This window comes from Prorops nasuta, unplaced genomic scaffold, assembly GCF_024137725.1.
Source record: "Prorops nasuta isolate Cenicafe-Biocafe unplaced genomic scaffold, Cenicafe_Pnas_1.2 PNAS00001, whole genome shotgun sequence".
Taxonomy (NCBI): domain Eukaryota; kingdom Metazoa; phylum Arthropoda; class Insecta; order Hymenoptera; family Bethylidae; genus Prorops; species Prorops nasuta.
The window spans coordinates 3,649,481-3,721,569 of NW_027116798.1; the positions used below are offsets into that span (position 1 = coordinate 3,649,481).

The 72,089-nt window shown below is 34.1% G+C and overlaps 2 protein-coding genes and 2 long non-coding RNA genes across 4 annotated transcripts; 3 read left to right on the forward strand and 1 right to left on the reverse strand.

Annotated features, from left to right (window-relative positions):
* The first annotated feature begins 2,868 nt into the window (after nt 1-2,868).
* On the forward strand, nt 2,869-3,922 carry LOC136774781 (putative nuclease HARBI1). The gene is made up of 4 exons (XM_066729243.1): nt 2,869-2,891; nt 2,987-3,218; nt 3,282-3,805; nt 3,904-3,922. The coding sequence occupies exons 1-4, from the start codon at nt 2,869-2,871 to the stop codon at nt 3,920-3,922; spliced, it is 798 nt and encodes a 265-aa protein (XP_066585340.1).
* Nucleotides 3,923-17,940: 14,018 nt separating this feature from the next.
* On the forward strand, nt 17,941-20,514 carry LOC136776714 (uncharacterized). The gene is made up of 6 exons (XR_010823130.1): nt 17,941-18,316; nt 18,395-18,589; nt 18,683-18,820; nt 19,370-19,532; nt 19,619-19,854; nt 19,948-20,514. It is a non-coding gene; the product is annotated as an uncharacterized lncRNA (long non-coding RNA).
* A 7,384-nt stretch (nt 20,515-27,898) lies between these two features.
* On the reverse strand, nt 27,899-29,463 carry LOC136776750 (uncharacterized). Its single transcript, XR_010823139.1, has 4 exons — nt 29,088-29,463; nt 28,815-29,009; nt 28,584-28,721; nt 27,899-28,034 (listed from the first exon to the last, which is right to left on the reverse strand). It is a non-coding gene; the product is annotated as an uncharacterized lncRNA (long non-coding RNA).
* A 12,889-nt stretch (nt 29,464-42,352) lies between these two features.
* LOC136774787 (putative nuclease HARBI1) lies at nt 42,353-43,360 on the forward strand. Its single transcript, XM_066729255.1, has 3 exons — nt 42,353-42,525; nt 42,664-42,950; nt 43,275-43,360. The coding sequence occupies exons 1-3, from the start codon at nt 42,353-42,355 to the stop codon at nt 43,358-43,360; spliced, it is 546 nt and encodes a 181-aa protein (XP_066585352.1).
* Nucleotides 43,361-72,089: the final 28,729 nt, after the last annotated feature.

Consider the following 72,089-nt stretch of genomic DNA (forward strand, 5'->3'; position numbering starts at 1 on the left):
TCAGCCATTTAACTGATATTTCAAAACACCTGATGTGATAGAGAAATTTCAAAGCCACATTCATATTCAGTAAAAAAAATGGAAGAATTGCCCCCCCCCCCCCTCCTTCCCGTCCATTCTTGAAACTGAGAAAATTGAATTTTCCAGGTCTGTGTTATTGTTGAAGATATAAAGTCGTAGCAAACTATACATATTACAATAATAGCATAGATACCACACATGCTACCATAGGAGTTGTTGAATTGTTCTCATCTTTTCACACCGTTCAGAAAATACTTGTGAAATTTCCTTTATGGCTGCTGGTAAAAATTCCTCCATTTCCTTATCTCATTCTTGTATGACAATTCCAAATATTTTCTTCTTTTATATATAAGTTGAACTTCCTGTAATCATTAAACACGGTATGAGGATCTTAATTGCAGCTTCGAAACTCGACATATAATAATAATATGAAAAATACATTAGAATATTACAAATAATATCAAATCAATAGACCTATTAAAGACACTATCTCAACTAGACCTAAGACTGTATGATGAAATTTTTCTAATTAAATACTCAAGAGTACTTTCGATATGTAAAGTATTAGTGTTAATCAAGCATATAAACACAATATATAACATGCTATTGTTAGACAATATGTCAAAAATTACTAAGTTGATCTTTCACTCTTTGTCGAAGGGTATGGAAATTATTCTGTGGGAGATTTCCTTTCTATGTAAACTTCAGATCAATAAAAAATTGAAGATGGCTTACAATAAATAAATGATTAAATCTGTAAAATAAACAAAATACATCCACAAAGCATACAAAAGATTTATTCTTGAATATGCACTTATTATATACAAAAGATATACTTATCTAAAAGTATTTTTGTTATATTCTTTGTGCATATGCCATATGGCATCAATATGTATAGTGAATGACAGGCCATTTCTCTTTGGTTTTCTTACAGAGATGGTTATTATACTTTTAATTCTTTTATGCCTCAAACTTTCTATATTACTTATTATAATCTTTTAATTTCAGCTGTAAGTATCAATGCACACACATTTACATGAAAACATTTTTGGATTACTTGTGTTCGTAAGTTTCTTCTACTCGCACGCATGCGCACAAAATACATTATAATATAGTCTACTCATCGAAAGCTCCATCCCTAGAAAGTAACTATAAAATTTTATGGCACTTTACCCTCTACCAAACGCTCTCATCTTATTTGTGATCGGTATGTTTTACTGTCTATATATATATATATATATATATATATATATCAAACAAATCATCTGGAAGTCATATATTTAAATTTAAGAAGGATATTGTAATAATAATGTAGGGTATATGTATAATAATTTTATTAATTTCGTTTGTTAACAAATTAATGCTATTTTCGTGTATCTTTCTACGCTAAAATAAAAATATTTTCTTAAATTATAAAATTCTCTAATGTAGATCTGTTTTACCCTATTCGAAGCTCTGCCGTGTTGTTTCGCATCAGTTTCGATAGATGGCGCGAGGGCATAATCATCTGGATGCTAAAGTTGGCCACCTTGTGCCGTGTCCCGAAGCAATCCTTGCCGATAGGCGGCGCTTCGATCCCATCGTTTAGCACGGCATGAGCAATCTCCCGTTTCATCTCTGGTCAAACCTTCAATGATGTAAACATAGCCACTTAATATACAGGGCGATTTTCTAACGGCGGCATATATAAGATTCGTGTTAGTTGACTATAGCGCTCAGGATGATGGTATCTGAGAGCGCTGATTGGTCAATATCATGTAGTGCCAACATGAAATGGTCCGTTACCAATAGATGAATACGAAAAATGAGACCTATCCGCCATTTTGGAGTGGAGAAGTGTTTACATGCTAGTTGTAGCAGAAAGAGGTGTGAAATGGAAAAATTTCAAATAGTGAGGTTACTAAAGTAAAAATGGAAAATAATGAATGGAAAGTTCGAATATTCTTACTTCCATTCATTGTTTTCCATTTTTACTTTAGTAACCTCACTATTTGAAATTTTTCCATTTCACACCTCTTTCTGCTACAACTAGCATGGGCGTTTTCCACTTGAGGTCGAGATGGCCTACGGGCTGTATTATGTCGTTTTACATACGACCATAAATGTTGTGATCGAACTTTGCGCCCGTGAGTGGAATATCGCCATAATAGCCTAGAGCGCCCCACCGTTAAAACCGAGTAAAGGTGTGTTCAAAGCTCGAACTTTTAAGTGTGGTAAAGGTAAATGAAGCTGGGTACTGGATAGCTACAAATTTCGAGAATATAATATACACAAATGTCCCAAATGAGACTAGTTGCTTTCTGTTGGCTGTAGGCTCACCCAGGCTCACCTATTATGCAGCCTGTTTTTTATTATTGATGGTAATCTCTATCATAGTTGATTTTTGTACTTATTTACCTATGCAACGGAAAAAACGGCTATTATGTATAATAAAAAGAAGATATTATGGAGAATCTCGCTCATGCAGTTATTCATTATATTTCTATAAATGAATCTTCATCATCTTCAAACTCAAGCTCAGATTAAGATTGGGAAATATGTCTTCAATTAAGAGGAAAACGTAAATTAAATCCTAGGATTGAAAATTATATTAACGTTGTTGATAACTATAGTGAAGATGATTTCCAGCGTCATTTTAGGTAAATACTTTCTTTACTTAAAAGTTTATTAACACTATTTCTCGATATTGAAATGAAAAGTAGTATTATGGCATTTCTCTTTTTATTTCAGAATCAGTAGAAGAACTTTTCATAACCTAACTGACCTATTAGCTGATGATCTTTAAGAAAAGTGAAAGGGTGCCCTGCAATCCCTCCTTACAGTCAATTGATGATTGCATTGTGGAAGATGGTTACCACTGCTTCATATAGGTATGTATTATAAAATAATATATAAACTTAATCTATTTATTTTAATTCTATGTGCGAACATATGTATGTTTTGTATATTGTTTTTGTTTCTATAGGTCAGTTTCTGATCGTTTTAATGTAGGAAAAGCTACTGCATTTAGGGCAGTACATAGGGTTTGTCAAGCTCTATTCAAAAAAGCACCTGTTTTCATTAAATGGCCTACTGTGAATGAAGCCGATGTTATAATGCAAAGCTTTGAAGAATCAAGTGGATTCATAAAAGTTATTGGTGCTATAGATGGATCGCACATTGAAATACAAGCACCCCAAAGTAACGCTATTGATTATGTTAATCGTAAAGGTTAATTATTTTTATTGCATCACAGTATATCTATATCTATTTTCATTTAGGTAGTATGTGATCACAGAGGACTAATACTACATTGCTGCACTGGGCATCCCGGCTCAGTACACGACCAAAGAGTCTTTCGGCAGTCAGAAATTGCAGATTTCCTCAACGAAGAAAGTAAATTTCCTCAGGACTCACATTTACTCGGCGATAGTGCATATGAATTGCACCAACATCTCTTAACACCGTTTCGAGATAATGGGTTCTTATCGGAAGAGCAAAAGAAATATAATTATTGTCACGCACGTGCAAGGGTAGCAGTAGAGAGATGCATTGGAATGTTAAAAGGTCGCATGAGGAGTGTATTAAATTGTTTACCTATTAAAAAATTAACATTAATTCCTTATTACATTGTGGCCTGTTGTGTTATACACAACATATGTATTTTAGATAAAGAAAATATTGACATCCTATCATTATCTTCGCCAAGTCACAGTTTCAACTTACCTAGTAATCATTCATCATCTTATCCAGTAAGAAATAATTTTGGGGCTCTTAAGCGTAACAATATTATGAGTTCTTTGCAGTAAATATGGACTGCTATTGAAAATTATCTACCACTGTTCATTTTTATATATTAAGATTAATTGAAATATTGTTTCATGCTTGGTCTTTGATATATAGGTTTAATAAGAGTATGTAATGCCTATGCTTTCTACACTAAAACGTTACTTATTTATTATGCATATCATTTCTAAAATGTACATAAAATATTTATAAAAACAGATAAATATGTAAGATACACTGTGATTCTATTTACATAACCTCACTTTGTTTACAAATTTAAAAGCAATTTATTGTATTCTTAAAACCGTATATGACGTAGATTTTTTTAAAAAACATAAAGTGAAATAAAATTTAAGTTTTATTGTAGCAGAATATACCTTAGAAGTTAAACATAAGGTTTACTTGCCCCACCAAATCTTAACATTTCATCACTTTATAATAGATTAAAGTAAAGATAAATAATTATTACGCTTCATTACTTTTTTTCAATAATAAATCCTTTTTATATTTAACAAACGCATGTAGGCAGTCCTTCAGAATACTTACCTTGTTATTTTAAAATGTATCTTACTGCTTACAGGTGGAGTATATGTACACTTCCGAAAATTATTTAACCTAATAAACTTCATGCAGGATACTACAATACCTTTTATAATTACTCATAAGTTTCTTTATATTTATTCTTCTAAAATAATAATAAAACATCGTTTTTTGAGCTATTTATTACAACAGAATCCAAAATAAATATACACTGTAACCTGGAGGTTGCAAATAACAAAAAAAAGACACTAAAAGTTTGTCCTGGAATCTGTCTTTATTCCACTAAACTCAAGGAGGGGGGCCTCCCGCGATGCTCACGCACACTTATTATACGCGCGTACACTATTTTTCGGGTTCTCACTTTTAACACGGGGAGGGATTTACTCAGGGGCGGACTAAAAAGGGGAAAAGGGTGAGCGGGGGTAGACGGGGAAGAACGTGAGGGAGAACTGGGACAGGGGAAACTCGGGGGGGAAAAACACGGCAGCGACCACTTCGACCACGATTTCCCAACTCCACAAATCCCACTTCGGGACCACTTAATACTCCGAAGAAGGGGCCCGTATTTAAAAGACGAAGCTCCTTTTAAATTACGGCGACGACCCTTCTGTTTCTCTTACACAATGTGTGCGAGAAGCTCGGCACGGCGGGCAGTTCTAACTGTAGAACAGAAGTGGCCCGGTCCTCAATTTCCTCGTTCGTCCTGGGCCCCGGGTCCTTTTCCTAATTCCTAGGATTTCATTATTCTTCAGGGCAACAGCGCATGCTCTCGATCTATCAGTCAATTATCACCTATCAAATTGACTGGGATCTGCATTCGCACTGTTCCCTGGGTTTCGTAGCGTCTCGGCTATCCGTGTCGTCTGCTTCGTAGCTTGGTGATGTCCGGGCGGGGCTCTGCGGCGCGGGGTCGGCGAGTAGTGGTCGGGGAATCGGGCGGTCGGGGAAGCGGTAGCCGTGGCGCGGGGATAGCGCGGGCAAGGGAGATCGTGGCTCGGCGCGCTAGCGGCGAGGCGCGGTAGAGGAAAGGCATGGGTGGAGCGCTCGGCGGGGACTTGCGGTGAGGGGACGGTAGTAGCGTCGCGTAAACAGTCGCGCTCAGCGGGAAGGTGAGAGTGAGAGGGCAATATAGGCATTCGGGCATAGGAGAGTAGAGGATAGGAGAACAACAGTTTTCAAGCTCATGTTGGAGCAGAGGAGACTTATGAATACTAGTTTTAGCCTGAAATAAAATATTCTTAATTTCTATAATACTATTTACACCTAATCCTGCAAACATTCGCCCAATTCCCAATCATACCATTTACTAAAAACATCTACTCTCCTTCCGTGGTCGACACTTACAATATTCCTACATCGGAAAACTACATCGTCGCTCCACGGAAGGTTTATCAGGCTACACACACACATACACATTCATACCGGGGGGGTCGCAGGAGGCGCTAAGGGGGACGGGAGAAACTAAAAGACCTATTCATTTCTGTAACGTGTATTCTACCACGTTACAACTCCTCCCCACTTAGCTCGGACCTCGGGGGGGGGGGGGCAATAGGCTTGACACTTATCTAAGCTATACTTAACTACTCTTATTCTAGTGAGGCATCGACGAGAGGGATCCCCTTAGACAATTTTCTTAATTTTCTATAAAAACCCATACTCTAGGGTGCGAACGGGGGGGGGGGATAGCAATATCCAGGGGGCAATATACTTAGAACTACTATATACAGTTTTGTTTTCTGGGGGCCATAGCCTCTTACTCTATACAATTTTATATTTATGGCGTCTGACGCCTTTACTTGTTCTTGGGCTCTAGCGCCGCTGCGCTAGGTCCATGCTGCCGAGGCCGAGTAGCCAAGTACACAAATTTTTGTTGGTGTCCTATCGGACGGAAGGGAGAATCAGTGGGGTCGTCCACCGATCCAATCTTAACAGATAGTATCCGATGATACTAAAGAATAAAATTAAAAAAGGGGCCACGACCTAGGGAAAGGGAGGGGCGAATCCACACGCGACGCGGGAACCGACGAGTGCTAGTTCGCGAAAGAAACAAACCCGATTGCTGCAACCCAGACCCCGGTGGCGCAACTCCAATCACCGCACACCCACTCTTAAGACACACAACCAAAAGAACTGAAAAATATGATCTTACCTGGACAGCGTGGCCGGCGATGAGCTTCTGGATGGAGGAGTGGGAGGTATGCATGGAACCGGGGGGCTTTGCCCCAACCGGGATATCACTCCTATTAATTAATTGGCTTGTCCAAAGCCGCGACAGCTGGAATCGGGGGTAGGGGGGTGGACATTCGCGAACTAGAATCTATATATGGATGGGACATGCGCTAATTTTCGGAATTTATTGAGACGGATGGTACGAGAATTCTAGCCCCCGGAGGGGATTAATAAGCCGCGACTCGATGTTTCTTTTCCCGGGCGACCTTCGAGGCCGCGAATATACGATACCTCCCGCTATAAGCGCCTTATTGTCCTCATCCTCATCTGAAATCTACTAGAGATCATTGTTCTACCGACGGTGGCGTAATCAGGGCCTATTGGCGGGGTCGTCGGGGAGGGCCTGAGTTTGGGGCAAACGGGACAGACGTGGCAGGGAGGGAGAGGACGTTACGGGGCGATCGGGGAAACTGGGGCGACGAAGTCGGCGGTTTTTGAGGGGTGGCTGGGAAGGGACTCGGGGTCGTAGATGAATCGGTGATCGGGGAGGAATAGGAGGTGGCGGAGAAGAAGATCGGGGCGGTATTGGCGGGGGACTTCGGGGCGTTATGGGGGGAGGACGTTGAGGCGGTTTGGGGAGAGGACGCTGAGGTGGTTCGGGCACCGGCGAGGGCTCCCTACTGGAGCGCAGTCCTGCCGGTCCCGTTCTTTTCCTGTGCTGATTCTTCGGTCCTGCGGCTTGTACGGGGGGAAAGACGGGGGTGGGCGATTCGGTCGGGGTGGGTGAGTCGGTGGAAGCTGCGTGGTAGGGTTTCAAGTCCTTGATATGGACTCGCGGTACTAGGGTGCCATCTTCCCCCTTCAGTTGATACACGGCTGGAGATAGTACTGTTTCTATCGTATAGGGACCGATAAATTTAGGGGCAAGCTTGGAGGTGAAACCCTGAGTGCCGGACGAGAGTACATAATACTTCCGCAAGACTTGGTCGCCCACCTGGAATGTGACGTCCCGTCGTCCTTCGTTGTATCTGGCAGCTTGGCGTAGAGTGGCCTCACCGAGGTTTTTCTTGACCAAGTCCCGCAAGTGTCCTAAATTACGCACTCTCTGTCGGCCCAGGTTACCGTGTCTCGGGGCTCGTACGTGGTCGGGGAGGGCTCTTTCATTAGGGTCTTAATCGGGAGGGGGTGGCTGCCGAAATTAAGGAAAGCGGGGGAGAATTGGGTGGAGCTCTGGGTGGAAGTGTTTAGCGCGAACTGGAGGGCCTCTAATTTTTTGTCCCATTCCCGGTGATCTCCGTCGACGTACATCGCGAGCATGGTTTTAAGGGTACGGTTAACGCGCTCGACGGGGTTGGATTGGGCATGGTAGGGTGGGGTGGTGATCTGGGTTATTCCGTACGCTTCCGTTAGGGCCTTGATGTCCTTGTTCACGAATTCCGTGCCGTTATCCGTAAGGAAAAACGTCGGACAACCCCAGCGATGAACGATAAGGGAGGAGAGGGCCGAGGCAATGGATTTCCCGTCCGCCTTCCGCAGAGCTTTCAATTCGACGTACTTTGTGAAATTGTCCTGAAAGACCAACAGATATTTGTTTTGATTCTTACTCTGCGGAAGGGGCCCCATTATATCGGCAGCTACCAACGTCCATGGTTCCTCCACTACTCTTTCACGCATCAATCCCGGAGGGCCCTGGGTGGAATGTTTGTGGGTTTGGCAAGGGCGACAGGTCCGAATATACTTCACGACTGAGTGGTATATTCCGGGCCAGTAAAAATTTTGGGCAAGGCGGGCATAGGTCTTCTCTATTCCTAAGTGGCCTGACTGGGGAGGATCGTGTGCGTCGCTGAGGGCTCTAGGGCGGCTTTCGGGGGGCAAAACTAATTTCTACGCATTCGTGTCTTCTAAGGCGGGCTCGATTAGGGGGTTAGGCCGATGATAATATAGTTTATCCTCATGGACTCGCCAGTCGGGATATTTCCAAGGGGCTTCGCGGACGTTTTTTAATCGGGTGAGGTACCAATTGTTTTGGGAGGATCCGATGGTGGCAAGGGCAGTGGTCAGGGAGGGATACATACGGGACAGGGCATCGGGGACGACGTTAGCTGAGCCTTTGCGGTGTTCGATGGTCATGTCAAAGGATTGCAAGGCCAGCGCCCATCGGGCGAGTCTTCCGGTGGGGTCGCGCAGCCTCTGCAACCACCGCAAACTACTATGATCCGTTATAACGCGGAAAGCCGTACCCTCGATGTACGGGCGGAACTTTTTTACGGCCCACAAAACCGCCAGACATTCCTTTTCCGTCGTCGAATAGTTCCTTTCAGCAGGGGTTAGTACTCGGCTCGCGAACACCACCGGAAGCTCGGCTCCTTGGCTTACTTGGGTGAGGACAGCACCGATCGCAGAGTTGCTAGCATCGGTCTGGAGGATAAAGGGCTGGGAAAAATCGGGGCGAAGGAGAACAGGGGTGGAGGACAGGGCGGACTTCAGGGATTCAAAGGCGGTCTGTTGGTCATTCTCCCACTGCCACGGGACATCCTTCTTCAATAATTGGGTCAGGGGAACCTTGTATTCCGAGAATATGTCGATGAATCGGGCGTACCAGCCCACCATTCCTAGGAAGCGCTGTAGTTCCTTGACCTTTCTCGGGGCAGGGTACTTCATGATCAGGGCAGTCTTTTCCGGGTCCACTCTCAAGCCGTCTTTGTCGATTATATACCCCAGGTAGCCTACTTGTTGGCAGCATAATTCGCTCTTCTCGGGGTTGACAGTGAGGTTCGCAGCCTTCAATGCCTTCAACACTGCTTCTACATATGCGGCGTGGTCCTCAAAGGTCTCATTTACGACGATGATGTCGTCCAAGTAGGCAAACACGTGGGTAGACCATTCCGGGCGTATTAGTTGTTCCATCAGGCGTTGAAAAGTGGCGGGGGCGTTGGTGAGACCGAAGGGCATGCGGGTGAATTGGAATAAACCAGCTCCCGGGACGGTGAACGCGGTAATTTCGCGGGAATCGGGGTCGACGGGGACTTGGAAGTAGGCCTGGCTCAGGTCGAACTTGGTGATATACCGGGCAGTACGTAGTCCATCCAAAATGGCATCTATATTGGGCAGGGGATAAGCGTCCTTTTTCGTCACTCGGTTTACGTCTCGGTAATCGATGCAGAAGCGGAATTTTCCATTGTTCTTCTTAATAATCACAGGACAGCTACTCCATGCGCTACTGGACGGTTCTATTATCCCAGCGGCCAGCATGTCCTGGATCTCTGCATGAGCGACTTTGAGCATGGCGGGGGAGAGGCGACGGGGACGTTGCTTGATGGGGGGATGGCCTTGGACGTCAATTCGGTGGGAAGTAAGGGGAGTAGGGGGGAGAGCTTGGTCGGGAGTGGGCATGAACGTTCCACAGAGGGATTGCAGGGTTTCTTGTTCGGACGGGGTAGGGTCAATCAGGGCTAGGCTGGCAAGGGTAAGGTTCACTAGAAGTTCGGTGGGACCAGAGGGACGGAGGGGTCGGGGAGAGGAATTCGGGGTTCTCCAAGTCAGCTGGGCGAAGTCCATGGTGATTTGCAAGGCTTCTAGGAAATCCACTCCTAGGATGCAGTCATATCCCAAGGCCTTGCACACTCGAATTACCAAAATCTCGTCCCGGTCGTCCAGTCGGAAGCGGACTCGGGCTTCTCCCTGGGCCGGTTCCACGGCTCCGTTAGCCACTTGGATGTAGGCGGTGATTGGCCGTAGATGTTTCTTCAAAATTTCGCCTAGTCGACGTCCGAAGTAAGAACGAGCCGCTCCACTGTCCAAGAGAGCCGGGAAAGTGTGTTGGCCAATCCGCAGCGTTAAAAAATATCGGGGGTCCTGTTCGAGGGGGGTCGCGGGGGAGAGTTCGGGGAGGGAATCGACGGCATTTCGGGGACTCTTCGGGGGAACAGTTAAATCGCCGAGTCCTAACGATTTCCCTTCTGTTCGTTTCCCTGAAGTTTGCGTGTTTTACAGTTGGGGCAGATCTTCGTATAGGTGCCCATTTGTCCACAGCTGTAACAAAATTTCCCACGAGGATGTGGGCAAATCAGGAATCGGTGTCCCAGCTGGTGGCAGTTCCAACACGTGTCTTGAGGTGGGCGGGCTTTCTCCATGTCCGGGTCTCCGGTGGCGGGACTTCCAGGGAGGGGTAGATTTGGGTCTAGCGGGGTGGTCGGGAGCGGGGGAGGGGTTATTTTATTCAGGGACTTTACGATTTTTTCAGGTTTGGCTTTGGAAGGTTTAGCAGCAGGGGCAATCGGCAGGGAGGGGTGACGGGTAGGAGGAGGGCTAGGGGGAAAAGTGATTTTGGGTTCCTGTCCTTGAACTATGGTTAGTTCGGCTTGGACGGGGGCAGCTGGATTGCGGGGGATGGTGACATAGTTATATGCTTCGGAAGGAAACAGGGAGACGGACGGGAGGGGAGGGGCAGGATGTTTGGAGCGATCCGCTAGTCTTCGTGTATCCACTTGATGACACTCGATCAGCAGGTCTTGAAAACTCCTTAGCCCTTCCCGGGCGATCTTCTGGCGGTAAACGGGCAGCAGGTTGTGGTAGGTCAAGTCTAATTGGTGTTCCAAATCCATCGGGGGGTCCAATCTCTCCAGGATCTTCCTTATCTTTATCACGAATTCAAGGGGTCGTTCCTGGGGGCCTTGCGTCCTGGCTTCTGCTTCTCGTCGGATAACGTGGGCGGGGTGAGAAATGGCGAAGGTCCTGGAAAACGCGTCGAGAAAATCGCGGTATCGGGTCCATGAGGGGCTTTCGAGTCGGTACCAGCTCAAAGCAGTACCGGCAAGAGCGGCGGGGAGGGCGCGAAGGACGGCAGCTTCCGTCAATCGTCTTCCTTTAATCAATTCGTTCAGTTCGGCTAAGAATTCCCGTGAATCCTCGTCGAACTGTCCCGTAAAAATGGGCATATACTTGGTCAGACTGTCCCACGCGCGCATCTCAGGGGTGAGGGTTTCGGAAAATAGGGAGACTTCAGATTGGAAAGGGTCCAAGTTACGAAGGGTAGTGTTTGAGAGGGGTAGTTTGGTTCGGGGAGGGGTAGGAAGAGATGGGAGGAAACGGGAGGCTCTAGACTCTGCGTTGAAACCTACTGGGTATGAAGCTTGGCGTGCCATTGGCGGCGCCGCTTCATGCTGTTTCGGTCCGTGCAATCTAGAGGGGTGAGGGGGGTGAGGGGTGGTCGGACGGGACGGAACCATAGTATAAGTACTATGTAAAATCGAGGCTGAATTCCAAAGAAACTGAGGATTGCGGGGGAGGGGGGTGGAAGGAGGGGGGGGGGGGGTTGAGGGGTAGAGCGGTAGGAGGTAGAGGGTGGATGCGTTAACGGGGTTGTGGGCAGTCTGCGGGGGGCTGGCACACGATCCTGGGTGCGAGAAACCTGTAAACGGGGCGGCTTGGGCGGTAGGGGAGGAGGGTAGTCATCGGCGGGGGCTAAGGGTACATTTTCATATCTTGGCGCGGAAGTACCTGTAAACGAAAGAGGGTGGAAGGGGTTCGACCGATGCGGTGGCACAGTCCATGCCGAATCCTGAATGCACGAAGAATTTTCGGCGATTGTTGTCGCGACCGGAGAGGAGAAACTAACAACGGGCCGACGGGGTTGACGGGTAGAACGGTGAGGGGTAGGCGGAATTTCTTCTAAGGACAAATCTATTAATTGGGGTTCACGGGGTTGGGTCGACTCGGGGGGTGCAGTAGAAGCGGGGGGGGGGGGGGTTGGTTCGGTTCGGGGGTAGCGGGGGTAGCGGGGGTAGCAGGGTTAGCAGGAGTAGTTGCAGGGTCCAGTATCTGGTCACTCGGGAGTAAATCATAATCAGCTGAAAACGTCAAGGTCGAAGGGGGTAAACTAGGGCGGTCCGGCGCGAGCATCGAATCCCAATAATAAGAATCCCCGCTAATTTCACTGTCGAAGGACTCGGTTTGATTCCCCGCGGCCCTTACGTCCATGTCCATCTCCCAGGGGATGGACATGTCACCGAAAAAATACCGCTGACGAAACCTGAAAAGTCGATCGCGAAGAACAGGGGGGAAACCGGTTAATTCGAGCCCGTACGAACGTAGAATTAATAGCACGACCTGCAAAGGGAGGACACGGACCACGTCGCGATAATTATTTAAAAGGGAATCGGAAGGAGAGGGAATATTTAAGCTCATCACCTACCTTTATTCGCCGACCAGGTAGTCCCAGCTGTCAATCCGGGTGTGGGGGGGGGGGGGGCGTCGGTAATGGCGGTGGTGGCGGTGAGCGGCGGCGGCGAGAGACGGCGGCAGCGGCGGGTTGGTGCGACAGGGCAGCAGATCGGGCGACAGTTTAAAAGTTTTCAAAATCACTAAGTCAACACTCAAAACAAACAAAACCAAAATATAGCACTCGTCCGGTCACCCGCGACACGACGGAGCGCGGGAACTCGAGGTCGAAGCAACGGTCGCACTGGGGGGAGGGGAAAGGGAAAGGGAAACCGTTAAGAAGCGAGAAACCGAAAAAAACTGCACACTCGCGGGCAATTGAGCACTCCACTCACGGCGGAGCCCCACGTTGGGCGCCCATTTTTAACATGGAGGTTGCAAATAACAAAAAAAAAACACTAAAAGTTTGTCCTGGAATCTGTCTTTATTCCACTAAACTCAAGGAGGGGGGCCTCCCGCGATGCTCACGCACACTTATTATACGCGCGTACACTATTTTTCGGGTTCTCACTTTTAACACGGGGAGGGATTTACTCAGGGGCGGACTAAAAAGGGGAAAAGGGTGAGCGGGGGTAGACGGGGAAGAACGTGAGGGAGAACTGGGACAGGGGAAACTCGGGGGGGAAAAACACGGCAGCGACCACTTCGACCACGATTTCCCAACTCCACAAATCCCACGTCGGGACCACTTAATACTCCGAAGAAGGGGCCCGTATTTAAAAGACGAAGCTCCTTTTAAATTACGGCGACGACCCTTCTGTTTCTCTTACACAATGTGTGCGAGAAGCTCGGCACGGCGGGCAGTTCTAACTGTAGAACAGAAGTGGCCCGGTCCTCAGTTTCCTCGTTCGTCCTGGGCTCCGGGTCCTTTTCCTAATTCCTAGGATTTCATTATTCTTCAGGGCAACAGCGCATGCTCTCGATCTATCAGTCAATTATCACCTATCAAATTGACTGGGATCCGCATTCGCACTGTTCCCTGGGTTTCGTAGCGTCTCGGCTATCCGTGTCGTCTGCTTCGTAGCTTGGTGATGTCCGAACGGGGCTCTGCGGCGCGGGGTCGGCAAGTAGTGGTCGGGGAATCGGGCGGTCGGGGAAGCGGTAGCCGTAATGGTAACCGCAAATATTCAAACTGACCCTCCGGTGTTACAAAGGAGGTAAACTTCACCGAATCCTCAGCAATCGGGATGTGGTGAAATCCATCCTTTAAATCTAGGCTAGTGAAGATTGACTTATTCGCTAACCGGGTGATTTGGTCTTCAATGAGCGGGAGTGGGTACCGATCTTTAATCGTAATTTTATTTAAAGCACGGTAATCCACACACATCCTGAAGTTATTGTTCCTTTTCCTTACTAGTACGATTGGACTGCAGAAATCCGAACAGCTCTCACGGATAATTTTTCTTTTCAGTAAATCATCAATTATTTTCCTAGTTTCAGCCTTCTCGTGCCAGGACAATCTTCGTGGGGTGAAGTAAAAGGGTTTCGCGGTTTCGACCAATACTATTTTAAAGTTATAGTCAATCGTTTCGGGCTCACAATCGTTATTAATATAATCTTTTAATAAGTCAATTAGTTCGCTTCTATAACTAACGGGGAGTGAGTCATCCAATGTTATATCATCGAAAGCTGTTTTATCCTCCATCACATTAATATGCAAGATTTCGTTTACTGCCTTATCAAACTTCATCGCAACAGTCTTATTTAGAGTGATCGATAGTCCAGGATAGGTGGTAAACTCACGACCAAGTGGACAACTATACGACATTGTTTCGTCTGGGACAATAGCGAATCTGATATCAAAAACATGGTCACTTAACAGTTTAAATTTAACTTTCAGAGTAACAAAACCGTAAATTGTTAGAGGAGATTTATTTACCCCACCGTAATTTGCGTGGTCTCCATCTTTATTCAACCTATAGCCTTGGAAAAAGGACAAATATGCAGTCTCGGTCATGAGGTTTATCACGCTGCCCGAGTCTACTAATCCTTCAAGGAAATATTCGCTTTCTTCCGCACTTGTGAGCAAAACACAATATTCCCTCGTGGCCGTCTGCAAGGGTTTTCTGATGGGTCGCTCCAAGTGATCAGTAGAATTTGAACGGTATTCAAGAGTTAATAGGTTGGCTGGTTCCTCAATTAGAGCTGTTGTTGTGCTGTCTTTCCTCGCGTTCTTCTTGTTCGGGCAGCTTCTAATCATATGGTCCGAGGATCCACATGCGAAACAAGAGCCTTTAGCTCTCTTGGGTTGGGTGCATGATGTAGATAGATGACCAATCTCCGAGCAATTGTAGCACCTAGGTGCTGTTTGACCTCCTGTTGTTGTTGCCTGTTGCTGCTGCTTTCCGTGAATCGGTTTCTCTTTATCGTTTCGATTTCTGGAGTCTATTTTTGGGGCTATTTTCCTAAAAGCATCTAATAACGCTCCTCTATCTTTAAAACAATGCATTCTTGCTTGGTCACGCAAATAAGGAATCTGGATGCCATCAATTATAGCATCTATCAATTCAGCTTCATCCATGGATATTCTATTTGCTAGGATGATTTTTTCGTGATAGTAGTCCACGAACAGCTCGTTACTTCTCCACGTTCTTGACTCAAATTCCTTGCGTAAAGCAGATCTACTCATCCTGTGATCAAACATGTTAGCCATTTCTGCTAATAATGCCTGAGTTGGCAGTTCTAGGTGTTCAGGCTTCGAATGTAGCCACCTCAATGCACGGCCTTTTAACTTGGACCCTATCAACACCTTAGCGGAATCGTCATCTAATTCGTAGATTCCCCGTATTAAGTCCACTTGTTTGCTCCACTTCACAAAGGAGTCATCTTCGCCCGAAAACTCGCTAACCAAAGTACCAATGCCACTTATGTTTACACTGCCTCGACTGGTTCTACTACCTGTTGGAGTAGCTAAATTTTGCATTTCGTTTTCTTGTCTACGGGATGAAAGCCGCAGCTCACGTTCTAATAAAGCATTTTCACGGCGTAGTGTTTCTAGTTCCTGCCTTATGTGCATTGGTAGGTTATCTCCACCCATTATTGTATCGGGAGCATCGCTCGTGTTCCGTATGTCCTGAATTGACTCCACAGCAGATACTTGGTTGGCAAGCATGTCGGGAATCTTTCTAATAATGTTTTCATCCGCTGCTAGCACTCGCTTTATTAACTCAGTCTTCGTACCAGATGATGTTAAATTCAATAATCGAAGTACGCTTTTCAGTTCTTGCACTGTATAATTCGACAATTCTTCAATAGCAGCCATCACTGCCGGATAAATACACGGGCAATAAATATTACGACCTCTGCTTATTGTTTCGTATTGTTTTGAGTCTTATTCACACAGTAACGGCTACGTACATATATATATCAAACAATATTTCACCTTGCGAGTAGAGGCAGGAGGTCAAATTCAAAGCTATTCGTCGGTTAGCTCCAGAAAGTTCCTCGAAAGAAATGGCCCATATGTACTTCAACCCACGTTTTCTAAGCAACACTCAATCTGTGATTCCAGACTCCACAATTAAAATACACCTCAATTCAATAACGGCATACTCCATCCAATGATTATTGGCAATAAAACCTAGTCTGTACGAGCTCGCATGGTCCCGGCACAATTTTAACAATTCCGATTATCGCGATTCGTTTTTCTCAGACTACACTCGAATCCCACTTCTGAATTCTGAGGGCGAATTAAAGCTTGGCGGAATCTTAAAATTACTCAGTTCTTTATTCAGCAATAAACAATAATATTCTACACTTTCTTTTTTCTCGTCGACGGAGTGTCGATTACATGTCTCTTAGGTTCTCCTTATTTCGACCAACTGCCTTTCTCAATTCTACATAGCTAATTCTCATGCCTATTCCTTTGCGCATGCGTCGCACACCCATCCATCATACACACTTCCATACGAATCACACATTCATACTGATTTGGCCAAAACTAGTCCCACAAATATTCTTCAATTTAAGCTTAAGTTTCAAAGTTTTCTTCGAATATAGGCTACAATTGAAAAATCATTGCAAATCTGCTGCTTTAGAATACTGCGAAAGACCAAAGACCCAGCAACATTATCCACAGGAACACATTGTGATTTTGCAACTCTAAGCTGTTCTATCAACATTCAAAAATATTGACTCATGGTTACGTAATGAGATGTGGTGTAAGTAAATGAATTTTAATATATTGGCTATTTCCTCTTAATGTATATAGTATATTTGAAACTTAACAAGAAATTAATTATATTGCGTAGAAACATTAACTGGATAATAGCAGACTGGCTTCTGAAAAATGTATTGCATGGCATTGGACAGATTTACGTAAATAGCTGTTTCTTAGACTTGTGGCAGTAGAGCTGTCAAGAGCACTCAGAGGTTCTGTTCCAGCATCATCAATTGGAAATAGGTATGAAAGCTTGTCACTATTGATATTAGGTTTCTGCAAAAAAATTTGAGTTAACGATTATCTATTTTAACAATGAATTGCATCTTCTTTATTCGTAGAATCTTATTGCGAACCGTAGTTGACTTGCAAGCTCCAATGGACTTTACGACTTAAGAATATAACTCCTTCTTATTAATATAAAAGTTAATGATGTGTTATTCTTGACAAAATATCAACAACATAAATTTCATTTAAAATATATATTTTCAATTATTTTTATACACCATACGTTACACAATAATAGGTTAAAATTCAGATACATGTTTTTTATACATATTTATAACACAACATGATTTTAATAAAAGTTCATCACTTATAAGTCTTTTTAATAAATTATTAAAAAATATAGAGGTTCAGTTGCACATTTTACTCACTATTGGCACTTGCTCACCTGACACTTCACTGTTAATAATAAAAGTTTATAACTAAGTTTACCTCCATTTGCTTATTGAAATTTTACCAATGCTGTTTTTAATTTCGATCACGTCTGAATACGTCCTACCTTAATCCCCTTTAACCCGGATCCGATCAGATCCATTCGCGGAAGCATCTAGTGTTTTTTCGAAAGTTGCAGCTCTGCAACTGGGTCAAACCCTAAAGGTACGATTTCACGGTAACCGGACATTTCGCCTAAAAAATTTGTCGTGTAGAGTATACTGTCTACGTAATGTTATGAAAGTGACTAAGTTTGCGCAGCTCTCGAGCGCCTCTAGTGGAATATAATGTAAATAAAATTCACAATCCGGCAACGTTGGCCAGAACTGTCAGATTACAGGTTGTTATTGTTTTGGTGATTCTAATTATCAGGTTAGTAATAATTATGTAATAAATTTTTTAAATTTAAAAGAAAACGATGCTTTGTGTAAATTGTTTGTTGCAGGTTACTTATAAACTCATATTTCCCCACTAGATTGATGTGCATAATTAAGAAGAAGTAACATTGGGTTGTTTTGCTGTCATATTTCATGTGTATGTTAAATATTGAAAAATACTCTCTGATTGTGTATAAATAAGGTAAAAATAGAAATATGCAAAATAGCACGATTATTGACAACAAGAATTGCGATATTTTGCTTATCAAGAGTCTTCAATAATAATATTCTCCTGAAAAGTATATAGTGGATATATCGAGCACTAGAACTTGATTTAATATGTCTGAAGGTAAATGATCTTGCATATTATTCAATGTATTTATAATTTTAAATGGTTTAATTATTATAATAACTGCTTTTAATGCAGATGCCATTATTGCAAATAGTGATATGCTATTAGTAGCGAAGAAAGGTTTGGGAGAATGCTAAGAAAGTGGATAATTTGACTGAAGTGCTTGAATAACTGAAAAAAGAATTTGAAAACTTCAAATAATAGAGGATGCGTGATTAATAGGCATAACATAAGCTGAAGAGAGCATACTCTTAATAACAGTTTCAATCGGTAAGCCAGAAATAGTTTTTTATCCTTATAAATCCATTTCCTTAGTATACCCGTATAAAACATTTGTTTAAATTCATAAATTGTTTTTTTCAGTTATAACTATAATACCACAATTTGTCAAGATACATAAAAATATGAGAAATGATAATTTGATAGCATCTTACCTTACTTAATGAAGAGATGAAGTCACCAGAAATAATGAGAGTCGAAAAGTTTGGATTGCATAAAAAGGTGATCATTTTAAGTATAAGCCTAATTATTACATGAATAATTTTATTGGATTTTAATTTTGCGACACTATATAGATTAGTTCTTTGTGAAAATTATTGAAGCATTTTAAAAATCTTGAAGAGTTTACGAAAGGTTTCCTTTCACTGTCATTAAGAGCTATTTAAAATTTTGTGCCGCAGGAGTTTCTATATGCTATTTGAGAGGAAAAGTGCAGTATTCAATCCGAGTCCTGTTTTATTGTGGTTTAGACCATAAATTACATTACATTTACTCGCATATTTTATGCAACTTAAAGATATAGCTTTTGAAATTTATAAGTGTCAGATTATTAATAAAATTATTCATTATATTAAGTATTTGCTATTGTAAAAGAAATGAATGCTTTATGTGTAACGTATCTGCAATAGTTTGATGTTATACACACTCACTGGAGCAAAAGAGGATGAAGCGAATAAACACAGTTAACATAATATTGCAGCGAAGCATTATATCATTTCATTTACACATGTGTGTTAAATATTAAAATGGTGATCCATTCTTTTTATTTAGATAAACGTTAAGAATACAAGGATGCAATTGACATAACTGTGAACAACAAGGATTAAACAATTTTGCTGCATACTGCATATGTATATTTGCTGAAAACATGCTGAAAATTAGGAGTTAGGTGTATCAGCAATACAATAAGCTCATTGAAATATATTTGAATAAGGTAATGATCTTTCATATTATATACTTAACATCTATAAAATTTAAGAAAATGTAATAATTATTATGATAACAATTTTTTTAATGCAGCTGTTATAAATAAAACCAGTTTTAAATTATTGCTGACAAAGTGATTTAGAAGGCTGCGAAGAAACTTTAAATGTATATATCATCTAACAAAGAGACCTCAGCTCACAGAAAGGGTACAGTTATGAATTTTCATTTATTTCCTGATATGGGTTTCATTGACTTTTGAAATCTTGGAAAGAGCATATTATTAAGAATATTGTCCAGCTGTAAGGCAAAAACTGCTTCATATCTTATTAGTAAGCTGATATATTCTCTAAATATCTCATTATAAATCACTTGTATTAATTTATCAATATATTATATTAAAGTTGCAAAAATTATAATTACAGAATTGGATCAAGAATAACATATATACGAAGATGGAATATGTATTTTGACAGCAGACTTACTTGGCTTCATTGAGGGTACCCATAGCAATATATTGAGATAGTTCATTAACAAAGAAGTTCATTATAAACTATAAAAGCACGCGAGTACAACAAATTCTTGTCGATTAAATATATTATTGATGACAGTGAAAATTAGCTCTTTCTGTAACTTTCAGTGTTTTGGGCAATGTCTTTCAACTCTTGTAAACCCTAACAAAGAACTCATTGTTACTGTTATAAAAACAGTACTTCAAATATTCTCCAAAAGAGTTTTCCGTGCTAAAATAGAATAAGCAGAATTCATCGTTGTGAATAACTGAAAGTTTTTGATAAATAACTATTCAATGGGAAAAATTTATTATAGGAGTGGAAAGAAAAGTACAAAAAATAACTGTAAATAATGTATTACTTTATATTTATGCCTTATATCACAAATACAGTACGTAGAAGTAAGGTAAAAGAGCGACTATAATATCATTAATTTAATTTTTTATTTAAATTTTTATAATATGTAACTTTTAAGGTTTAATATAAACAATACATGCATAATATGTTTATAATTATGATCTTATTATATATTTTCCATTTCTGAAACTCCTGCTTCCCTTGTTCTAATTTCTTCGTCCTTTTTTAAAGAATATAATATATGTAATTAGATGATTTCTTTACAAGAATGTACACCCATTAATTATAAATACAATATATATAGGAGTTTAAGCATGATATACCGTTTTACCCTTTTATAATGAGTAGAAGAGTGGATTATTCGATGAGGTCGATTGAAGGCCTCTTATGTATATTAATATAAATTACCCTAAACTCTTTATCGGATGATTGTATAATTTTTACTTTTGATTCGAATCGAAAACACTTTATTCCACAGTTAACTAGTTGACTGTGTATACATATAATCATGATTGATCTGTCATATGTATACGCTGAAATATTCTTGCATCTAGTCTCTGCAATTTTTTACATTGTATTGTTTTTTATCATTTCATTCATCCGTTCACTAGATTTTTCATTTTCAAGTTACAAATAAATAAGCGACTATGTACTTCTCTACACGTGCGTTTAAATTGTCATGCATTGTATATCATCACTTCAGCCAAACCAGCACCATTTAATATTTAGTTTTTATTTGAAAAATCTATCAACAACTAAATGAAATGGTTATTTTTCAATATAATTTGTCGGAAAGCCCTTGAGATCAGTTTCCAAAGTATTGTATAATATATAAAGGGATTTTTTTCGTTTTGTAAATTAGTGATTCCGAGTTATTGTAGGAATACATTTTTTTATTTAAACTAAAACTTAATAATACTTAATCTCTCTTTAAGGCGTATATGTCTGCTATATAGGAATTTCTTCGACTAGATCAAATTATCCACTTTTCTATACATATCAGATATAAGATATAACGCCTTTTGTCTAGTGTATATCTTATACATCAGATATCCTTTACTGTGAATAACGTAAATCTTGCACCTTTTATTTATAATACTTACATGAATTAGCTTATCAATTTTTTTCATGAATTTCTTATTAAAACTGGCTAAAGAAGTTAGGAAATCGAGAATAATTTCTGCTTCATTATCTTTTGTAACATGTTTAAATGCGTTTTTATATAACTCTATTAAATTTTTTTCATAATTTTTCGCATCATTTCTGCGTCTATTGACATTTTTATAATGCGTGTTCTCAATAGTGTACATAAATATTATGCCAGTTAATTTGTCTGTAAAAGATAATGATTAAAAGAATTTAATTGGTTTTAAGCACATTTTAAAACCACATGTTTTTGGTGATGAATGACTAGCTTCAATGAATAATATATTACTATTATGTAGCTAACACGAACATTGACTTTAGTCAAATATTTTACTTTCCAATTTAATGGCAATAATAAGGAATATATTATTCAATGTATCAGTATGTGTTCCATAAGTAACTAATTTACTCTGTCAAAAAATTGAAAAGACAAAAATAATATTCGTGCTAGCCATATAATTTATTCATACCTATAAACTTAAAGATATCTGGGTGAGATCCCATATCTTTTTTAAGTGCCCTATGATATCGTTCGATATTATTATTGGTTCTGTCGTCTGTGTTAAATACAGAAAGGGGTTTAAGATCTACTCGTTTCATCCAATAATTTTTAAAATAATTTAATAATTTTTCAAATCTTTCTGACATTTCGTCTGTTATTTCTGCGATAACTATCTGTAATGCCTGTTCAATTAAAAATGTCGGAAGTAGTGGCAAGTTATACAGATTTCTCATGATGAGTACAATTTTCATTTTATCCATTGGTAAAAGTTTTGAAAAATTGCTGAAAACTTTATATTTTTTTGCTCGCTTTCTAACATTCTGAAAGAAGTCTTAGTTAATTGCACAGCTATTGTCTTCAACTAGCCATATTTAATTGTAAGAACAGCCAATTCGTTTGCCGATATGCAATTATCGAAATAATGATATACAAAATAATGAAAAATATTTGAAATATACATTGTTTGACTTAAACTAAATTGAAAGACTGAAACCGCTAATATCGCCTCGAAACGTCATTTAAATATGAAATCCTTTTTAAGTTTTTTAATTTATATAATCTTCTGTGCTATTTCACGATCTCTCAAAAATAATAAGTGATTTTATCATTTCCTCCAATTGTTCCTATAATTTGCCTTGAAATTGTACAGAGTGAGGCAAAAGTGTAAAACCGTTTTAATATCTCGAAATGTAGGGGTCTTAGAGAAAATGTTGTAAGTAATAATCTGTATTATTTTTAAATATCTACTAGATAATGTGATTCGTTTAAACTTAGATGAAGTGATGAACGAAATTTGAAGGGCTCTTAATTTTTCAAGTGAAACACCCTATTTTATTAAATAGCATATTTTTGTAGCTTATCCCAAGAGCTTTCCAAAATTTTCTACCGAGCTATTTTATCATTTTGTCATTCATTAAATATTTAAGCTTCAATTTGTGTATAGGTGTCAGTTACTGAATTAGACAGATTGTGTGTGATGCACGCACGCAGCTACGAATACACACGCATAATCCGCTCAAATATTTGATTTCAATCGATATAACCAGTGAGCTATACAGGATAAAATGATAGTTTAGTATATATAGTGTTTTGGAAAGTTCTTCAGATAAGCTACAAGAATATGCAATAAAATTTGATGTTTCCGTTTAAAAAATTCAAGCTAACTTTGATATTTACTTCATCACTCTACCTACAGTTAAACGAATTACTGCATTAATAGATTTTTAAAAATATCACAATATTATTATATACATTTTTTTACGACTTTTAGTTTTTAAGATATATAGACAAGTTCTATATTTTTGCATCAATTTATATTATACATATAGATATTGAGGCTTAGTTGAAGTAGTGAGATTGTGCTGCATACATTGATAACAGTCGTTCATTTGCTTATTTAATATGAAATTAAAATATGCATTCAATTACTTAAAAAAAAAATAAATGTATATAGTTTATTATAATGAACGTGAGATAAACTATAATATTAATGAACTAAAAAATTTATATCCGTTCAAAAACCCAATAGAACATTCATGTCATCTTCAAATAACAATTATAAAGACTAAATTAATGATATTTTCCAATACTTCTCAAAGCCTAATTATCTTTTAATTAAAAACATTTTTCATATTTTATATATTTTTTTTAATATTTGACTGAGAACAATTAATTGCTGCCTCTGTGTACTTACATAAACAAAATGGAAGTAGCAACCAACAATTTGTGCTTTCGGGAAATGATGTTTCAATGCGTTTTGCAGCCCCTTTTCATAGTCGACATGTATTTGATCGGGATTTAAGTCGACAATTTTCAATTTAGTGAATAATAACATTTTTTCATACATTTTTTGGGTTTTCTTATTTGTTATCACCCATATAAAAGGCACTGCCTATATCAATATTAAAGTTTATAATATATAGAAAATATATTATTCAGAAATGCAAGATATATCCATATTATAAACAATTTGCAACGTTTTTGCCTCTAAAAACCGATAAATACCAGCAATCTACTCCCAATTTTTAAAAAAATGTAATTTTGGAAGGTCATTTCATGTCCCATTAATATTATAAATTTATCGTTCTTGTATTTGGTCAAATTTTGTTTCAATTTATTGATAAATATGTTTAAAGTATCGTGCGTTTCTTATCAAAATTAACAACTTTGACTTTTCATGTAAAACCATTTAAAAGAAATCATTTTTCTGTTTCTAAATCATTACAACATCTAGGCGTGTTCGTTTTCAGTCACGTTACGTACTTTATCTTAAGAAATCAAAACCCACTGTTTATTTCCGATTTCAATTAAATTTTGCATAAAATATAGCGTTAGAAAGAATAATACAAAATGTTTATTATTCATTAACGAAAAAGAATTTGAAGGCTTAATAATAAATTCTCTTTATTTTATATGAATTAAGGAATAAATTCAAAATTAATTTAATACCTATATCTACACAAATAAACGTTTCAAAAAAGGTACATTACACCATAACATATTAATATTAAAAGACTTACATATATATTGAGATGAAATAGTTTTCAGATTTATTATACATTTTGCATAAAAATTAAGAAATTTGCTTCTATCTTTCAATCTGTTCCGCTAATAAAAGATATAGAAATATGTATCTTTTCATTATTAATTGTCATAACACTAATAGTTTTTGTACATATTTAACGAAATCAGAAATTAACAATTGCGTAAGTTTCCTTTTAAACGATTATTGAAATTTAAATAGAAATTCTTACCTTATCGTTATGTTCGCTCATTAATGTTATCATTTGGAAAGCCTTTTTTATTTTTGACGTGATATCAAAGGTGCCATCCACGTAAAGATTTTTAAAAATTCCAATTAATTCTAACAATTTTTTATCAAACAATACAACGAAGGCAATATCGTTCTCTATATACTCTAAAACTGTAATTTCATGTTGACTATCCTTCACTTTAAATTTTAAATAATTGTTGAATGTCAAGTTATTCAATATCCTTTTTAAATTGTTAAATGTAACATCTACATGGGGGTACCGTTTACCTTTCCATCTTCTTACTGAACGACTGATTTTATGGAAAGGGATGATTTCTGCACCTGCGTGATTTCTGTGGAAAAAATAATATTATATATATATAATTCACTGAAGAAACAAATTTAATTGATTTTTTGTTCCGTAAGATTAGATGCTTCCACAGAAAACATCATATGCACAAACAATGGAAATTTAACTCCTGCCAAATTCACCTATAGGAATTTGTAAATCTCACATTACATTCATATTGTTGAAATAGTTCTAAAACGTGCCAGAAATCATATTAATACATAGAGATGTTTCAAGAATGTTTCTGAGAAGTATGTTAATTGAAGTTTATTTTCGCGATGATAGCCTCATAGAACCAGTCTTTAAGGAAGTCATGAAAAAGAATTTTAGATAAGAAAGTTATGGAATGTAGGGTATAAAGGTAACCGTAGCACACCCTTTTAACAATTAACTAAGTAAATCTTTCAAAGCGTCTGAACCGCGGTTGTACGTATATATACCTATCATCTATTATAGAGGATTGTATTTTCAATTCACTGCTCAAACTGAAAACAATTTTTTTTAACAGGGTGTTACATTTCTTAGACTGAATACCTTATAATATATTAGTAGATATCATTATTGCTAATTTAATAAATTTTACACAAAACTACATGTATGGAGGCTTATACATAAAGGTTTCCCGTAATTTTTTTGAAAGGAACAGCCCATTTTTTAATATATACATTCTTGTAGCTTTTTAAAAGGTTTCCAAAACACTACATATTATTAAAGCATAATTTAATTTAGTAGTTCACTAAAGATTCCAAATGGAAATTGTATGTAAGTGTGGAATAACCTGAATCAGCGTATGCGGCCGCTATGCAATTTCGATTTTTACATTCGTATTTCGCAAAAAATGGTTACTTACTTTAGACAGCACTTGTTATAAACATCCCTGGATGATGTAGAGGGCATTATATTTGAGGATTCAGCAAATTCTTTAATTTCACATTTAAATGTTTTACCTATTTTCTCATTTTGGTTAATTGTATGATTATGTTCTTTAATCAACCTAAATTCACAATTGCCATTTTTGTTGGAAATCTTCGCTCTACCAGGGCATGCATTTCTTAAAGCACATCTTAAATACCTAAGAAATGTATACATAAATTGATTTCTCTTTCAACCATATAATCCAAAAGAAAAATAGCATTTAATCCTTACGTCATGCAGGTACCGTCCTTCCTTTCATAATTTCTTATCTTGTGGTATGAAAAACCATCAGCAAATTCTTTTAAAATAGACATTTTTTTTAATTAAATCTTATTACAATACGTCTCACTGCGATTCCACAAACAATCTATGTTACTATGGTAATACTATTACATAATTAATGAAGTTTAAAAAAAAAGCTACTAATTAGAGGCTGCTAAAAAAAATAGATTAAAGTATAATGATTGATGTGTCTTTCATTCTGCAAAATAGCGGAATTCATATGACTTAAAAAAGTCATAAAGTATTCAGAAACCTCTATTTCCAAAACGAAAAACCCCTTTATATATCATACACAATACTTTGGGAAACTGCAATCTTAAGGTCTTTCCAACAAATTATATTGAAAAGAAAACCCATTTCATTCATTTGTCGATAGATAATTGGAACATAAATAAATATTAAAAGGTGCTGGTTTGGCTGAAGTGGTATACAATGCGTATTATTCTTTAAAAAAGGACGAAGAAATTAGAACAAGGGAAGCAGGAGTTTCAGAAATGGAAAATATATAATAAGATCATAATTATAAACATATTATGCATGTATTGTTTATATTAAACCTTAAAAGTTACATATTATAAAAATTTAAATAAAAAATTAAATTAATGATATTATAGTCGCTCTTTTACCTTACTTCTACGTACTGTATTTGTGATATAAGGCATAAATATAAAGTAATACATTATTTACAGTTATTTTTTGTACTTTTCTTTCCACTCCTATAATAAATTTTTCCCATTGAATAGTTATTTATCAAAAACTTTCAGTTATTCACAACGATGAATTCTGCTTATTCTATTTTAGCACGGAAAACTCTTTTGGAGAATATTTGAAGTACTGTTTTTATAACAGTAACAATGAGTTCTTTGTTAGGGTTTACAAGAGTTGAAAGACATTGCCCAAAACACTGAAAGTTACAGAAAGAGCTAATTTTCACTGTCATCAATAATATATTTAATCGACAAGAATTTGTTGTACTCGCGTGCTTTTATAGTTTATAATGAACTTCTTTGTTAATGAACTATCTCAATATATTGCTATGGGTACCCTCAATGAAGCCAAGTAAGTCTGCTGTCAAAATACATATTCCATCTTCGTATATATGTTATTCTTGATCCAATTCTGTAATTATAATTTTTGCAACTTTAATATAATATATTGATAAATTAATACAAGTGATTTATAATGAGATATTTAGAGAATATATCAGCTTACTAATAAGATATGAAGCAGTTTTTGCCTTACAGCTGGACAATATTCTTAATAATATGCTCTTTCCAAGATTTCAAAAGTCAATGAAACCCATATCAGGAAATAAATGAAAATTCATAACTGTACCCTTTCTGTGAGCTGAGGTCTCTTTGTTAGATGATATATACATTTAAAGTTTCTTCGCAGCCTTCTAAAACACTTTGTCAGCAATAATTTAAAACTGGTTTTATTTATAACAGCTGCATTAAAAAAATTGTTATCATAATAATTATTACATTTTCTTAAATTTTATAGATGTTAAGTATATAATATGAAAGATCATTACCTTATTCAAATATATTTCAATGAGCTTATTGTATTGCTGATACACCTAACTCCTAATTTTCAGCATGTTTTCAGCAAATATACATATGCAGTATGCAGCAAAATTGTTTAATCCTTGTTGTTCACAGTTATGTCAATTGCATCCTTGTATTCTTAACGTTTATCTAAATAAAAAGAATGGATCACCATTTTAATATTTAACACACATGTGTAAATGAAATGATATAATGCTTCGCTGCAATATTATGTTAACTGTGTTTATTCGCTTCATCCTCTTTTGCTCCAGTGAGTGTGTATAACATCAAACTATTGCAGATACGTTACACATAAAGCATTCATTTCTTTTACAATAGCAAATACTTAATATAATGAATAATTTTATTAATAATCTGACACTTATAAATTTCAAAAGCTATATCTTTAAGTTGCATAAAATATGCGAGTAAATGTAATGTAATTTATGGTCTAAACCACAATAAAACAGGACTCGGATTGAATACTGCACTTTTCCTCTCAAATAGCATATAGAAACTCCTGCGGCACAAAATTTTAAATAGCTCTTAATGACAGTGAAAGGAAACCTTTCGTAAACTCTTCAAGATTTTTAAAATGCTTCAATAATTTTCACAAAGAACTAATCTATATAGTGTCGCAAAATTAAAATCCAATAAAATTATTCATGTAATAATTAGGCTTATACTTAAAATGATCACCTTTTTATGCAATCCAAACTTTTCGACTCTCATTATTTCTGGTGACTTCATCTCTTCATTAAGTAAGGTAAGATGCTATCAAATTATCATTTCTCATATTTTTATGTATCTTGACAAATTGTGGTATTATAGTTATAACTGAAAAAAACAATTTATGAATTTAAACAAATGTTTTATACGGGTATACTAAGGAAATGGATTTATAAGGATAAAAAACTATTTCTGGCTTACCGATTGAAACTGTTATTAAGAGTATGCTCTCTTCAGCTTATGTTATGCCTATTAATCACGCATCCTCTATTATTTGAAGTTTTCAAATTCTTTTTTCAGTTATTCAAGCACTTCAGTCAAATTATCCACTTTCTTAGCATTCTCCCAAACCTTTCTTCGCTACTAATAGCATATCACTATTTGCAATAATGGCATCTGCATTAAAAGCAGTTATTATAATAATTAAACCATTTAAAATTATAAATACATTGAATAATATGCAAGATCATTTACCTTCAGACATATTAAATCAAGTTCTAGTGCTCGATATATCCACTATATACTTTTCAGGAGAATATTATTATTGAAGACTCTTGATAAGCAAAATATCGCAATTCTTGTTGTCAATAATCGTGCTATTTTGCATATTTCTATTTTTACCTTATTTATACACAATCAGAGAGTATTTTTCAATATTTAACATACACATGAAATATGACAGCAAAACAACCCAATGTTACTTCTTCTTAATTATGCACATCAATCTAGTGGGGAAATATGAGTTTATAAGTAACCTGCAACAAACAATTTACACAAAGCATCGTTTTCTTTTAAATTTAAAAAATTTATTACATAATTATTACTAACCTGATAATTAGAATCACCAAAACAATAACAACCTGTAATCTGACAGTTCTGGCCAACGTTGCCGGATTGTGAATTTTATTTACATTATATTCCACTAGAGGCGCTCGAGAGCTGCGCAAACTTAGTCACTTTCATAACATTACGTAGACAGTATACTCTACACGACAAATTTTTTAGGCGAAATGTCCGGTTACCGATTTCACTTGTCACTCGTCGCTAGCGACAAATGGTCACGTGGGACAAAGTATACTACACTTTCTGCTTATTCTGTCGCTAGCGACACTGAAATAAAGTTGGATTTATCCAACTTTTCAGCGACATCGCTAGTATCGCCCGTATCGCCTGTATCGCTGCTCGTATGTATTCAACGGAACGGAACAGGTGGATCGTGTGAATTTTAAATTTGAAAAATGGATAGAAATTCAAATTGAAAATACATTTGTCACATTTATAGCAAGCCGATACATATGAAGCTAAAAAATAATATAATGAATAATTATTGTAATTAATATATAAGAAACGTTGAATATAATTAACCCAAAAAACAGGCTTTGCTTGTAAAATAATACGGCATATATACAGAGTGAAGCTGTTATACCGCCCTAGAATATAGATGCAAAAAGACGAGTATCTCTTTAATTATAAAAGATATTCAATTTGTGCATAGGACCTTCTCGAATTCTCTTGTTATTTGCTTTCGCAAAGGTCATATATAAAAATTGAATATCTCTTATATAGTTAAAAAGATATGCATCTTTTTCTACTAATGTTTTGGGGCGGTTTAAGTTCCTTACCTTGTATAGATTTCTTACTAAAAACAGAATCTTAAATTGTAACATTTTTATTACAAAATAAATTCAATTAAGTTTTATTATGAGTAACATGTAGCAACAATTAATTTTACTAATAAAATTATCAAACTAGGGATAATCATAACTTTACTAATGTAAATTATTATTTTCTGATATATGAACTATATAATTTTCATCCTCTCATGCTATATAGGAAAATGAAGGAATTATTTTCATAACAAGGATTTAAGAAAACATTCATTTCAAATATATATGAAACCTTTATTAATTCCTCATTCAATATATGTGCATACCTCATAACTTTTGATTATTATTATAATATTCACAATTTTTTTATACATATGCAAATTAAATTCAAATGTCATATACCATAACACGACACCACAGTCACTACACCTAAGAAACCATTATGCGATTGCTGCTAGCGATTACCTGTTTCCTTCGTTCCTACATTCAGAACCCGCCTCAGAATATGTCGCTGCTAGCGACGAGCGACAAGCGACAAGTGAAAACATAGGAGAGATATACTGCATATTCTGTCGCTAGTGTCCATCTTGGATTGCATATACTATATCATCTTATATTTATCGCTAGCGACGAGCGACAAGTGAAATCGTACCTTAACCCGCATCAGATCACTGAACGTAAGCATGAGCTTTGTTCGTGTTGCTTGTATTTTCTGCACTTTTCGTTAAACGTGTATACTTTGTGTGACGTACAGGGTCTTTTCCTAACAGCGGAGCATAGGAGATTCGTGTTAGTTGACTATAGCACTCGGAATGATGGAATCTGAGAGCGCTGATTGGTCAATATTGCGTAGTACCAACATATAATAGGCCGTTACCAATAGTTGGATACGAAAAATGAGATTCATCCGCCATTTTGGTGTGGAGAAATGTTTACATGCTAATCGTAGCAGAAAGAGGTGTAAAATGGAAAAATGTCAAATGTTGTCGTTACTAAAGTAAAAATTGAATACTTTGAAGGAAAATGAAGAATATTCATACTTTCCATTCATTTTTTTCAATTTTTACTTTAGTAACCTTACTATTTGACATTTCTCCATTTTACACCTCTTTCTGCTAAGATTAGCATGTAAACATTTCTCCACACCAATATGGCTGATGAATCTCATTTTTTGTACCCAACTATTGGTAACGACTTATTATCTGTTGGTACTACGTAATATTGACCAATCAGCTCTCTCAGATTCCATCATTCCGAGTGCTATAGTCAACTAACACGAATCTCCTATGATCCGCTGTTAGGAAAAGACTCTGTATAATATACATTTTTAATGAAAAGTGCAGGAAGTACAAGCAACACGAACAAACCTATGGTAACCATGGAGGATGGACGGAAAGGAGAGCGAACGCAATTTAAATATCGTTTCCAAAAAGCGGAATCCGAAGACAAATAGCGTAGTGATAGCTAAAACCCAATATGGCGGATAAACGCGCGTAGCACTAACTGGCTGTGCGAACCATGTGTTTGATCAAAATGAAAAGTGTTAAAGTAAAGTATACTTAAACAGCAGCTAAATAACAGATGAATTAAAAAAAAGGAGTTACAAATGAATCTTTGTTTAACTACTTGGTTCAATATTACTACTGAAATGAACAAAAAAATTGTGGATATAAACAAATTTATAATTCCTTTTAGATATTAGTATTTGCAAACATGAAACAAATTATACAAAGTTTTATATATGGTAACAACAAAATAAAATATGTATAAAATTAATAGAACTTTGAATTTTTCCTGCAATTCTTGCTTTTAATTTTGTTTTCATTTATATTTTTATTATACGACTTGCAAAGAAAATGCCCTCTCATTGTTACATAATATTCAATCATTTTTTTTGTCAATAATTTTTTATGTATAGCACAACCAACAAATGATATATTTTCAATTTCAGATATTTTATCTAATATTATATGAAGAGTATTAAATTTAACTGAACATTTTCCAATGACATTTAATACGACTGATTCAATTTGAGTTGTTAGACAGAACAGTGCCTCACTTGGAGAAATCAACTCTCCTTTATTGCTTACTTCAATTAATTTGTCTCGATCTTTGCTTTCAGTGCTTATCAAACTAATAATACATTCATTACATTTATTAAACCGTATAATTTTTCTTGCAACGTATCCAGAAATATAGGACTGAATTTCTCTATTAGTGTGAGAAACATCGTAATCATTATTAATTAATGGAGAATCAGATTTATTATCAAAATTATTACTAGGACCAGCATCAAGCATTTTGTCAATTTCTTCAAAATTTGTATCTTTTGATTTCACTGAGTTGAGTGATTCCTTTGTTGCCATTAATGTGGAAAGCAGTTCTGTCCCTGACACGTTAGATCCCTAGGGTGGTTTCACTAATGAGTATGAGCATAATAAACGAAAAACTTGTATGAAAATGTTTGCATCTGGATGATCATTACTGCCACATGAGCTTCTCATTATCCCAAAAAATTTCTGTAATATAATTAACAAATATTTATATAAATAGATGTATGATATAATATATATATATATATATATGCTTATTCTGTGCTGTCTAATTGTTTCTATACTATTTAGGATGATTGGTAAACTACTGCTGTAATAAATTTGTAGAATGAACACTGGACTTATTGTACTTAAATATGTTTGGCACTTCATCCACATGATATGTTTTCCTTCCATTTGAGAGAATTTTGTCGACCAATAAGTTTATGTATACTGCTGAGTTCATCTTGTATTCAGCTTCAAATTATATTTTTCAGCTACATATTTGAATATCCATTCCCAATATGCAATACTTATTTTATTATTCCTATTTGTTCATGAGACTTATCTGTCCTAAAACCTTAATTTATCCAGTCGCCATGTGTATATCCTATCATTTTCAGATGATTGACATATCTCTCTATCATTCCTGACAACATTATAATAAGAGTAAGGAAATAAGAGTATTCTATATTCAAAATATATATTCAAACACGTTGCTGGAAAACTACTTGAAGCTAAAAAATAAGATGAACTCAGTATTATACACATATAACTTTTAAGGAAGTTTATCTATCCAAGTATTATGAGAACATATCTCATAGAAGAGAGGCCCAATTTAAATAGCATCACTCAAACGTCCATTTTCCAAACTTAATAAGACAATGGTTCAACAATCATTCCAATATTTATAAAATTAATTACAAATCAGCATAATCATCTTATCTGCGTGTATTTAAAAATGAAAATAAAATTATTGTTGTGTTGAAAACTAGAAGAAGAAGGAACAATCAAGACAAATAAATGTTATACGAGATGAGGAAGCATGTGACGGATCAATAAGAAATTAGCAGAAATTTTACACAATTTGTCTCACATTGAATAATAAAAATCATTGAAGTAAATAGTTATGACCTGCAGATTTAAAATAGTTGCAATTTAGTTAGAGTAGCTCAAAGATAGGTTCTACAAGAATATATAATTACTATGTACGTATAGAATTTGAGTGTGGTTAAGTTAGAAATTAAAATAATACATTTTATTTGAACTAGCTTTAATTTATAATAATAGGAATCAAAACATTATCATACATTATTATTATTTTGTAATAAAATTTCTTTGTATACACAGCAATCACTTACATATTCACTATTATAACATTATGTCACAATTATTGAAATGGCTAGGCCACAGAGAAATGCTTCATAAATTAGTCCTTTTTCATTCATTGTTGCTTAAGTATTTCTTTCCTGTGATTTAAACTCATGAAGAATAGGATTTAGCCTGTAACAGAAATAAAATAACCACAAAGTATATATTTCCTTATAAATTCACAATAATTTTAATTTTTTGTTATTAATTTATACTCATCTGATATATTTTGTCTTCTCTGTTATGTATTAAAATCCTTCCTTCTTTTCCGCAATCGTTTTCCGAAAATATTATTTTTGTTTACGATCCAAAATTGAGGGTTAATCGCGCCATTTAACAGCTACGGACAAACTCCCCAGAAATCCCTTCGCCCCTCAGATTCCTACTTCCCCTCGCCTGACGCAAGATTTCTGCACCCAACTGTACCAACAGATAATAAGCCGTTACCAATAGTTGGATACAAAAAATGAGATTCATCCGCCATATTGGTGTGGAGAATATTTACAGTAGCCAATCGTAGCAGAAAGAGGTGTATAATGGAAAAATGTCAAATGTTGTCGTTACTAAAGTAAAAATTGAATACTTTGAATGAAAATGAAGAATATTCGTACTTTCCATTTGTTGGAGATCGGAGTGTAGGTACGAGCGGTCTGGGACTCTCAGGCCGTCTCGCTCCCGCTCACACTCTGTCTCTCTTGATCCTACCTCTAACAAAGGCCGATAGGTGACCAACGGCGTAGAACTCTCTCTCGCTGTTATTATTTGGGTCTATTGTACATATCAATACCCAAGAGTTCCGTGATAATTGCGGCTCGTTTCAGTCAGTCTAGGCTCTAGACTCTGTCAAACTTTTGTATGATTAGCAGCTTAGCCATTCCTCCCTTCCTGCGACACCACTAAGTCTCTTAGTACGCATTTCTGCTCCATCGTCGATTTCTTAGGCTCCAAGAAATCGTCTTCCTTTCTCTCTATCTTCGTTGCCTGGGAGTCTTAGGTGCGGGGAATCCTGTCCGGGGACCTGGGGACCACAGGGTTGGAATTTCGTAGTTGTAACTTTGGGTGGATTATCAATTTGCGGCTCAGCCACCTTTGGAGCACTTTTTGATTCTTTTGTATTTTTTTTCCAATCAAATAAACTGATTTTTACCAGATTTCCTGGGCGTTGTTTTTGTCACCCTAGAGCCTTCCTTCCTAGACTTCCTTGCGGATATCGCCCAATCAACTTTCAATCACCATTCATTATTTTAAATTTTTACTTTAGTAACCTTACCATTTGACATTTCTCCATTTTACACCTCTTTCTGCTAGGATTAGCATGTATATTGTAAACATTCTCCACACCAATATGGCGGATGAATCTCATTTTTTGTATCCAACTATTGGTAACGGCCTATTATATGTTGGTACATACTACGCAATATTGACCAAACAGCGTTCTCAGATTCCATCATTCCGAGTGCTATAGTCAACTAACACGAATCTCCTATGCTCCGCTGTTAGGAGAAGACCCTGTATTATTTAAAACTTTCTATAAATACGTCACTTTAGTCACTTTACTATTCCATATTACCAACTTTATTTTGTCCCTAGCGCTATTCGGTCATATGTATACGAATACTAGAGTCGATACTCATCGAAGAAAAAGTTGTAGGTGAAAATGTCACCTACCACTGCTGAGTGCTGTGCTGGGATTCTGTAACTTCCCAGCGATGATTGTCGGTATCGCTAACTACCGATAGTTGTCGCTTGCAGTAACGAAAAGAGCGATTCTGTAACTTCCGTCTATATGGATTCAGTAACTAGTTATCGACAACTTTCGGTAATTGAATCGAGTTACCGAGAGATATCGCTAAGAGCGATTCTGTAACACAAAGTTTTCGATAATTGTCGTTAAAAAGGGCGGTCGCTACCGAATTCTATCGTTAACTTAACGACGACCGTGATAGGCGTCGGTAGAAGTTTACCGAGAAAGTAAATATAATAAATGTTACAAATATTTCTTAAATTAATATTCAGAAATCACAAAAAAGTACTTACAATAAATTTTCTTTATAAATTAAGGCTTACAGTAAAAATCGTAGGAAATAAAATTTAATATTTTTCCAATTTTTATATTTAAAAATAACTATATATATATGCAGAGGTTTTCTCTAAAATATAGAATTAATTGTATTATTTAACTATAGCACACAGGCACTAACTGTACATTGTCTAACTCAAAAAAATGTTAAAACATTAATTTTTAATACTTATTTTAATTAAAATATACTTACGTTTTAATACTTCTTTTAAATAAAATATGATAATTTTGCTATAGTAAGAATTGCTATAGTCAAAATTGATATAGTCAAGTAACACAAAAATTCATATTTCGGTTGGTATTAAATACACCAATATTACCAACTTCCCTAGAACCTTAACGAATTTTATCGTTATCGTACAAATATGAGTTGCACCGACTATTGTCGTAAAGCTAAAGTTACAGAATCGCTCATTCGTTAGCGCAAGCGATAACTGTCGGTAGTTAGCGATACCGACAGCTGTCGTTAACCCGGCAATGGGCGCGCGGGGTGTTCAGAACACCCCAAGAATAGAAATCTATTGGTAACGTAGCGAAAAATTTGTGCAGTCACTTAAAAATATTAGCGTTTAATTAATACAAATAATGTAAAGAAATGCAATTGCTATTGTATACCAAAGGGAACTTCGCATAGATGATATTTATTGAAAAATAAATCTGTATTTGTAAATATTTTACGTCTAATAACGAAAAACAAATGGGGTGTCCGTGGCACCCCACGCGCCTATCTACGTAAAAAAAAAGCACGCGCCTATTGGCGGGTTAAGGGGTTTGACCCACTTGAGGCCAAAAACACTCACAATATAATAGTTGATGTGGTATCAGAGATGAAACGGGAGATTGCTCATGCGAGGTCCCGAGGCAATCCCTACCGGTAGGCGGCGCTGGTGTTGGCAAACGCGTGTCTCAGGTCCATCTAACCCGTAACGCCATCTATCGGAAGAGACCACGAAGCACGAGCGTTAAGCTTAGAATAGGGTAAAACATATATGCATTGTTGCCAGAAAGCGGAATAAAGAGAGAGCGGAGATATTTTCTCGGACCTCTCTGTCTTTCTCGCTGTTAGCTTCTAGCAGAAGAGTCGAGGCAAAATCTTTCCGTTTCGCTTTGCCGAAAATCTACCAATATTCGATGTCATTTATATTTGCAGGCCAATGCCTTTATACATGATTTTTTCAGCATATTTATTTATCAGCATTGACTTATTTAAATCAATAATAAATTAAGGAAATGCGTATTTGATATATAATAATTATTTTAACTATAATTTCATCGTTATATTTCGCTTATTTCCGTAAAATCTGAATTTCTTTAGTTTATTATTGATTATTATAAGTCAATGGCCATTAAAAAAAATTTAATCTTAAAAAAAAAAAGAAAAGTACCGTTCAGGAATCGAACCCGGACCCACAAATCGCCACGCTATTACCTTACCGCCTAGACCACGAGGCTTCTTCAGTGCACTGTAAACAGATAGTCTTTTTAAGGGCTTGAAATCTTCTTTTAAACCATATAAATAAACGAGCAACCGACAGCTTTATTCATTATTATTCTGTCATAATGGTACACAAATTAAGGAATAATTATATTTTGAATAGTTTTCAAAAGCTTTTCCAATAGCCAAGAACGGAGATAAATAATCAACGCTCGCAGTTTCCGTTCTTGGTTATTGGAAAAGCTTTTGAAAATCTACATTATATAATTATTCTTTAATTTGTGTACCATTATGATAGAATAATAATGAATAAAGATGTCGGTTCTTCGTTTATTTATATGGTTCAATAGAAGATTTCAAGCCCTTAAAAAGACTATCTGTTTACGGTCCACTGAAGAAGCCTCGTGGTCTAGGCGGTAAGGTAATAGCGTGGCGATTTGTGGGTCCGGGTTCGATTCCTGAACGGTACTTTTCTTTTTTTTTTTAAGATTAAATTTTTTTTAATGGCCATTGACTTACAATAATCAATAATAAACTAAAGAAATTCAGATTTTACGGAAATAAGCGAAATATAACGATGAAATTATAGTTAAAATAATTATTATATATCAAATACGCATTTCCTTAATTTATTATTGATTTAAATGAGTCAATGCTGATAAATAAATATGCTGAAAAAATCATGTATAAAGGCATTGGCCTGCAAATATAAATGACATCGAATATTGGTAGATTTTCGGCAAAGCGAAACGGAAAGATTTTGCCTCGACTCTTCTGCTAGAAGCTAACAGCGAGAAAGACAGAGAGGTCCGAGAAAATATCTCCGCTCTCTCTTTATTCCGCTTTCTGGCAACAATGCATATATGTTTTACCCTATTCTAAGCTTAACGCTCGTGCTTCGTGGTCTCTTCCGATAGATGGCGTTACGGGTTAGATGGACCTGAGACACGCGTTTGCCAACACCAGCGCCGCCTACCGGTAGGGATTGCCTCGGGACCTCGCATGAGCAATCTCCCGTTTCATCTCTGGTGGTATATATTATTTATTACGAGCATTGTGAGTTTTTGGTGGAATACGTGCAAGGAAAAGCAAAGGTTTATTAAAGTTATTCGTCGGATAAATTTTATATTAGTACCGTACCGTTGAACCTCTAGCGACATCTATCTCGGTCGTTGTTAAGTTATAACGATATTATTAGTTTTCCTTTCAATAAAAAACTCAGTGAAATATCAATTCTCAGCTAAATGATTCGGTTTAGTACAATTTATATTAACTTCAATTGTTCGTAACTCCGTCGCTTAACTAAGATTCAACTGAGAGTTTTCTTAAAAAGGAAAGGTACGTTTATTCGGTAGGATTCGGTAGGTTACCGACAGTACCGACATTACAAGCGACAATCATCGCTGACTCTGAGTTACAGAATCGCACTTAGCCATTTCTGTCGGTAACTGGACTTAACGATACCGAAAGTTGTCGCTAAGAGTTACAGAATCCCACTACAGGGCACTCCAGGCCAGTCCAGGCCGTTGTCAGATGGAAAGCAGCATTCCTAACAAAAAAAAAATAAATCTGAAAAAGGTCATTTTGAGTTGGCAGCTCTGCGAAGTAGCTACGCTGCAAGTTCTGCATGCTGATTGCGGCTGACTTGTACGATTAAGTAGTAAAAGGTTTAGGTAAACACAAAATTGACAGGTCAGCTCCAGGGTTATGTTGGAATCTGTGTCAGATAAGTAAAAATTAATCATTATTTATAATACGCATTAAAACGCGATGCTTTGTGAATAATATCATTTGTTACAGGTACTTTGATTAAATTTGGTTGGTACGCAATGTCAATTTTAAGAGTACAAGCAAAGGAAAATTTGCTGGCAAGTAGATTAGAGGTACTTCTTAGCAAGCACATGATAGCTGGGATGACAAATCATCAGATTTAAGGATTGCGATGGATATACCACAAAAGTATTTATCTCCATCTATATTAGCTACCACCAGTCAAGTGTATCCTCTACTCTGCTGAGCTGTAAAGATGCAGAAACATCAATGTACCTATCACAATATTTAAACTCATGTAATCTTCAAACATTTTGTGAAAAGAGACTAAGTATGTGTTTTTATAGATTGTATTCTGCAGCCTTGAAATCTGTTATAATTCAGGTAATACTGGAGTATGCTATTATGCAGGTAATTTATAACTGCAAAAAGGAACGATTGGGATGTCAGTAGATTCAAGTTAGCTCAATGATGATATTGGTACATTCAATTCTCTCCAAGTGACCTCAAACTGGCAGCAGACTTAAAAGACACGATTGTAATGGTTTGTGATGTTGATCCAGCAAACCATCTTTATCAAATTGCTGCAATTCAAAGTGTCCATTTGTTTTTGACTTAATGTCAAATTTCTTTCTTTAACATAGGAAACATAGAAACCGTTTAGCTCTTACAGCTTGGAATTACAAAATGTAGTCATTTGGTAGTTTGTGCTCCAAAAATTGCCTTTCACCCATTATACGGAATATATAGATATGTCAATGACTCCTATTCCTAGGATGGAATATGCGTAAAGTGTCTGTGATGTAAAGACGATGGAAAAACTGTGTTAACTCCAGATTCTAATCACAAAACTGAACAAACCCTTGAATGTGAACATTGTCTGAGATTTGATCATTACATTTCTTAAGAATTTCTTTTGTTGATAAATTACTCAATTTCCATTGATTTTTCAGATTTTAAGAATATCAATGATTAATGTCATTCATAATTTACAAAGCTGTTGAACTGACTTTATGAAATGTAGCATTTCAAGCCAATGACTTGTGGGACTTGCAATAGTAATGCATAATAAGATTTTGAGATTTGACTTAAGGGCACTTCACAGTTTATTGCTGCTTTGGGGGAATCAATCAACATTTCGTCACTACTGGTAGCAAAGGTATAGCTCGCTTTGGGAATGTTTTAAATATTAATATAGATCCATGAATTTATTTACATTCTTTGTGACTTTTTCATTAAATATTTCATGTTCTTTAGGTAATAATGCGTGTATGTGTTGCGCATTAAAGAGTGGACTACCAGCACAGCAGTTTTAGGAGGACACAGGAAAAATATAAATTGTTTTACATATAATCTTGTGTATCGTTAATCGATGGCAGCAGTATTCGATGATGAAACAGTTAAAATATGCTAAATGACTACGATAATTTAATGTAAAAAGAGGTCATTTAGGATATTTGCTACGATTATACCTGGCACTAACAAATGCGGAAAATAATTATCAAAATGTAGCTGTTGTACAGGAAATCTCAAGTATCATGTACTTGTATAACTATAATCATATAAATTGAGGTTTCTGAATAACAAATATTTTATTCTAAAATTAATATCGGAATAACTCGTAGCTTTTCTATACATACTTTGAGTTTAATATTTATATACTTGAAGAAAAGGATTAAATCAATAAGTCATATAAAAAGAAATGGATTTAACAATTTCTTAACATTTATGTTTTATTAATGTTTATAACTATATGTATATAATGGCACTTATAACAGGAAACACGTTAATAACTTTATAAATGGATATCCCTCATTTTTTTTCTTTTACGTATCAATAGCACGTACAGCCATACCGGGATATTTCCTATATTAATCTGGAAAAAAATGTATTTTAATCTTTTAATAAAATTAGTTTTTATATAATTATTATTTTGAAAGTAACCGTAATTAAAATAGAAATATGATTATATCAGTATAATTGTATCTGCAGTGTTAATTTACTTGTCCCTCTTTTTAGTCTTTTTAATTTTTCTGTCGCTACTTCAATCTAAAGTTGGACTTGTCTCATTTGCATTTTTAGTAATTGAATTTTGTTTTCTTCTTTTTCTATTTATTTCTTTATATATTCATTATATAAATTTGCTGGTATGGGTGTTTCATTATTGTAGGAACCAGCATTTTCCCGAATTTGTCTAAGTGGTTCGCTTATTCTATTTTTTAACAAAGCTGCTCCATTTCCACTGCCCCATGATTGTATATCTTCATTTGCTATTAAACTCTATAATAAAAAAGCTTAAATGTAATCATATCGTTACGCGAGGACTAGTTAGCATGTATAATATAACCATACATACAGCAAAAACTTCCTGAGGATCATCTATTCTCTCATCCTCTATTGATGATCCATTTAATAAATCACTCAAATTGGATGTTGATGTGGAGGGCAGAGCATCGCTGTCTTTCGGATTGGTAGGTGTTACACCCACGGCCGATTTTCCTATAAGGGAAGCTACTTTCTCTAAGAATGGGTCATATGCAGGAGCTAATGACTTTCCACCGCCTAAACAAAATGAAATACAATGTTAAAAATTGAATTCATACTTATATAATAAAGAATTATAAAACATACCTATTTTATATAACTCGCTTCTTCTAGCAGCTTTATATTTTCTTGCCTGCTTTTTTATGTGAGTCCAGCTTGATTTGGGACATATCTTGTCCCACTGTCCACCTATTATTGTTTTTACTTCAGCCTCAATTTTTTTCCAAGCTTTTTCCTTTTGGGCTAATGAAGTGCCGTTTGTACACTTGTTTTCAATTATTTTAAAATATTTTTCAATAATTGATAAAAATTTTTCTTTATTTTCACTTGCGTTATTCATCTAAGGATAAAATGTATATAAGTTATACACAATGCAATTAACATTGACACAAAAATCTATACAAATTTTAACATTTTTGCGATTGTATACTTACTTTTAACAGATAAAAATGGAGCAATATTTTAACGACAATCGTGCTTGCTCTTTTCCTGTTTCTTCCTTCGTTTTTTTTTTAAGCTGAAGTTAGTATAATCTATCATAGACATATGAATATACGTTGCCATAGACTTTTCAATTTGTTTATTTTATAATCCCAAATATATAATAATTATTGGTAAAAATGAGTGCGAACGAAATATATGTTGCGAGTGTACGTAATCAAAGAATTTTTCGCAGATGCAACTACTTTAGATCATTAAACGATAAAGAATTTCGAATGCGCTTCCGCTTGACAAAAAAGCAATTTCAAGAAGTTTTGCAACAAATTGAGCATGGTATCCGTCAAAGAAAAATGTACGTAAAGAAATAATTTGAAAATAATAATTTAATTAAACTTTTATAGCACGTTAACTTAAATTTAAAAAAATTGGTCATTGAAGACGATTAATTTTTATTCCTAATAACGCGAAATGTTTTAATTATCATTTTCAGGATATGCGAAATTTCACCAGTTATCCAATTATTAGTAGCTATTAGATTTTATGCAACAGGATGCTTTTTGCAAGTGGCAGCTGATTTTTGTTGTATTAGTACAAAATCTGCACAAAGAATAGTGCACAGAGTATCAGCTGCAATCGCTAATCTTTTTCATCGTTATGTATCATTACCACGAACAGATGAAGAAATTATACAAACTGCCAAAGACAATTTCCTAGTATCAGGAATGATAAGAGTTATAGGTGCAATCGATTGCGTTCACGTACGCATAAGATCATATGGTAAGATTTTAACATACAAATTATTACAATACGTACTAATAAGCTGTGACCAAAAAATAAGGTGAATTTAGAACTTGAAGCTTCGCAGGTCCATTGATTCGGATATTTTTTCTTGTATATTTTGTAGTAAAATCATTGGCTTCCATGTAAAATTTTATGACCATATCTGCATTTGTGAAATATTGTTAGTCTCGGTTTTATGAACAGCAAAATAACATTTTCTTTTCAATTTTTGTAATGTTTCATTTTGTTGAGCAAAGAAGATAAATTAAATTTTGTTTGAAGAATAAAAATTTTTGTGTACAAACGTTAAGAATTTTGCAGAAGGTTCTTTTGGTGATCAGATAAATCTTACAAAAAATATATTTACAAGTAGTACTACGAGTTCAAAAAAGGCAGAGATGAGTTGAAAAGAAAAAAGCATTCCAAGCGACCAAGAACATCTACCGATGAACACCATTATAAGGACATTAAAGAATTGACGTTAAAAATCCATCGATTTATATTTAGACGTGTTTTAAGCATTAAGTCTTTAATTTTTATGAGGTAGCATTCATAGGTAAATATACTTGATTGTCTGAAGTGCTCTTTGTCTTCAATGCTTTTCTGCCTGCTTTGAACTATAGCAAAACCATGCACTAGTAACATTTTTTTGTAACATGGTCTGATCATCAAAAGCTTATTTCTGCAACATTCTTAATTATACTAAAGCGAATTTCGTTTGCCAAACAAAATTCATCTATCACCGATAAATATTGCAATATGAAACATCTTTTCAAATTCAGTGAGCAAATGATTGTTGACCGAAGAAAGAAAAATGGACAGTGCTTAATAAATTATAAGATAATATAATTGTGGATAAACTGTACAGTAGTTTATTGTCACATCTTAAATGAAAGTTGGTATTTCAAGAATTAAGTTTGATAATGTTTAATCTTATACGACTATTTTTTAAACAATATAATGACTTCTAGAATTCATCAATCTAGTGCAAAAACGAAATTCAGCACCGCTTTACTTTTTCTGTATTTTATTATTATATATATTCAATTTTTAATTAAATTGTAGAGTTTAATAAATTTTTTGACATTTTTAAAGTTTTTATGTAGTTTATTTCATCACCAAGCTACACGTGTTAAAATGGAGTATTTTTTTACATGATTTTCTCGTACGCGGTCTCAAAAATTCAACTAGAGTGTATTATATATATATTGTTTTAATCGAATGTTTACAAAACATTATGTGTTGGTCAATGATTTTTTTTATATATATTTTATAGGAGGTGAGGATGCAAAGCTTTGGAGAAACCGGAAAGGTTTTTTTAGTATAAATGTTCAATGCGTGGTGAACAGTCATCTGGAGATAATGGATCTTGTTGCAAGATGGCCAGGCTCTGCACATGATTCTACCATATTTGCCAATAGTAGAATCAAACACCGGTTTGAAAATTTTGAGTGCGGCAATGGTTTACTACTGGGAGACCGTGGTTACCGTAACAAGCGGTATTTAATGACCCCACTCGCTAGCCCAAACACACCGGCAGAAGTTTTGTTTAATGAAGCCCACATTGGAACCCGCTGCATGGTAAATAATATAAATATATTAATTGTAATACAGTTTAAGTTTTTTAGTTAAGAAGCGAGTAAACAAATAGTATAATATCCTCTGGATATCTAAATAACTAAAAGCCGTATATTATAAATTTTTCAATGTACTAAAGATATGCAGGGTTGAATATTTTTTCCACAAACGCTTTATCTTCAATATATTCCAGGAGTTTGATTGCTTTCTGGTACCTTATATATTTAAAGATTTTCCTTTATATTTTAGGTGGAAAGATGTTTCGGCATTTGGGGACGTACATTTGCTGTTCTTACTATTGGATCGCGATTTTCAACCCCAGAAAGAACAATTAATGTTATTCTATCCACTGCAGTTTTATATAATATTATAAGACGTGACAGAAAAGTTATGCGAGGTGGATTGCAAAATTATTTGCAAATACCGGAGGTATTCTCATCGCCCACGAATGACGACCGCCACTTTTTGCTTGATAATTATTTTGAAAGGTTTGTACTAAGTTCATTCTTATAATATATATCAGCATATATATAGGCAGCTTCATTATTCAGTAAAATAGGTTGAAATAACTAAGTCAATTAGATGAGAATAAATTAATGTGACATATATATATATATTTATAATCAAAGTTGCTATATCTAAATTATTTTAAGTAATAATTATATAAAAACTAATTTTATGAAAGATTAAAATACATTTTTTTCCAGATTAATATAGGAAATATCCCGGTATGGCTGTACGTGCTATTGATACGTAAAAGAAAAAAAATGAGGGATATCCATTTATAAAGTTATTAACGTGTTTCCTGTTATAAGTGCCATTATATACATATAGTTATAAACATTAATAAAACATAAATGTTAAGAAATTGTTAAATCCATTTCTATTTATATGACTTATTGATTTAATCCTTTTCTCCAAGTATATAAATATTAAACTCAAAGTATGTATAGAAAAGCTACGAGTTATTCCGATATTAATTTTAGAATAAAATATTTGTTATTCAGAAACCTCAATTTATATGATTATAGTTATACAAGTACATGATACTTGAGATTTCCTGTACAACAGCTACATTTTGATAATTATTTCCCGCATTTGTTAGTGCCAGGTATAATCGTAGCAAATATCCTAAATGACCTCTTTTTACATTAAATTATCGTAGTCATTTAGCATATTTTAACTGTTTCATCATCGAATACTGCTGCCATCGATTAACGATACACAAGATTATATGTAAAACAATTTATATTTTTCTTGTGTCCTTCTAAAACTGCTGTGCTGGTAGTCCACTCTTTAATGCGCAACACATACACGCATTATTACCTAAAGAACATGAAATATTTAATGAAAAAGTCACAAAGAATGTAAATAAATTCATGGATCTATATTAATTTTTAAAACATTCCCAAAGCGAGCTATACCTTTGCTACCAGTAGTGACGAAATGTTGATTGATTCCCCCAAAGCAGCAATAAAATGTGAAGTGCCCTTAAGTCAAATCTCAAAATCTTATTATGCATTACTATTGCAAGTCCCACAAGTCATTGGCTTGAAATGCTACATTTCATAAAATCAGTTCAACAACTTTGTAAATTATGAATGACATTAATCGTTGATATTCTTAAAATCTGAAAAATCAATGGAAATTGAGTAATTTATCAACAAAAGAAATTCTTAAGAAATGTAATGATCAAATCTCAGACAATGTTCAAATTCAAGGGTTTGTTCAGTTTTGTGATTAGAATCTGGAGTTAACACAGTTTTTCCATCGTCTTTACATCACAGACACTTTACGCATATTCCATCCTAGGAATAGGAGTCATTGACATATCTATATATTCCGTATAATGGGTGAAAGGCAATTTTTGGAGCACAAACTACCAAATGACTACATTTTGTAATTCCAAGCTGTAAGAGCTAAACGGTTTCTATGTTTCCTATGTTAAAGAAAGAAATTTGACATTAAGTCAAAAACAAATGGACACTTTGAATTGCAGCAATTTGATAAAGATGGTTTGCTGGATCAACATCACAAACCATTACAATCGTGTCTCTTAAGTCTGCTGCCAGTTTGAGGTCACTTGGAGAGAATTGAATGTACCAATATCATCATTGAGCTAACTTGAATCTACTGACATCCCAATCGTTCCTTTTTGCAGTTATGAATTACCTGCATAATAGCATACTCCAGTATTACCTGAATTATAACAGATTTCAAGGCTGCAGAATACAATCTATAAAAACACATACTTAGTCTCTTTTCACAAAATGTTTGAAGATTACTTGAGTTTAAATAATGTGATAGGTACATTGATGTTTCTGCATCTTTACAGCTCAGCAGAGTAGAGGATACACTTGACTGGTGGTAGCTAATATAGATGGAGATAAATACTTTTGTGGTATATCCATCGCAATCCTTAAATCTGATGATTTGTCATCCCAGCTATCATGTGCTTGCTAAGAAGTACCTCTAATCTACTTGCCAGCAAATTTTCCTTTGCTTGTACTCTTAAAATTGACATTGCGTACCAACCAAATTTAATCAAAGTACCTGTAACAAATGATATTATTCACAAAGCATCGCGTTTTAATGCGTATTATAAATAATGATTAATTTTTACTTATCTGACACAGATTCCAACATAACCCTGGAGCTGACCTGTCAATTTTGTGTTTACCTAAACCTTTTACTACTTAATCGTACAAGTCAGCCGCAATCAGCATGCAGAACTTGCAGCGTAGCTACTTCGCAGAGCTGCCAACTCAAAATGACCTTTTTCAGATTTATTTTTTTTTTGTTAGGAATGCTGCTTTCCATCTGACAACGGCCTGGACTGGCCTGGAGTGCCCTGTAGTGGGATTCTGTAACTCTTAGCGACAACTTTCGGTATCGTTAAGTCCAGTTACCGACAGAAATGGCTAAGTGCGATTCTGTAACTCAGAGTCAGCGATGATTGTCGCTTGTAATGTCGGTACTGTCGGTAACCTACCGAATCCTACCGAATAAACGTACCTTTCCTTTTTAAGAAAACTCTCAGTTCAATCTTAGTTAAGCGACGGAGTTACGAACAATTGAAGTTAATATAAATTGTACTAAACCGAATCATTTAGCTGAGAATTGATATTTCACTGAGTTTTTTATTGAAAGGAAAACTAATAATATCGTTGTAACTTAACAACGACCGAGATAGATGTCGCTAGAGGTTCAGCGGTACTAATATAAAATTTATCCGACGAATAACTTTAATAAACCTTTGCTTTTCCTTGCACGCATTCCACCAAAAACTCACAATGCTCGTAATAAATAATATATACCACATCAACTATTATATTGTGAGTGTTTTTGGCCTCAAGTGGGTCAAACCCCTTAACGACAGCTGTCGGTATCGCTAACTACCGACAGTTATCGCTTGCGCTAACGAATGAGCGATTCTGTAACTTTAGCTTTACGACAATAGTCGGTGCAACTCATATTTGTACGATAACGATAAAATTCGTTAAGGTTCTAGGGAAGCTGGTAATATTGGTGTATTAATACCAACCGAAATAGGAATTTTTGTGTTACTTGACTATATCATTTTTGACTATAGCAATTCTTACTATAGCAAAATTATCATATTTTATTTAAAAGAAGTATTAAAACGTAAGTATATTTTAATTAAAATAAGTATTAAAAATTAATGTTTTAACATTTTTTTGAGTTAGACAATGTACAGTTAGTGCCTGTGTGCTATAGTTAAATAATACAATTAATTCTATATTTTAGAGAAAACCTCTGCATATATATATATATTTATTTTTAAATATAAAAATTGGAAAAACATTAAATTTTATTTCCTACGATTTTTACTGTAAGCCTTAATTTATAAAGAAAATTTATTGTAAGTACTTTTTTGTGATTTCTAAATATTAATTTAAGAAATATTTGTGACATTTATTATATTTACTTTCTCGGTAAACATCTACCGACGCCTATCACGGTCATCGTTAAGTTAACGATAGAATTCGGTAGCGACCGCCATTTTTAACACCAATTATCGAAAACTTTGTGTTACAGAATCGCTCTTAGCGATATCTCTCGGTAACTCGATTCAATTACCGAAAGTTGTCGATAACTAGTTACTGAATCCATATAGACGGAAGTTACAGAATCGCTCTTTTCGTTACTGCAAGCGACAACTATCGGTAGTTAGCGATACCGACAATCATCGCTGGGAAGTTACAGAATCCCAGCACTGCAAAACTGATGATTTGTGCCGAAAATCGTATGCCAATTAACTGAGTACACATAAAATCATATTATTAATTACTTAGGATGAAGAGTAATGTCTTTTATGGAAGTTTCAATCGAGAAAAATTTATCTTTGTTAAGACTTTGATAAGCTGAAATTCCATTTTAACAGGATCGGTCTTTGGCGTCTTGGCTAGCTTCGTTGGCTGTATTAGCTGCTATTTTCGTCATTAATATGATGATGCATATAACAGAAACTCAATAAAATAATAATATGATGTATTATAGTTTTTCAAAGTTTAGGAAGTAACATAAGCTCTCATTTAAAAATTATTCAACCGATCTTGATTAAATTTTCAACAGTGCTTCATAATATTAATAATTTTTGTATGAAATCTAGCTATTTGTTTTTATATATTTATAAATAAAATATTATTTTTATGCAATGAAAATGAGATGAAGAAAAACATTGTAAGAATAAACATTATTTATTTAAAAGCATATAACTTTTTTACAAATTTAAAGAATTTTCAAATATCGAAGATTCAAATAAAAACTATAGATTAAGTTACAAATTTATATATTCTTTTTAAATTTAAGATAATAATTGAAATATCAGTAAATTACGCAATTTTGAGAAACGGGCGTTACATCAGCATAAAGTATTCTGAATCTTCATCGGAAACACCTTCATTTTCATTATCTGTATTTGATGTATTAAAATGTACATGCTTTGATTGCAATGATCTATCATATCTGCGGATGGTTCAAATAATTTACAAGTACCACTATTCTTAACACATTCCCACGCAGTCAAATTATTTTTTAATGTAGTTGTCTTCATTTTGTTCCTGTTTTTCGTTTTCGTTAAATTAACTTTACTAAAAAGTCGTTCGCACTCAGCGTTTGAATGAGGTAAGCAAAGCAAGTTTAAAACAAATTGAGATAAATTCGTGTACTTTTGTAGGTCCATAATATCATCATAATTTAATAATTTAACCCAAAAAACATCTATTAACTTTTCATTTGTAATGTCGAGTGGTAGCTGTGCGAAAGGTAGTAGACGCCATTCATCATCTACTGATTGCCTGGTGAAACAGGAAGAATCTAAATTACGAGGAAACATTTCAAAAATAGAAGTTAATGTTGGTACCGTTACATGAAATTGGGGATCAATAGATTTGTGAGGAATAAAACATTCCAAATCTCTCAAACGTACATTATTAAAATCAAAACGTTTTTATAACTCTTTCCTTGCTTCTTTTAAAAAATTAAACGTATTCAGACGAAAATTCTGTACATGTTCCGCTTGTTGTATTATCTCGGGTTTCTGCAATTCGGTATTTACCTTTAAACCTAAATAAATTTCATTTATTGGTAGAAAATGAAGCTCGTTATCAGGATCTATGTCCTTCACACTCGTGCTGAGAACATAGCTATTGTCCATATAACAAATTGGAATATCTTTAAATAATGCTGCTGCTTGATTGTAAAGTAATGGAATAATAACTTTTTCAGACTGAAATAGTCAATTAAATTTTGTAAATTTTGGTAATACCCATTTTAAGAACAAATAATAACATTTCACGAATGGATGAGTTATGGATGAGTAAATTATCTCTGCTGCTGGTAAATGCTGTTCTTCCCACAACTGTGTGAAATACATTTGAAGAGGCTCCCATTGCTCTAAAATTCGATCTACAACTGCTTTTAATGAAAGCCATCGCGTTTGAGCACTATATAACATTTTATGCACTTCAGCATCCAACAAAATGTGAAATTCCTTAAATTGGTGTTGTCGCTTACTACTAAGTTTAAAAAAATTATAAATATTGCGCCCTAAATCTTCACATTCACGTGGTAATATTTTACAAGCATAATTCGCACATCAATGTGCAGTATGACATATGCACTTCAAAATAGTAATATTAGGACAATCATTTCTAAATCTAGACGCTACTGAATTATGTGAACCCATCATACTATTGCATCCATCTCAACCAAATCCGGTTATATTTTCTAAAGGAATGTTGCAAACAGTGAATGAATTAATAATATTGTTATATAAATTTTCTGCTGTTTCATTGCTATCTTCATCTCTATAAATTTCAATTAAATCCCATAAGGCGCAACGAATACGTTGTATTTCTGCATCGAAAAATCTAACAATAATGCAAATTACTTTAACATTGGAGACGTCTGTACTTTCGTCTGTCATTATACTGAATTTGCGTTTTTGTAAAGTAATACATAATTTATTATTATACGAAGATGCTATTACACCTGTCATCGCGGTTAATTTTGTTCTTCCCAAACGTAACATTTTGCAAACATCTACATCCTGAAAACAATGTTTTAATAGAGGTATTAGATGATCTACTATACGATACGCTATGTTATGTTCTGCAAAGAATCCTGTCAAAATTAATTCAATTCTTGTTACTTTTTTTTGAATTTCTAAAGCAGTTTCCACGGTGTCCAAACTATTTGTGCTACTTGTACGCCTCATCAAATCCAAATGTTTCTTACTTCGAGTGTGTTTTCGTAATGTATGATAGTGCGCCGAAATGGAAGATTCGCACATAGAGCATAATGCTTTCTTGTTGGAAGCGTGAGGCTGAAGCCAATCTTTCAAAGCAGGATCCGTTTCCCAAATCTTTCAATACGTTTGACCCCTGCTTTCAGACAGGGCATTTACTGAAAATTCTTGCTCAGCTTCCATTATCAAAATACTTTAAAGAAATATCAACGAAATTGTTACAAATTTAAAAATTAAAGAATGTTAGTAGAAGCGACGAAAATAGATATTATGTAACAAACTTACCCCTATTTTTCTGATATATGCTTCAAATGTATTTCACAGATGTTATTGATAATCCACTAATCGAACACTTATTTAATTCGAACAAAGGACGGTTTTACGATACTTTGCTTTACCGCTACAGCTCGTTTTAATCTGGGGATTAAACCATAAACCGTATTTCTTTGGATTACAAAGAGATTTTTATTATTGATGATTTGTATATTCGAGATACCGTCTGTGTCACTAAGCGTAATTGGAATGAAGATGGTAGTTGAATGATGTAGTTTAATTTAAAGCTTATATTTTGCTTTATTTATCACTTTTACTATTTTTAAAAATGTTTTCACACAATTACACTAAACTTCACCAAAGAAATCAGTAAATGAAGAAATTAATTTAAAATAATTATCGATTTTCGCTGATACGCTTAGAGCAAAAACTTAAAAAACAAGATCAAAGACGAAACAGACAAAAAGACATTGCCTAAGGGCTAACGAGGGCTTTTAATGAATTATCCCTCCTTGAGAAGAAAATGAAGGGGTCCATCGTCCACCCTGTGGACCAATCAGATCTTCAGTTTAGCGAATGTTGTTCCTTTGCTGAGAAAATTTTTGGTACACCGAGTAGGGAAGGCTAAGGTTATTTTTTCTGGACGGGAAGTACTTCTTTTACGTCACAGGAAGATTTTTCCTAAAAACAAAGTTGGCGATAGCAGGATGTTTGCATCGCAGGATGGGTTTTCGTAGATAGTCATAAAAAAGAGAAACTCCCGGGTGGCTTATTTGCACCGCAGATGGATTCCCCGTATGTAAAAAAAGATGTCTGAAAAGGGTAAATTGTATAGACAGTTCTTGGTTTATTGCTCTATAAGCGATAATGCAGGTAGAGAAGGTATAGGGATGCTCTCTTTGCACCCAGGATAGGAATGTTTACTCCAATGTATATTCTATTTAAAATCTATGTTTTAATATAGTTATATCAATAAGTTAAGTTCAATGTCTACCTGATATTCAAATATCATTGCTTTATTTTTTATTTCGTCTAGCTCATATATGGTGATACTGGAGAGTGAGGCAGCATGTAACATTCCACACTTTTCGTTATTCCTGTATATATAGATACTTTATTTAAAGAAGTATGACTATTATTAAGGTGGAAGAGTAATTTACAAATTGTTTAACAATTTTTTATTGTAAAAAGATTCTTTAACATATGAAGAATATATTCCCAAAGTTTCAAGTGAAAAAAAATAATTTAAGAATCTTTACAAATCTATCGAAGCTATACTCTCAAAACGCGTATATGAGATGAAATAAGAAAACGAGTTCGCAGTTTTGTCTTATGCCTTGTTTGGCCTAATAAGCTTTATACATAATTTGCTATTTGAATATTATTCAATACATATATGTACATGTACGGCAAACAGATTAAACTTTGATAAGGATGAAATTCATAAAAGTGTTAGTAAACAGAACTTTTAAGTCCAAAAACTTTAAACGCGTTTTTCTCAAAACGTTTAATTTTTCGCGTCGTGAAATGCAAATAAAAAATTATTTGTCTAATTTACTGGAAATTTTGCAAATACATTTTTTAACTTATTGGCCTCAGCAATAAGCAAAGTATACCTCAAACTTCATTAAAAAAACCATTATAAATAAATTTTTTCTCCTTTTGTTTATAAAATAAACGACATTTCTGTTCAAAACAACCTTAAATTTTAATTTTTATACTTTTTTGGGTTAAATTTCACTATATTGTTATGGGTTTACACTGCGATAAGCAAATTCAATCACATTGGTACAACTAAATTTATTCTGTCCTCGTAGAGTTATTTTACAATGTTGAATAGTATAAAATAAATTGATAGGAAACAGGTAGTGACCTCTCCTTTGACCTTTTTATCTAGGTCCTTCTCGAGGTCCTTGAGCTGTGCGCTGAGGGTATTATATGTTCGTTGAGTTTACTTAGTATAGTGTGGAATCGAGGTATCTTGTTGGTGTCCGCTGCATTTATGCTGTTTTTGGGATCAATTGTATTAAGAGAAAATTTATGGCTTGGAATATAATTCCTTCACCTGCTTATTTTATAGGTTTGTACGGTTTCCAACATAAAATCAGTAGCTGTTAACAAACAATTATTATGTAAATAAATCGTTCCGGAGCCCACTAATTCTATGCTGAACTTAGGTTTGTTTTTACAAATTACTTCTAGAATTTCTTTATGCGGAGTTGTAAATATTCATAACGATGGATTATTCATTGGCATCAGCATTGGGTGAATCAGCAACTTTTAACTTTAATATTAATTAACATGCACTTTACGGCGAATCAATAAATATTTTACTCTTCTTGTAATAAAAATTCTTTAAAAAACAACGTTTTACAGGAGTATCACCCCTTAATAATAATTTACAGGAAAAAGAACTCAGTTGACATTTATATAAATTTATAATCTCCACAACGATCATTTTCACATAAATAAAGACATTTAATTTCAATAAAATTCATATAAACAAGAAAAACAACTATTTATTATACAAGAGTAATAAATTTTCATACTTTTTAAAATTCTTAAAAATTATAAAAAGGATAAACTTTTTACATCATTATTATAAGGGATCATTTATCCTCGGGATAAAATAAAAGAATAAAATTATTTATTTAATAATGACCAACACGATATTTAAAAATTTATTTAATTTTCAATTTACTAGGTAATTATATATGCATATAAATGCATTATCAGAACAATTTTCACTTCAATATTTTTTACAAAGTTCAATAATAACAAACAATTCTAGATAAACTGTCAAAATATACGAGGAAGATAGAAGTATTACGAAGTATTGTTCGTAAGACTATTACTACACTATAGAAAACTAATATACTAACAGAAATTATAGTGTCGTACTACACATCCTATAGCGTAGTATCTCAAATGCTACATATCTAATAGCGTAGTATCCCAAAGGCTACACATCTTATAGCGTAGTGTCCGAAAGGACACTACGCTATAGGATATGGACACTACGTAGTGTAATTATACTACACTTGGCAACGCTGCCATAAGCCCATATTTCCGCCTCCCATATCCGATGTAATGAAGTTTACACGAAACCCAATTTTCTCCGTTTCACGAATTATCTGAAATAGTATTTCTTTTAAGGAGGTTGATTCCATTCATCTAAAGTCAAAACAGATTTATCGTAGACTCTCTACTGACTAAAGTAGTAAGAGGTTAGATTTGGCAACGTTGCTTCTGTCATAGACAACAGGTGATCGCCAGTTTTACAAAATAATATTATTTTCAAGTTTTCTGGCTTTCAGTTATTTATAGATATAGGTATTTATGTTGCAATATAGTCTTAATTATAAAATATTCCAAACCCAGCAAGCAAAATGTTTTCTAAATGATCGCTAAGCTACATCTTGTTACTGAACATGATATCAATAATAGTCTTCAGAAAGACGTCATGATACTCTCATTAAGTTGTCCAATGAGCCGTTTTCAGAGTTTCAAATGACATCCTACAAATGTTATCTTATCGATATGTAAAACACTAAAACTGTAGGATATATATAACATCATATCCAAATGATATCAAACGCCTATTGGATTAGATATTTAATTTAAAATTTGTGATATCTAAATGCTGACATTCGGAAATGACATTTAAGAGGTTAGGTAGAAATAAGAATAGGCGAGCTCTAGATAAGGGGCCACTTTCAATTTCAAAATTTCTTAAAATTTTTCTTTCAAGTTTGAAATGCAATTAAAAGTATAAATGCTAAAAAGAGTGATAAATATTCATTTTTGTAAATGATATACAATATAATTAATATAATTAAATTATTATAGAAAAAGTATAAAATATTAATATATATTGCTTTCCATCTGGTACAAATATATTTCAAGCTTGAAAAGAGAATTTAAGTATTCTGAAATCGGAAGCAGTTTATATTCCCATTATTAATGAAACCCTTGTTTTTTATGTATGCATATTATAATTTTAATTTTTATAGTTTCAACAATACATAAATAAATTTTTCACTAATTTCAGTCTTACATGGTTACGCTTCTAGAGAAGTACTAAAATGTTTATTAAAGTTTTGTGTCAATAAAAAAAATATAATTTAATTTAAATAACGTACAACAAGTATATAATTAATCTCTAATTATTAGTCTTATATATGTACTATATAGCCGTGTTACAAATAAAAGTTGTATCTGTAATTTTTAAAATATTCAGTTTTTGACACCTATATATTTTATACTATAATTATGTGTACTCATGAAATTTTAATGTCTTTTTAGACTTTTTCTGTAATTTATATCACTTCAAACTTTTATCACACCATTTATATACAGACATATTTTAATTTGAAAGCGTTACATTATTTTTAACAATTATAAATATCACCCCAACTTTTCTTCTTAACCGGACATTATGTTAAAGCACCAACATTTTTATCCTATATACTAGGCTTATATATATATATATAAGTTTATAAAAAATTTTTTAATGCAAACTCTATATAGTAATTTTGATGCTATATTTTACACATCTTCTTTCTGCTTTTACTTAATTGGAAAATCATAGGTCTGGTTTAAAATTATTTTACGGTTGTTATATAGATTAATAAAAACGAAATCATATAAGCTAATTTTACCTTTCATAATTATTGTTATATTTTCTTGCCTCTTGCAATTCTTCTTTAGTCAAACGATCACCTGCATGTTGTAACCAACTTTTCACAACTTTTTGTAGATCACAGATATTACTATTTCGTGCAGTAAGAATAACCTCTAAAAATATAAAAATTAGATACAATAACCGTAATAGGTGTACATAAAATTCATTTCTGAATTTTATAATTATAACCATATGTCACAGTAAAATAATTAGCAATATAGAGTACAGTACAAATTCAATTACTTAACTACAAGCTTCACTAAATAAAAAATCTATTCGATATAAGAAGTATAAGTAACACTAATCAAATGCTATTTTAAAATTACACATGGTTATATAGTTGTAACTAACAAATTTAAGTACCAATAATTATGTTCATAAATGGCATGCATTGAGCTTCAATTTTATACTTGGTTTTAGTCCATGTCAATTGATAAGCCACTTTATCAGTTATAGACAGTTTCAATGCGTTTCTTATATGTTTTTCAGCTGTTACCCCTCCTACTGATTTTATCATTTTTTGCTGTAAAAAAATGAAGTACACAATAACAAATAAAAATAAACATAAAATAGATAAACGTTTCATGAGAATTAAATAATTTTAAGAATAAAGTTTTAGTTTAAGCACATTAAATTGTATGTAGAAAGAAAGGCATTAAGAGAACCATACACCTATAACTTTCTCCGTAGCTACTCTGAGTGTGGTATTGAAGGAAAAATAGAACATGCATATAATGACTCAATTAATATTTGATATTGTATCAAGTATAATTTATTTACTCAGCACTTTAGAATTTTAATATAGGCTGAAATTTATAAACAAAACTTAAGCTTAGCACGGTCTTAGCTAAGTTCAGTTTTCTCACTTTAACCTTCAATACAGTGCTAAGCTCGATCTTCGTTTTAAGAAATTGTTAAGCTGAGATTCGAGCTTAGTTTTGTTTATAAATTCGAGCCATAGAATGTGTAAAAAAAGCAGTATTTTTCTTTAAAAATGATATTTCTTACTTTAAGATATAAGCAGGTCATTATATTCATGCACCAGTGCGCTTTCAGTGAAATCTTTTATGTATAATAGTCAATGGACCTTAATCATTAAAAATACAGTACTCACATATTGCAATCGTGCAGTCGAGTCTACATTAAGTTTATTATTAAATTTTTTCAATTCTTCAATGTCAAAAATAGGGAGATTTAAATCCACTACAACTTGTGAAATCTCAGGTTGACTTGATGTCTGATTTGTGAGCATTTCATGCATGATAAGAACATGACGAAGAGTTTTTTGCAGGTCAAGTTTGCATCTTTCTAAATGCAATCAGATCATAATTATATATATAAATGAAGTAAACGTTTCAAATAAATTAAAAAGATCATCAAATAAAACTTACTACAACAATCCTGATGGTGTTCCTCAACATTTTTGTTTCTTTTAATAGATGATGTATGTTGTGCAATCATATTTATTTTTGCTGTTTTAACTTGTTTGTCCACATTAAATATTTTACAGCTTTCTGAATCTTTTTTGAAATTATCAACTATAAAGGTTAATATAATCATTATAACTATACTATTTTGAGAAAATGAAATATGTAGAATTTACCAAAATGCTCAATAATAAATGGATTGTCTAACATGATGTCTGTAATAATAATAGTCAATTGTTAAACTGACTGTTTTCATCTATAGAAATATGCATGTGATTTCTTTAAAATAAAATAAAACTGCAAACCTTCACGTATCTGTGGCTTTTTTATCTTAACTTCCTCAGCAGTAACATTTTTTAATTCTGAAAAAATTTACAAATCATTAACTCACTTTACTTTATATTCATCTTTTAATGAAAGAAATATCAGTTTATTTACACAAAAATTACGCAATTTATTTTATTTGACCACAAATTTTTATAAATATTTATTTACCTTCATTACTTATAGGTAATTGTTTAGTAGAAATTATTATTTCTGTCTTCACATCATTAGCAGGTACTGATGAATTCATAAAACTATCTGCAATTAAGAGTAATGTAATTAACAATAAGTATGTTTTGTACACTATAAAGTTAGTATTAGTTTATAATTATATTTATTTCATACCAATATCATTTAAATTAATATTTTTAATTATATCATCTCTCCTATTAGAAGAAGATAAAGCTGAAGGTGTCTGATGGTTAATGGGTTTAGTAATCTCATGTTTCTCATTTCCTTCATCTGGATATTTTTTGACAAAAGATATTACATCTTTTTCTTTATTATAATTAACAGGTACTGAATCTATTAAACCACCTGCAGATGATACAAAATAAATGAACATTCAATATGTGAAATATATAAATATACTTTAAATAAAGTAATGTTAGTAATAATTAATTATGGATTTCATTCATTATTAATACCTTGTAATTTATTATTAATAAATATATCATTCTCCTTGTCAGAAGAAGATAAAGGTGAAGATGCCTGATAGTTAATGGATTTAGTAATCTCATGTTCCTCATTTCCTTCTTCTAGATATTTTTTGACAAAAGATATTACATCTTTTTCTTTATAATTACCAGGTACTGAATCTATTAAACCATCTGCATACGACAGAAAATAAATCAACATTCAATATGTGAAATATATAAATGTACTTTAAATAAAATAATGTTTTAGTAATAATTAATTATGGATTTTATTTAATTATTAATACCTTGTAATTTATTACTAATAGATATATCATTCTCCTTGTCAGAAGAAGATGAAGCTGAAGATTGTTGGTATCTAATGGGTTTTGTAATTCGACGTTTCCCATCTCCTTCATCTGCATATATCCTTTCTGCAATTTCACAAAGTTTTCCTTCGTCATTTGTTGATGCATCCAAGAACTCAATTTCTGCTATTCTTGCCTCTTTAAAATCATCTTAAAAATGATTAAAAATTACAAAAATTACAAAATATGTTTATTTTAAAAACTTGTAAGTAGTGTTTATAAGAATGGTATATGCTAATGCTTTGTAGAGAATTATTTGCCATAGTATATACTTGTACTCTTTTTAAACACACTGCTACAGAAAATACCCAATAATAAATGTACCGGAATACATATTATTGACAAAGAATTGGCACTTACTACTTTGTATGCATATAAATATATTATATTGAAATCTATCCTTACAAAATGGCCCGTGCAATGATTTAAAATGTACTGTAGCCCAATTTGAATTTGGTTTAGCTTGTTTTTTTATTAATATAGAGGGATTTACTTTTGACGGTGGCCACCAAAACATCCCATTTTCTATTTGCAACCACGAAGCAGGAATTACAGAGCTCCATTTATCCCAGTGAACAATATAGAACATACCTATATAGAAATATAATATAAACATTGCTTCAAATAAGACAAAAATAGAAAATTATAAATTTTATACATACTTTACACTTGCTTGCTTCTAAATATTCCCAAAAAAATGTTTGCAATATTGAAAATGGATATTGCAAGATGCTCAAATTAGTTTTTTAATAAAAGAATGACGGATCTGCAGGACGAAACATCAGACTGAGATTTGAGAGACCTTTTCCGATGTCTAGGTATAATTAAAGGTTATGTTATGCGTTCTTATTTAAACACCATAAAATTTAAGAAAATCGCTATTAGATTTACTTAAAATTTTACTTTTTTTTGGAATACAATTCAGATTTATTATTTACACCGTTATATGAGGGTCATAGCGGTCACAGATACAGTTTAAAGCCGTGGCTGAAGGACGGTGCTAGATATAAGGTATTGTCTGGATTGGCCTGGACTGGACCCTGGATTAGGCCTTAAAGCGCGGTTTTTTTAAACTAAAACTATGTATGGTCAAAGCTAAATATTTTTGTAAACTATAACTTCAAATTACCAAGAATTTTAAAATCATGAGACTACTGATGCATACATCTAATATACATATTTCTATTATTATAAAATATTATATATTACTATTATTAAATTTATTAATATCTGGTTCAAATTACGTTGTATGTATGAGAGGGAAGAAACAAAATGACTCTCTATATGGTATACAAACAGCTTTTCCTAAAACATCATTGCAATGGAAAGTTTTCATACTTGACCATTCATTTCCTGTGCAAATATTGAACTTCAATGAACTGATTGGATAGTGTGGAAGTTCTGTAGGATTTAATAATATTTTTCCTCTAAAAAATATAGAGCCTTTATAATTATTAATATTTTCTATTGATATAATATTATTATCTTTTAAATAGCAAAATTTATCATTATTCCTTTTAATTGAAAGTCTGAAATTTTTATATTTTACTACATCATAGCATGGCACTCCTGTTTTCTCAGTCTCTTTTGAGTTATAACAACTTAATTCTGGATGCTGTACTGATTTCACCAATTCAATGATATTACTTTTAGCTCGTTCAACTGTTCTACAACATAACTGCTCTAAAGGTTTATTTCCCTTTTTAATCAATTTTTTAACGTTATGCAAGAAATTTTCAAAAGGAAAAGAACTGAATGTATCACAATTTCCAAATTGTTTAACATCCTCACTCAAATGTATCAGATTATGCACATTATGGATAATAAAATCTTCTCCGTAAAGTAATGAACTTTTTTGCACAAAAAGAGTTAGTAGTTCATGGGCATACTCATTATTACGAATGCAATCTGTTTCATTGCAAAGAATTCTAATTGCACAATGCAAGGTAATAAAATGTTTAAGATATTTTTCTTTTAAATGATTTTGTAATATAACAGGTCCTACATACAGGAGAAAGAAGCGAAACTCTGTCGCTTTCCACCTGTCAATTTCTTCTAATGTACGTGTCTTTCTTGCGAATTCCGATGGCACCATTTTTGCCATACCTTCTAAATTCGTACATAATTCTTTAATAGCATTTGCGGACAATTTTACAGATTTGTTATTTCCTTTGATGAAAATTTGTAATAATTTCTTTGTAACACCAAGACAAATTAAATGCATATAATCTAATGGAAATTGACTCACCATTCCTATATTTACTTTTTGAAGTATAGAAGTGCCAGTGTGGTGTTCTTCGTTTTCTTTAGTAATAAAATTTTCATCAGTTCTTATCTTAGCTGTGAGATTTGGAAAAACCATTTTGTTAGACATATACATTCCTTCTTCCATTCACTTTGAGCAGCTGAAATATCCGTTGAAATTTTTAATACATTTTACAAAACTTTTTGCTGGTGCATCACAGATTATAGCCCTTAAAATAACTGTATAATGCTCATTTTGGTACTGGAAGCCTTGTGTATTCAAAACTTTAAACTCTTTTATGAATTCGCTTAGAAAATTATTTACACACTTAGGCTTTTTGTATCCATGATAAGCTCCAATAAGGAATGTCTCTGCGAAAGCAGGAAATATTTGACCTAGTATGGGATAAAACTGACTTTTTGAGCTTTTTGAAATTGGTAAGCCATCAATATTTACATTTATTTGGATTTCATTAGTTAATGGCCTATTTACATCAGCAGCTTTCAGTTGATTAATAATACTGTTCTGTAGTCCATAATGGAAATATTGACCTGGTGGAACACTTCGTAAAATTATGGATTTTGGAGTTTCTAAAAGAGTTCTACAATCAAGTGGTAAAGCTAATATATCATTTATATTGCTTACTTTACGCAATATATGTAATAAGCTACTTGCTGCCTGGTGAGATATATTGTATTTTAAAACCCATTGTCTCAACTCATCGTTAAATTTAATTTCATCTTTTCTGCCATTTAGAGACAAACCTAAATTAATTAATTCTTCTGTCTCCATTTCAATTGCATTATTTTCATCATCACGTTCACTTTTACTACTTTTATCACTTTCATTTTCACTATAATATTTATCTCTTTCTACTGTACATTTTAGGTTATAATAACTTTCCATATTTTCAGTGCTGTCATTATTTGTAATTTGTAAATCATTTGACTCATCATAAGTATCATTTAAGATTCTTAATATTCTTTTATTTTTTTGACTTCTTGATAATTGTTTAAATGGTTTTCTTCGCAACATTTTTCGAGTATCCTTAGGCCGGGGGTGTTTCTTTTCTGCGGATTGGATCGGATTGGATGAAGATAAGTTTGAACTGGAGTTTAAGTTTCTTTTATAAATCTCAGGGCTAGTTTTTATTGATCGCTTTGTATATATGGTTACAGCATGTGCATCATACATATATATCCACTAGTTTATATACACATGAAATATGTAAATACAAATTTCAAAAAGATTACGAAATATGTATCATACACATATTATAAAATAGAGAACCTATTTATGATATCTTTTTATTTGAGAATAATCTGAAAACATTTGGATATCATAAGCATAATGTTTAAAAGTTTTCTTGAAAGAGATCCCTTTAAGTACTCCTCTAATAGATGAATTCGGTAAAAATATCTTTGATCATTCTTTTTTACAATAATTACTCAATATCAAAATGATATCCTGCAAATGTTAACAAAAATCTCTCATTCTGAAAATTATGCTGGTTGGGAAGGCATCCAAAAATGTTTAAAAATAAGGCATTATAAATGCATTATGTTTTAAGATTAATAAAATTTTTATTAGATATTTAATAAATTATTGTTCAGGTTCTTATTTTGCTTTTATTGTTAAATAACCATCAACTCAAATTCCCTTTCATATATTCAGCATAGATGAATGCTTTTCAAAGAACGCGGGCTACGGCGATTGCGACGTTGCCACTATTTCATGTAATGGAGGTTGACGTTATCAAAAACATCAGTTTCCCGAAGAAAATTTTTTATTTATTGATGGTACAGTTACCAAATCGATATGTTTCAATCTTTCATGTAATCATTAGATATTTATTAACTTTTTTTAAGAGTTTCACACGTTTCTTTTCGTTAATCTTCGCGTATTTCAAGTATGAAGAGAGAAAAAATTTGCCTGCCCATAAGATTACATGTTAAATTGTAACAAATTATTTTATTTATTTCTAATTGTATAAGTATCCAAACAATCTAAAAATTAATATAGTGACTTTTCCAATACTACTAAGTTTATACAAATTTTTGTATCAACATCTGTTCGTTAATTCTAAATCGGACCAACCTCCTTAAGGTTTTACTATTAAAGGAATTTCCTGTGTATTCATGCCTTACAATATGTTTCCACCTGCTACCTATATCCACTAACATAAAAACAAACGCATGCGTAGCTAAACCATCTTCATTTGGAAAAGTAATGTTACCCGCTAATGATTTTATAGAACCATCATATAGATTCTTTCTTGGAGTTATTCCCATTTCATCTATGACAATTCCACATTCTAAGTCGGTTTCCCTTAAGTGTTTCTTTTTATATGCTAAAAATTGATACATACAATCTGAGTGGTCTGGTTTAAAATCAATATTTTTTAGTACTCGTCTTATAGTGCGTAAATGAGGCAGAGGTATAAGTTCTTGAACCTCTTTATAACCACCAGATCCGCAAGTTAACTTTAACTTTAATGCCCGTTGAATTGTTTCACTGGGCCATTGTCTTGGAGTTCTTTTAGTCAATAATGCTTTGATCTGATCCTTCGTAAAAACTTCAAATAAAGCTTTCTTATATTTATCGTTGCTTAACTTTTGCTGTAGTATTCTTGTTTTAAATTGGGAGCATTTTAATTTCTTCCGTAAATTTATTATTTGATTGTTTTGTTTCGCAAGAAACTTTCTTAAATTCTCATTTTCTACATTTAATACTGAATTATTATTTTCTAAATAGTTATTTTCTTTGTTTATATTAATGTAAGATCGTTCTGAAAGATTTGACTGCGATAATATGTCTATTTCATTCTGAAATATATAAAATAATATGGTAAATGATTGCTTTATGAAGGTAATCAAAGATCACAAATAAAATTTACCAAAAAAGACTTAAATTTTTTTAGCAAAATTTATAAGGATAAAATTAAAAATTATTTATTTCTATCAAAGTTCTTAAGTTTTAAAAAACAGTTATTATTTCATTCAAAGGAAAGTTTGCTAAAAACTATTTTATTCTGTAGTTTGTCTGCTCTCTTCAAATTATTAATTTTACATATAGGCAAAATTTTGAACAAATAACTATACTATTATAACTTACAGACGACTCAGCTTTGTCGGCTTCATTTTCCTGTTTTCCATTGTCCCTTGTATGAGAAATTATATTTTTAGTTTCTTTTATAAAAGTTTTAGTTTTAATAAAATGTCCAAAAATAGTTGGAACAGCGTTGAACTTTAGTTTAGGTTTATTATCTAACCTGCGTTCCCACATTTCAGGAGTAAAATGAACCTATGGATAATATTTTATATAATTGTATTGATAATTACCAAATTAAAATATCACTGCTATTATTTGTACACTATATCAAAGAATGAAAGAAGCGAATTCCCATATTTTCTTAGTCCTGCTAGTATTTGCAATTTTTACTAAATGTGCTATTCGCATGATGTATTGCTAATAGTTCCAAAACCTATATTTAATCAAGCATAATATCATTGTTGATTCCATAACAAATAGCATGTCAATTAATATACGAAAACTGGAAAGTGCTGGAAAAGGTCTTATAATCAATGTTGTCAAATCAATACTGAATCAAATACTGGTACTCGCTATTTATAACAGATTTTGTTATTCTTGTCAGGCTTATTAATTAAAACTATAAATTGCAGTAATAAAAAATTAAAACTTGATTACCTCACATAAACGTGAGTTATCCGTTGGAGTCCAATTTTTACGGCCTACATTTTTGATCCAATCTATTCTTAGTTTTGGATCTCTAGGAAAGATTTTCATAATAAATCCTTTCGTAGAGGAATTATTACAATGTTCTGCCGCACATCCAACCATGGTACTTAAATTGTATTAAAATAAACGTATTATTCATCATACGAATAAAATTGAAAATCAAACCAAAAAACCACATTACCACACAAGTATCAACTACCAAGCGATAGAGAGAGAGAGAGGTAAAGTCAATCTCCTTGCTCTGTCGCAGACTTTTGAACAAACATGGCGACCCCCGGTCGTGTCTAGTCTCTCATTGCAGTGTCTCTACTCTTCCGTTAAGATTCTTATGGCGACGTAGTCATGTCGGATATATGTATTCAATAAAGATGTATTAAAATACATTAATAATCTAAACATTACTCCAGAATTATCAATGATCCAACTCTATGATCAACAAAATCTAACACATACAAAAGTTTTATGGTTCAAAAGGGGACATAAAATGTTATCATTAGATTGATTTTCAAATTGTGTTTGAAAAACATATGAAGGTCACCTTGAATTTTTTAAATAACCTACTATTTTTTATTGCATATTCTTTTAGCTTATCTCAAGAGCTTTTCAAACCACTATATGAAAGTAACATTCCTTCTAGCAGTTCACTAGATATATCAAATTAAAATTACATGTAGGTGTGAATTTGCTGAAAATAGTGTACGTACAGTTGTACACATTCTCATAAAATCGCGTCTTATTTATCATTAAAAACCAGCGAAAGTTTCAAAATTTCTTATAGAACAAAAAATATGCATTCTCCTTGTGAATTAGCTTTAATAACAATAGCTTAACGAATCACCTTCATAATGTCAATTATTAATTGCAAACGTCAAAACAGTCTATTTCTCAGTTGATCAGACGTATTAATTCCTTCGGTGCAAATTTTAATGTATGTTTAGGCATGATTTAGTATTTAATACTATTCCTCACATTGCCGTCTGTAAATATTTACCTCAAGAATCTGCTCCAATTAGTTGCAACTTTAAGAAGCAATTCTATGTCTTTTCAGAAATTTTAGGCGCAAAATTTTTTCTGTTTAAATCTATCTATTTGCGTGAATATGTTTACTTTCGAAACTGAAACAAATTAAAAATGATTTACGATTTTCCATGAACGATTCCACTTTGGCTACTCTTATGAAAACATATTTGACTAACAGCGAGATAGATACTTCTTTCATAGTTCCTCCAATCACAACATATAAACCAAATTAATTTTTAATTTCTCGTGTTGTTAATTACAGTGGATTAAATCTACTGAGGATACTACTTAAAAAAGATGCATCATTAAAAGTACCTCCTGGGTGATGTGGAAATCTATTAAGAATCTGTCATTTGATTATTGAAACTGTCTACATCATTAAAGTAGATAGGTATATAAGTACAGGTATATCTTTCATGTAAAAAAAATGGTAAATATTATTGTATTTGTACGCATATTTATTTTTAGCAGCAGAACTACAATATGAAAATAATACTGCAATTTGCGTACTTTTAATAGTTACAAATTCAATACACAGGGCCATAGCACTATTCTTTTATAGATCGAATAAATTTAATGTTTATTAAAATCAATAATTACATTAATGTAACACTTTCGACTTATATTATTTTGTAATACTATATTTAAAATAACGTTAAGCCTATAAATGGTACATAATTTATACTAATGTAATATTTTTATTCATATGGAATTTTTTCAGCATAAACAATATTACTATTGCTGATAAACATTAATTTGGTACCACGTGTTTTATCTGAACCATAATAATTACGTGCGCCGCACCTGGCTTAGGCTTGCGCGCGCAGCTACGACCAGCGACTGCGAGCCCACGTGACTTGGTGGAGGGGATAGAGCTTGGAAATCAGCCGAAAGTTGCAAACCGTTCCGAGCCCTGCTTTAATTAGATATAGATATGATTTTTTGCTTCCTTATTTTAAGGATGGTCTGTGCTGGGATTCTGTAACTTCCCAGCGATGATTGTCGGTATCGCTAACTACCGATAATTGTCGCTTGCAGTAACGAAAACAGCGATTCTGTAACTTCCGTCTATATGGATTCAGTAACTACTTACCGACAACTTTCGGTAATTGAATCGAGTTACCGAGAGATATCGCTAAGAGCGATTCTGTAACACAAAGTTTTCGATATTTGTCGTTAAAAATGTCTCGGTCGCTACCGAATTCTATCGTTAACTTAACGACGACCGTGATAGGCGTTGGTAGAAGTTTACCGAGAAAGTAAATATAATAAATGTCACAAATATTTCTTAAATTAATATTTAGAAATCACAAAAAAGTACTTACAATAAATTTTCTTTATAAATTAAGGCTTACAGTAAAAATCGTAGGAAATAAAATTTAATATTTTTCCAATTTTTATATTTAAAAATAACTATATATATGTATATATATACTATACATAAATATGGGTAGATACGAGGACGCACCCATAACTGTCATTTAGTAAAAACTTCTACATTTATATATCCATATATACGCAAATACGCATATATACGCGTAAATAACAAACAATATTAGTCAGTATAGGTAGATACTAGGACGTACTCATAACTACTATTTTGTACAACTTTAAACTTAAATATATTCATACAACTATAGGGAAGATGAATTAGGGTTAAAAACGTGTATATGGATAAGACACTTTAACGAGTTTGCAATGTGTAGGTTCAAGCTAAACATTTTATACATAGAGAGCATTCTTTTGTGTTTACATCTCACTAAATGTAATATACGTAATACACAGTTTAGGTCTACTAAATACAGGATTTCTAATATGTTTGTAAATTTCTAAGGATCTCAGAAACCAAAGAGTCCAGAAGCATATACATTTTCTTATGCGAGTTAGGCTGAAAAGAGACACCCCAGACCTTTCCAAATGGCCCAGATATAAGTTATTTAAATACTTTTTAGTTAAGCAATTGTAGCTTAATTAACAAGTTCCTCGCCTTCTAGAAATCCGATAAAGAGGAGAGTGATCTCGTTGGACTCATCTTGGTGCATATTTTCATCCTGCACCAAAAAATATGTTCATGCAATTTTATCGCATATTCGGATGCGATGCGCCGAGACAAGAAAAATAAGGCTTCGCAGAGCTCTTTACAATACTCCGTTCGCGAGATATGAATTTTTTAAGTATTTGTTGGTTAAACAATTTGTAACTTAACTAATGGATTTCTCAGCTTCTAGAAGTCGGATTGGGACAAGATTAGTCTCGTTGGGCTCGTCTTGGTGCATATTTTCATCCTGCAACCAAAAAATATGGTCATGCAATTTTATCGCATATTCGGATGCGATGCGCCGAGACAAGAAAAATAAGGCTTCGCAGAGCTCTTTACAATACTCCGTTCGCGAGATATGAATTTTTAAAGTATTTGTTGGTTAAACAATTGATAGCTTAACTAATGGATTTCTCAGCTTCTAGAAGTCGGATTGGGACAAGATTAGTCTCGTTGGGCTCGTCTTGGTGCATATTTTCATCCTGCACCAAAAAATATGGTCATGCAATTTTATCGCATAATCGGATGGGATACGTCGAGACAAGAAAAATAAGCCTTCGCAGAGCTCTCTACGATACTCTGTTCGCGAGATATGAATTTTTAAAGTATTTGATGGTTAAACAATTGATAGCTTAACTAATGGATTTCTCAGCTTCTAGACGTCCGATCAAGACAAGATTTGTCTTGCTGAACTCATCTTTGCCTATATTTTTATTCTGAGGTAAAAAATATAGTCCGGCAATTTTATGGCAGAATCGGGTAAAAAATGTCGAGACACACAAGCAACCGGAGACCTTGCAGAGCTGCCTACAATGCTCCGTTCGCGAGATATAAATGATTGAAGTATTTTGTAGTTAAACAATTTGTAGTACAAAGGGAATTCATAAATTATTTCAATATTATGCCAGTCGGCTTCAATGTAAATTTGTGTGAATAGATTGAAATTTCGTTAAAAAAATTGAAGCTCTAGCAAATGCTATTTAAGTAGCTCATCAGCGTCGGCTGATACGAGTCACGCTTTAGTCAACTAATTCAAGTTTTTTGAGACTTGCAGATGACAAAATATTTTGAAAATTTGACTGTAGCTTCCCGAAATGATATGGATGAGCGGTACAACGCCGGATATACGAAAACCTAACCCTGAAATCTACAAATAATTATTTGTTCTTCCTTTCCGCTACGGATTCACACCGACAGGCAGTGTTAGTCAGACATCTTGCTGTGTGTAGGAGAGTTGGTTTGTTTGGCGGGAAATGGTGGGGAGAGAGTGGGTACCCCTTCTGAAGCGAAGAGAGCTAATAGGCTTGTCCTTGTCTAACGCTCTGTGAAACTTCTCCGTCCGTAAAATAGTGTAAAACTTGTATTTCAATAGCTATTTTAGTTTTTCAAAAAAATCTTCCACATTTTTAGGTATATTTGTTTCTTCTTGGTTTCAAATTAATCATAGAACTTTTCCTTAGCGCGCTACAAGGCCTAATTTTCAATATTATTATGACCAACAAAATTATAAGTATTTATAATTTTCAGAAACCAAGTTTGTAGCGCGCTTCAGTACAGTCAAAAGAGTAAATTTAATCTCTACGAAAAAGTTTATATTCCTAATAATTTCGAAGATAAACTTGAATAAGTGTTTGAGTCGCTCAATGCTTCCCCTTAAATAGCATTTGCTAGAGGTTCAATTTTTTTAACGAAATTTCAATCTATTCACACAAATTTACATTGAAGCCGACTGGCATAATATTGAAATAATTTATGAATTCCCTTTGTACTACAAATTGTTTAACTACAAAACACTTCAATCATTTATATCTCGCGAACGGAGTATTGTAGGCAGCTCTGCAAGGTCTCCGGTTGCTTGTGTGTCTCGACATTTTTTATCCGATTCTGCCATAAAATTGCCGGACTATGTTTTTTACCTCAGAATAAAATTATAGGCAAAGATGAGTTCAGCAAGACAAATCTTGTCTTGATCGGACGTCTAAAAGCTGAGAAATCCATTAGTTAAGCTACAAATTGTTTAACCAACAAATACTTTAAAAATTCATATCTCGCGAACGGAGTATTGTAAAGAGCTCTACGAAGGCTTATTTTTCTTGTCTCGGCGCATCGCATCCGATTATGCGATAAAATTGCATGACCATATTTTTTGGTTGCAGGATGAAAATATGCACCAAGACGAGCCCAACGAGACTAATCTTGTCCCAATCCGACTTCTAGAAGCTGAGAAATCCATTAGTTAAGCTATCAATTGTTTAACCAACTGTAACGTAATTCCCGTCAGTGCGAGGGGCCACTCACACTACGGGTTTTCCCATTACCTTCGCCCGTCCTTTTCTATCGGTATCAGGGCGCCAGTTGGTCAGTTGGGTGGCCAACAACCCTACGTTATCAATTGGGTCCTTCGACCCCATTCTCTATGCATCTTATACGGCCCTGCGGCCATGCATATGGACGGTAGCGGTAGCCAGGGTCGCTCAGTATGCTAGGTCGTGGAGAGAGGGGAGGGTTCCTTACGGAAGTCCGAGCCTCGCAGACCTGCCTGCTGAGGGGCATACATTTCTCCCTCACCACCCAAGTAGAGTAGCTAAGGGGATTCTATGACCGGGTGACGAGGGGGTCGGGGTCCCGCGGGGGCAAGGGAAGTAGGGGAATTGCCCCCTCTCCTCGAGCGGTTGTGCGCATGCGCATCCTCCTCCCCCGACGTTAAACTCGTAGGGTACACACGTGGCCCCCCCCCCCCCCCCCCTCTTACGTTAAGCAGTGGACGCAGAGAAAGAGAGAAAGAGAGAGAGAGAGAGAGAGAGAGAGATTCCATCGATGATTGTCGGTATCGCTAACTACCGATAGTTGTCGCGTGTATCCCCCCTCTGACTCCTTTGGTGGGGGGGTACAAATGTGGCCTCCCCCTTTTACCTTAAATTCCTTAAAGAGCGGTGCCCAAGCGAATCTTGACGCTCCTGGGATGAGAGTTGGGGGGTGCCCAACCGAGTCTTTACGCTCCTGGGTGCCCGCGCGACCGACTTCTTTTAAGGCGAATAGTGTAGACGCTTTGGAGAAAGAGAGAGAGAGAGAGAGAATACTCGTAGAGAGCGATCCAGTGATCGCTCCCCCATATTTTTTTTTTTTTTTTTTTTTTTTTTTTTCGTAAGTTAGAAAAAAGGGAATCTTTTTTTTTTTTTTTTTAATTATAATTTATTGAAGTATTAAAAAGGTTTTATTTACAATGCTTTTTTTAGCAATTTTTTTTACATTCAATTGCATGATGTATATATTTATGACAAATGCTACACCACTCTGGTAGTGAACAATTGATGCGTAGGTGACCATATTTTGTACAATTTGTACACCAGTAATGTGGTGTGAGATCTATCTGAGGCTCCATTTGCGTAGCCTCAGTTCTTGTAGCAATGGACTCCGTTTGTGTGGCCATATTTTTCACCTGGGACATATTTGAAAAACATTTTGTTATTTTTTTTTTTTTTTTTTTTGATATTGTAATAACTATTTTAACAAAGCAAATATACTTACAAAAATCACAAACTCTTCTTCTTCTTCTTCTTCTTCTTCCTCTTCTTCCACCATCTCCTCTTCTTCCACCATCTCCTCTTCTTCCACCATCTCCTCTTCTTCCTCCCTCTCCTCTAAAGCAATGGCTGGTAAAAAATAAAAGAAAAAATTTTTTTTTCGTAATTCTTCGTTTTGAATAATAATAAAAAAAAAAAAAAAAAAAATTGGTCAAATAGTGGGATTGTTAACAGTTTTCAAATATATGTGTCGTAACATTCTTTTATGATTCTATTTATTGAAATAAACAATCTGTATGGATGGGTAGGGTTTTTTTTCTTTAAAAGAAATTAAAATAAGTACTTACAGTTCATGTGCATATTATGATGAAGCATTGCTTCATATTCTTCAAAATAACGATTATGAGAATCGTTAATTCTTTTGATGTAATCAGACATCGATTCTGCTTGATTTTTATCCTCCTCCTCCTCTACTAGATTTATTGTCAC

Bases quoted from the DNA above. Each gene is read 5' to 3' on its own strand.
- LOC136774781 (XM_066729243.1), top strand. From the start codon at position 2,869: ATGGTTACCACTGCTTCATATAG. The intron at 2,892-2,986 runs GTATGTATTATA...TTGTTTCTATAG, and splicing joins GTTACCACTGCTTCATATAG to GTCAGTTTCTGATCGTTTTA. The intron at 3,219-3,281 runs GTTAATCGTAAA...ATTTTCATTTAG, and splicing joins AAAGTAACGCTATTGATTAT to GTAGTATGTGATCACAGAGG.
- LOC136774787 (XM_066729255.1), top strand. From the start codon at position 42,353: ATGAGTGCGAACGAAATATATGTTGCGAGTGTACGTAATCAAAGAATT. The intron at 42,526-42,663 runs GTACGTAAAGAA...TATCATTTTCAG, and splicing joins GGTATCCGTCAAAGAAAAAT to GATATGCGAAATTTCACCAG. The intron at 42,951-43,274 runs GTAAGATTTTAA...AGAATTTTGCAG, and splicing joins CGTACGCATAAGATCATATG to AAGGTTCTTTTGGTGATCAG.